At 48.6% G+C, this 72,089-nt stretch overlaps 1 long non-coding RNA gene across 1 annotated transcript; it reads right to left on the minus strand.

Moving 5' to 3' along the window:
• Positions 1–33,509: 33,509 nt before the first annotated feature.
• Positions 33,510–33,945, minus strand: LOC141192498 (uncharacterized). Its single transcript, XR_012265886.1, has 2 exons — positions 33,789–33,945; positions 33,510–33,618 (listed from the first exon to the last, which is right to left on the minus strand). It is a non-coding gene; the product is annotated as an uncharacterized lncRNA (long non-coding RNA).
• Between the last annotated feature and the right edge of the window lie 38,144 nt (positions 33,946–72,089).

A 72,089-nucleotide genomic window follows, 5' to 3' on the forward strand; every position in this document is an offset into this window, starting at 1 on the left:
ACTGTATCACACAGGATAGGATTAGATACACAGCTCAGCAGACAGTATCACACAGGATAGGATTAGATACACAGCTCAGCAAACAGTATCACACAGGAGAGGATTAGATACACGGCTCAGCACACAGTATCACATAGGAGAGGATTAGATACACAGCTCAGCAGACAGTATCACACAGGATAGGATTAGATACACAGCTCAACAGTCAGTATCACACATAATAGGATTAGATACACGGCTCAGCGGACAGTATCACACAGGATAGGATTAGATACACAGCTCAGCAAACAGTATCACACAGGAGAGGATTAGATACACAGCTCAGCACACAGTATCACATAGGAGAGGATTAGATACACGGCTCAGCAGACAGTATCACACAGGAGAGGATTAGATACACAGCTCCTCAGACAGTATCACACAGGAGATGATTAGATACACGGCTCAGCAGTCAGTATCACACAGGAGAGGATTAGATACACAGCTCAGCAGTCAGTATCACACATAATAGGATTAGATACACGGCTCAGCAGACAGTATCATACAGGAGAGGATTAGATACACGGTTCAGCAGTCAGTATCACACAGGAGAGGATTAGATACACGGCTCAGCAGACAGTATCACACAGGATAGGATTAGATACACAGCTCAGCAGACAGTATCACACAGGATAGGATTAGAGACACAGCTCAGCAGACAGTATCACACAGGATAGGATTAGATACACGGCTCAGCAGACAGTATCACGCAGGATAGGATTAGATACACAGCTCAGCAGACAGTATCACACAGGATAGGATTAGATACACGGCTCAACAGACAGTTTCACACAGGAGAGGATTAGATACACAGCTCAGCACACAGTATCACACAGGATAGGATTAGATACACGGCTCAGCAGACAGTATCACACAGGAGAGGATTAGATACACGGCTCAGCAGACAGTATCACACAGGATAGGATTAGATACACGGCTCAGCAGACAGTATCACACAGGATAGGATTAGAGACACAGCTCAGCAGACAGTATCACACAGGATAGGATTAGATACACGGCTCAACAGACAGTTTCACACAGGAGAGGATTAGATACACAGCTCAGCAGACAGTATCACACAGGAGAGGATTAGATACACGGCTCAACAGACAGTTTCACACAGGAGAGGATTAGATACACGGCTCAACAGACAGTTTCACACAGGAGAGGATTAGATACACGGCTCAACAGACAATTTCACACAGGAGAGGATTAGACACACGGCTCAGCAGACAGTATCACACAGGAGAGGATTAGATACACGGCTCAGCAGACGGTATCACACAGGATAAGATTAGATACACAGCTCAGCAGACAGTATCACACAGGGTAGGATTAGATACACGGCTCAGCAGACAGCATCACACAGGAGGGGATTAGATATACGGCTCAGCAGACAGTATCACACAGGAGAGGATTAGATACACAGCTCAGCAGTCAGTATCACACAGGAGAGGATTAGATACACGGCTCAGCAGACTGTATCACACAGGAGAGGATTAGATGCACAGCTCAGCAGACAGTATCACACAGGAGAGGATTAGATACACAGCTCAGCAGACAGTTACACATAGGAGAGGATTAGATACACAGCTCAGCAGACAGTATCACACAGGAGAGGATTAGATACACAGCTCAGCAGACAGTATCACACAGGATAGGATTAGATACACGGCTCAACAGACAGTTTCACACAGGAGAGGATTAGATACACAGCTCAGCAGACAGTATCACACAGGATAGGATTAGATACACGGCTCAACAGACAGTTTCACACAGGAGAGGATTAGATACACAGCTCAGCAGACAGTATCACACAGGATAGGATTAGATACACGGCTCAACAGACAGTTTCACACAGGAGAGGATTAGATACACAGCTCAGCAGACAGTATCACACAGGATAGGATTAGATACACAGCTCAGCAGACAGTATCACACAGGAGAGGATTAGATACACGGCTCAACAGACAGTATCACACAGGAGAGGATTAGATACACGGCTCAACAGACAGTTTCACACAGGAGAGGATTAGATACACAGCTCAGCAGACAGTATCACACAGGAGAGGATTAGATACACGGCTCAACAGACAGTTTCACACAGGAGAGGATTAGATACACGGCTCAACAGACAGTATCACACAGCATAGGATTAGATACACGGCTCAGCAGACAGTATCACACAGGAGAGGATTAGATACACAGCTCAGCAGACAGTATCACACAGGAGAGGATTAGATACACAGCTCAGCAGACAGTATCACACGGGAGAGGATTAGATACACGGCTCAGCAGACAGTATCACACAGGATAGGATTAGATACACAGCTCAGCAGACAGTATCACACAGGATAGGATTAGATACACGGCTCAACAGACAGTTTCACACAGGAGAGGATTAGATACACAGCTCAGCAAACAGTATCACACAGGAGAGGATTAGATACACAGCTCAGCAGACAGTATCACACAGGAGTGGATTAGATACACGGATCAACAGACAGTTTCACACAGGATAGGATTAGATACACGGCTCAACAGACAGTTTCACACAGGAGAGGATTAGATACACAGCTCAGCAGACAGTATCACACAGGAGAGGATTAGATACACGGCTCAGCAGACAGTATCACACAGGAGAGGATTAGATACGCAGCTCAGCATATGGTATCATACAGGATAGGATTATATACACAGCTCAACAGACAGTTTCACACAGGAGAGGATTAGATACGCAGCTCAGCATATGGTATCATACAGGATAGGATTATATACACAGCTCAACAGACAGTTTCACACAGGAGAGGATTAGATACACAGCTCAGCAGACAGTATCACACAGGATAGGATTAGATACACGGCTCAACAGACAGTTTCACACAGGAGAGGATTAGATACACGGCTCAACAGACAGTATCACACAGGAGAGGATTAGATACACGGCTCAACAGACAGTTTCACACAGGAGAGGATTAGATACACAGCTCAGCAGACAGTATCACACAGGAGAGGATTAGATACACGGCTCAACAGACAGTTTCACACAGGAGAGGATTAGATACACGGCTCAACAGACAGTATCACACAGCATAGGATTAGATACACGGCTCAGCAGACAGTATCACACAGGAGAGGATTAGATACACAGCTCAGCAGACAGTATCACACAGGAGAGGATTAGATACACAGCTCAGCAGACAGTATCACACAGGAGAGGATTAGATACACGGCTCAGCAGACAGTATCACACAGGATAGGATTAGATACACAGCTCAGCAGACAGTATCACACAGGATAGGATTAGATACACGGCTCAACAGACAGTTTCACACAGGAGAGGATTAGATACACAGCTCAGCAAACAGTATCACACAGGAGAGGATTAGATACACAGCTCAGCAGACAGTATCACACAGGAGTGGATTAGATACACGGCTCAACAGACAGTTTCACACAGGATAGGATTAGATACACGGCTCAACAGACAGTTTCACACAGGAGAGGATTAGATACACAGCTCAGCAGACAGTATCACACAGGAGAGGATTAGATACACGGCTCAGCAGACAGTATCACACAGGAGAGGATTAGATACGCAGCTCAGCATATGGTATCATACAGGATAGGATTATATACACAGCTCAACAGACAGTTTTACACAGGAGAGGATTAGATACACAGCTCAGCAGACAGTATCACACAGGATAGGATTAGATACACGGCTCAACAGACAGTTTCACACAGGAGAGGATTAGATACACGGCTCAACAGACAGTATCACACAGGAGAGGATTAGATACACAACTCAGCAGACAGTATCACACAGGAGAGGATTAGATACACAGCTCAGCAGACAGTATCACACAGGAGAGGATTAGATACACAGCTCAGCAGACAGTATCACACAGGACAGGATTAGATACACAGCTCAGCAGTCAGTTTCACACAGGAGAGGATTAGATACACAGCTCAGCAGTCAGTATCACACATAATAGGATTAGATACACGGCTCAGCAGACAGTATCACACAGGAGAGAATTAGATACACGGCTCAGCAGACAGTATCACACAGGAGAGGAGTAGATACACAGCTCAGCAGACAGTATCACACAGGAGAGGATTAGATACACGGCTCAGCAGACTGTATCACACAGGATAGGATCAGATACACAGCTCAGCAGACAGTATCACACAGGAGAGGATTAGAAACACGGCTCAGCAGGCAATATCACACAGGAGAGGATTAGATACACAGCTCAGCAGACAGTATCACACAGGAGAGGATTAGAAACACGGCTCAGCAGACAGTATCACACAGGGCAGGATTAGATACACAGCTCAACAGTCAGTATCACACATAATAGGATTAGATACACGGCTCAGCAGACAGTATCACACAGGATAGGATTAGATACACAGCTCAGCAGACAGTATCACACAGGAGAGGATTAAATACACGGCTCAGCACACAGTATCACATAGGAATGGATTAGATACACGGCTCAGCAGACAGTATCACACAGGAGAGGATGAGATACACAGTTCAGCAGACAGTATCACACAGGACAGGATTAGATACACAGCTCAGCAGTCAGTTTCACACAGGAGAGGATTAGATACACAGCTCAGCATACAGTATCACACAGGAGAGGATTAGATACACGGCTCAGCAGACAGTATCACACAGGAGAGGAGTAGATACACAGCTCAGCAGACAGTATCACACAGGAGAGGATTAGATACACGGCTCAGCAGACTGTATCACACAGGATAGGATCAGATACACAGCTCAGCAGACAGTATCACACAGGATAGGATTAGAAACACGGCTCAGCAGGCAATATCACACAGGAGAGGATTAGAAACACGGCTCAGCAGGCAATATCACACAGGAGAGGATTAGATACACGGCTCAGCAGGCAGTATCACACAGGAGAGGATTAGATACACGGCTCAGCAGATGGCATCACACAGGATAGGATTAGAAACACGGCTCAGCAGGCAATATCACACAGGAGAGGATTAGAAACACGGCTCAGCAGACAGCATCACACAGGAGAGGATAAGATACACGGCTCAGCAGGCAGTATCACACAGGATAGGATTAGATACACAGCTCAGCAGTCAGCATCACACATAATAGGATTAGATACACAGCTCAGCAGACAGTATCACACAGGATAGGATTAGATACACAGCTCAGCAGACAGTATCACACAGGAGAGGATTAGATACACAGCTCAGCAAACAGTATCACACAGGAGATGATTAGATACACGGCTCAGCACACAGTATCACATAGGAGAGGATTAGATACACGGCTCAGCAGACAGTATCACACAGGATAGGATTAGATACACTGCTCAGCAGACAGTATCACACAGGATAGGATTAGATACACAGCTCAGCAGTCAGTATCACACAGGAGAGGATTAGATACACGGCTCAGCAGACTGTATCACACAGGATAGGATTAGATACACAGCTCAGCAGACAGTATCACACAGGATAGGATTAGATACACGGCTCAGCAGACAGTATCACACAGGATAGGATTAGATACACAGCTCAGCAGTCAGTATCACAAAGGAGAGGATTAGATACACGGCTCAGCAGACTGTATCACACAGGATAGGATTAGATACACAGCTCAGCAGACAGTATCACACAGGATAGGATTAGATACACAGCTCAGCAAACAGTATCACACAGGAGAGGATTTGATACACGGCTCAGCACACAGTATCACATAGGAGAGGATTAGATACACAGCTCAGCAGACAGTATCACACAGGATAGGATTAGATACACAGCTCAACAGTCAGTATCACACATAATAGGATTAGATACACGGCTCAGCGGACAGTATCACACAGGATAGGATTAGATACACAGCTCAGCAAACAGTATCACACAGGAGAGGATTAGATACACAGCTCAGCACACAGTATCACATAGGAGAGGATTAGATACACGGCTCAGCAGACAGTATCACACAGGAGAGGATTAGATACACAGCTCCTCAGACAGTATCACACAGGAGATGATTAGATACACAGCTCAGCAGTCAGTATCACACAGGAGAGGATTAGATACACAGCTCAGCAGTCAGTATCACACATAATAGGATTAGATACACGGCTCAGCAGACAGTATCATACAGGAGAGGATTAGATACACGGCTCAGCAGACAGCATCACACAGGAGGGGATTAGATACACAGCTCAGCAGTCAGTATCACACATAATAGGATTAGATACACGGCTCAGCAGTCAGTATCACACAGGAGAGGATTAGATACACGGCTCAGCAGACAGTATCACACAGGATAGGATTAGATACACAGCTCAGCAGACAGTATCACACAGGATAGGATTAGAGACACAGCTCAGCAGACAGTATCACACAGGATAGGATTAGATACACGGCTCAGCAGACAGTATCACGCAGGATAGGATTAGATACACAGCTCAGCAGACAGTATCACACAGGATAGGATTAGATACTCGGCTCAACAGACAGTTTCACACAGGAGAGGATTAGATACACAGCTCAGCACACAGTATCACACAGGATAGCATTAGATACACGGCTCAGCAGACAGTATCACACAGGAGAGGATTAGATACACGGCTCAGCAGACAGTATCACACAGGATAGGATTAGATACACGGCTCAGCAGACAGTATCACACAGGATAGGATTAGAGACACAGCTCAGCAGACAGTATCACACAGGATAGGATTAGATACACGGCTCAACAGACAGTTTCACACAGGAGAGGATTAGATACACAGCTCAGCAGACAGTATCACACAGGAGAGGATTAGATACACGGCTCAACAGACAGTTTCACACAGGAGAGGATTAGATACACGGCTCAACAGACAGTTTCACACAGGAGAGGATTAGATACACGGCTCAACAGACAATTTCACACAGGAGAGGATTAGACACACGGCTCAGCAGACAGTATCACACAGGAGAGGATTAGATACACGGCTCAGCAGACGGTATCACACAGGATAAGATTAGATACACAGCTCAGCAGACAGTATCACACAGGGTAGGATTAGATACACGGCTCAGCAGACAGCATCACACAGGAGGGGATTAGATATACGGCTCAGCAGACAGTATCACACAGGAGAGGATTAGATACACAGCTCAGCAGTCAGTATCACACAGGAGAGGATTAGATACACGGCTCAGCAGACTGTATCACACAGGAGAGGATTAGATACACAGCTCAGCAGACAGTTACACATAGGAGAGGATTAGATACACAGCTCAGCAGACAGTATCACACAGGAGAGGATTAGATACACAGCTCAGCAGACAGTATCACACAGGATAGGAGTAGATACACGGCTCAACAGACAGTTTCACACAGGAGAGGATTAGATACACAGCTCAGCAGACAGTATCACACAGGATAGGATTAGATACACGGCTCAACAGACAGTTTCACACAGGAGAGGATTAGATACACAGCTCAGCAGACAGTATCACACAGGAGAGGATTAGATACACGGCTCAGCAGACAGTATCACGCAGGAGAGGATTAGATACGCAGCTCAGCATATGGTATCATACAGGATAGGATTATATACACAGCTCAACAGACAGTTTCACACAGGAGAGGATTAGATACACAGCTCAGCAGACAGTATCACACAGGATAGGATTAGATACACGGCTCAACAGACAGTTTCACACAGGAGAGGATTAGATACACGGCTCAACAGACAGTATCACAAAGGAGAGGATTAGATACACGGCTCAACAGACAGTTTCACACAGGAGAGGATTAGATACACAGCTCAGCAGACAGTATCACACAGGAGAGGATTAGATACACGGCTCAACAGACAGTTTCACACAGGAGAGGATTAGATACACAGCTCAGCAGACAGTATCACACAGGAGAGGATTAGATACACAGCTCAGCAGACAGTATCACACAGGAGAGGATTAGATACACGGCTCAGCAGACAGTATCACACAGGATAGGATTAGATACACAGCTCAGCAGACAGTATCACACAGGAGTGGATTAGATACACGGGTCAGCAGACAGTATCACACAGGAGAGGATTAGATACACAGCTCAGCAGACAGTATCACACAGGATAGGATTAGATACACGGCTCAACAGACAGTTTCACACAGGAGAAGATTAGATACACAGCTCAGCAAACAGTATCACACAGGAGAGGATTAGATACACAGCTCAGCAGACAGTATCACACAGGAGTGGATTAGATACACGGCTCAACAGACAGTTTCACACAGGATAGGATTAGATACATGGCTCAACAGACAGTTTCACACAGGAGAGGATTAGATACACAGCTCAGCAGACAGTATCACACAGGAGAGGATTAGATACACGGCTCAGCAGACAGTATCACACAGGAGAGGATTAGATACGCAGCTCAGCATATGGTATCATACAGGATAGGATTAGATACACGGCTCAACAGACAGTTTCACACAGGAGAGGATTAGATACACAGCTCAGCAGACAGTATCACACAGGATAGGATTAGATACACGGCTCAACAGACAGTTTCACACAGGAGAGGATTAGATACACGGCTCAACAGACAGTATCACACAGGAGAGGATTAGATACACGGCTCAACAGACAGTTTCACACAGGAGAGGATTAGATACACAGCTCAGCAGACAGTATCACACAGGAGAGGATTAGATACACGGCTCAACAGACAGTTTCACACAGGAGAGGATTAGATACACGGCTCAACAGACAGTATCACACAGCATAGGATTAGATACACGGCTCAGGAGACAGTATCACACAGGAGAAGATTAGATACACAGCTCAGCAGACAGTATCACACAGGAGAGGATTAGATACACAGCTCAGCAGACAGTATCACACAGGAGAGGATTAGATACACAGCTCAGCAGACAGTATCACACAGGATAGGATTAGATACACGGCTCAACAGACAGTTTCACACAGGAGAGGATTAGATACACAGCTCAGCAAACAGTATCACACAGGAGAGGATTAGATACACAGCTCAGCAGACAGTATCACACAGGAGTGGATTAGATACACGGCTCAACAGACAGTTTCACACAGGAGAGGATTAGATACACGGCTCAACGGACAGTTTCACACAGGAGAGGATTAGATACACAGCTCAGCAGACAGTATCACACAGGAGAGGATTAGATACACGGCTCAGCAGACGGTATCACACAGGATAAGATTAGATACACAGCTCAGCAGACAGTATCACACAGGAGAGGATTAGATACACAGCTCAGCAGACAGTATCACACAGGAGAGGATTAGATACACAGCTCAGCAGACAGTATCACACAGGATAAGATTAGATACACAGCTCAGCAGACAGTATCACACAGGAGAGGATTAGATACACAGCTCAGCAGACAGTATCACACAGGGTAGGATTAGATACACGGCTCAGCAGACAGCATCACACAGGAGGGGATTAGATACACGGCTCAGCAGACAGTATCACACAGGAGAGGATTAGATACACAGCTCAGCAGACAGTATCACACAGGAGATGATTAGATACACAGCTCAGCAGACAGTATCACACAGGAGAGGATTAGATACATGGCTCAGCAGACTGTATCACACAGGAGAGGATTAGATACACAGCTCAGCAGACAGTATCACACAGGACAGGATTAGATACACAGCTCAGCAGACAGTTACACACAGGAGAGGATTAGATACACGGCTCAGCAGACAGTATCAAACAAGAGAGGATTAGATACACGGCTCAGCAAACAGTATCACACATAAGCGGATTAGATACACGGCTCAGCAAACAGTATCACACAGGAGAGGATTAGATACATGGCTCAGCAGACAGTATCACACAGGAGAGGATTAGATACACAGCTCAGCAGACAGTATTACAGTATAGGATTAGATACACGGCTCAGCACACAGTATCACACAGGAGAGGATTAGATACACAGCTCAGCAGTCAGTATCACACAGGAGAGGATTAGATACACGGCTCAGCAGACAGTATCAAACAGGAGAGGATTAGATACACGGCTCAGCAGACAGTATCACACATGAGGGGATTAGATACACAGCTCAGCAAACAGTATCACACGAGAGGATTAGATACATGGCTCAGCAGACAGTATCACACAGGAGAGGATTAGATACACAGCTCAGTACACAGTATCACACAGGAGGGGATGAGATCCACGGCTCAGCAGACAGTATCATACAGGATAGGATTAGATACACGGCTCAGCACACAGTATCACACAGGAGAGGATTAGATACACAGCTCAGCAGACAGTATCACACAGGAGAGGATTAGATACACGGCTCAGCACACAGTATCACACAGGAGGGGATTAGATACACAGCTCAGCAGACAGTATCACACAGGAGAGGATTAGATACACAGCTCAACAGACAGTATCACACAGGATAGGATTAGATACACAGCTCAGCGGACAGTATCACACAGGATAGGATTAGATACACAGCTCAGCAGTCAGTATCACACAGGATAGGATTAGATACACGGCTCAGCAAACAGTATCACACAGGATAGGATTAGATACACTGCTCAGCACACAGTATCACACAGGATATGATTAGATACACGGCTCAGCAGACAGTATCACACAGGATAGGATTAGATACACGGCTCAGCAGACAGTATCACACAGGAGAGTATTAGATACACGGCTCAACAGACAGTATCACACAGCATAGGATTAGATACACGGCTCAGGAGACAGTATCACACAGGAGAAGATTAGATACACAGCTCAGCAGACAGTATCACACAGGAGAGGATTAGATACACTGCTCAGCACACAGTATCACACAGGATATGATTAGATACACGGCTCAGCAGACAGTATCACACAGGAGAGGATTAGATACACGGCTCAGCAGACAGTATCACACAGGAGAGGATTAGATACACAGCTCAGCAGACAGTATCACACAGGATAGGATTAGATACACAGCTCAGCACACAATATCAAACAGGATAGGATTAGATACACAGCTCCGCAGACAGTATCACACAGGAGAGGATTAGATACACGGCTCAGCAGTCAGCATCACACATAATAGGATTAGATACACGGCTCAGCAGACGGTATCACACATGATAGGATTAGATACACGGCTCAGCACACAATATCAAACAGGATAGGATTAGATACACGGCTCAGCAAACAGTATCACGCAGGAGAGGATTAGATACACGGCTCAGCAGACAGTATCACACAGGAGGGGATTAGATGCACAGCTCAGCAAACAGTATCACATGAGAGGATTAGATACACGGCTCAGCACACAGTATCACACAGGAGAGGATTAGATACACAGCTCAGCAGACTGTATCACACAGGAGAGGATTAGATACATGGCTCAGCAGACAGTATCACACAGGAGAGGATTAGATACAGGACTCAGCGGACTGTATCACACAGGAGAGGATTAGATACACGGCTCAGCAGACAGTACCACACAGGAGAGGATTAGATACACAGCTCAGCAGACAGTATCACACAGGATAGGATTAGATACACAGCTCAGCAGACAGTATCACACAGGATAGGATTAGATACACAGCTCAGCAGTCAGCATCACACATAATAGGATTAGATACACGGCTCAGCACACAATATCAAACAGGATAGGATTAAATACACAGCTCAGCAAACAGTATCACAAAGGAGAGGATTAGATACACGGCTCAGCAGACAGTATCACACAGGAGGGGATTAGATACACAGCTCAGCAAACAGTATCACACGAGGGGATTAGATACACGGCTCAGCACACAGTATCACCCAGGAGAGGATTAGATACACAGCTCAGCAGACAGTATCACACAGGAGAGGATTAGATACACAGCTCAGCAGACAGTATCACACAGGAGAGGATTAGATACACGGCTCAGCAGACAGTATCACACAGGGTAGGATTAGAAACACGGCTCAGCAGACAGTATCACACAGGAGAGGATTAGATACACGGCTCAGCAGACAGTATCACACAGGAGAGGATTAGATACACGGCTCAGCACACAGTATCACACAGGGTAGGATTAGAAACATGGCTCAGCAGACAGTATCACACAGGAGAGGATTAGATACACGGCTCAGCAGACAGTATCACACAGGGTAGGATTAGAAACACGGCTCAGCAGACAGTATCACACAGGAGAGGATTAGAAACACAGTTCATCAGACATTATCACACAGGAGAGGATTAGATACACAGCTCAGCAGACAGTATCACACAGGAGAGGATTAGATACACGGCTCAGCACACAGTATCACACAGGGTAGGATTAGAAACACGGCTCAGCAGACAGTATCACACAGGAGAGGATTAGATACACGGCTCAGCAGACAGTATCACACAGGGTAGGATTAGAAACACGGCTCAGCAGACAGTATCACACAGGAGAGGATTAGAAACACAGTTCATCAGACATTATCACACAGGAGAGGATTAGATACACAGCTCAGCAGACAGTATCACACAGCATAGGATTAGATACACAGCTCAGCAGTCAGTATCACACAGGAGAGGATTAGATACACAGCTCAGCAGACAGTATCACACAGGACAGGATTAGATACACAGCTCAGCAAACAGTATCACACGAGAGGATTACATACACGACTCAGCACACAGTATCACACAGGAGAGGATTAGATACACAGCTCAGCAGACAGTAATACACAGGAGAGGATTAGATACAGGGCTCAGCAGACAGTATCACACAGGAGAGGATTAGATACACAGCTCAGCAAACAGTATCACACAGGAGGGGATTAGATACACAGCTCAGCAAACAGTATCACACGAGAGGATTAGATACACGGCTCAGCTCACAGTATCACACAGGAGAGGATTAGATACACAGCTCAGCAGACAGTATTACACAGGAGAGGATTAGATACAGGGCTCAGCAGTCAGTATCACACAGGATAGGATTAGATACACGGCTCAGCAAACAGTATCAAACAGGATCGGATTAGATTCACGGCTCAGCAGACAGTATCACACAGGAGAGGATTAGATACACGGCTCAGCAGACAGTATCACACAGGAGAGGATTAGATACACGGTTCAGCAGACAGCAACACACAGGAGAGGATTAGATACACGTCTCAGCAGACAGCAACACACAGGATAGGATTAGATACACGACTCAGCAGACAGTATCACACAGGAGAGGATTAGATATACGGCTCAGCAGACAGTATCACACAGGAGAGGATTAGATACACGGCTCAGCAGACAGCAACACACAGGAGAGGATTAGATACACAGCTCAGCAGACAGTATCACACAGGAGTGGATTAGATACACAGCTCAGCAGACAGTATCACACAGGAGAGGATTAGATACACAGCTCAGCAGACAGTATCACACAGGAGAGGATTAGATACACGGCTCAGCAGACAGCAACACACAGGAGAGGATTAGATACACAGCACAGCAGTCAGTATCACACAGGAGAGGATTAGATACACAGCTCAGCAGACAGTATCACACAGGAGAGGATTAGATACACAGCTCAGCAGACAGTATCACACAGGAGAGGATTAGATACACGGCTCAGCAGACAGCAACACACAGGAGAGGATTAGATACACAGCACAGCAGTCAGTATCACACAGGAGAGGATTAGATACACAGCTCAGCAGACAGTATAACACAGGAGAGGATTAGATACACAGCTCAGCAGATAGTATCACACAGGAGAGGATTAGATATACGGCTCAGCAGACAGCAACACACAGGAGAGGATTAGATACACAGCACAGCAGTCAGTATCACACAGGAGAGGATTAGATACACAGCTCAGGAGACAGTATCACACAGGAGAGGATTAGATACACAGCTCAGCAGACAGTATCACACAGGAGAGGATTAGATACACAGCACAGCAGTCAGTATCACACAGGAGAGGATTAGATACACGGCTCAGCAGACAGTATCACACAGGAGAGGATAAGATACAGGGCTCAGCAGTCAGTATCACACAGGAGAGGATTAGATACACGGCTCAGCAGTCAGTATCACACAGGAGAGGATTAGATACCCAGCTCAGCAGACAGTATCACACAGGATGGGATGAGATACACGGCTCAGCAGTCAGTATCACACAGGAGAGGATTAGATACACAGCTCAACAGTCAGTATCACACATAATAGGATTAGATACACGGCTCAGCGGACAGTATCACACAGGATAGGATTAGATACACAGCTCAGCAAACAGTATCACACAGGAGAGGATTAGATACACAGCTCAGCACACAGTATCACATAGGAGAGGATTAGATACACGGCTCAGCAGACAGTATCACACAGGAGAGGATTAGATACACAGCTCCTCAGACAGTATCACACAGGAGATGATTAGATACACGGCTCAGCAGTCAGTATCACACAGGAGAGGATTAGATACACAGCTCAGCAGTCAGTATCACACATAATAGGATTAGATACACGGCTCAGCAGACAGTATCATACAGGAGAGGATTAGATACACGGCTCAGCAGACAGCATCACACAGGAGTGGATTAGATACACGGTTCAGCAGACAGTATCACACAGGAGAGGATTAGATACACAGCTCAGCAGTCAGTATCACACAGGAGAGGATTAGATACACGGCTCAGCAGACAGTATCACACAGGATAGGATTAGATACACAGCTCAGCAGACAGTATCACACAGGATAGGATTAGAGACACAGCTCAGCAGACAGTATCACACAGGATAGGATTAGATACACGGCTCAGCAGACAGTATCACGCAGGATAGGATTAGATACACAGCTCAGCAGACAGTATCACACAGGATAGGATTAGATACACGGCTCAACAGACAGTTTCACACAGGAGAGGATTAGATACACAGCTCAGCACACAGTATCACACAGGATAGCATTAGATACACGGCTCAGTAGACAGTATCACACAGGAGAGGATTAGATACACGTCTCAGCAGACAGTATCACACAGGATAGGATTAGATACACGGCTCAGCAGACAGTATCACACAGGATAGGATTAGAGACACAGCTCAGCAGACAGTATCACACAGGATAGGATTAGATACACGGCTCAACAGACAGTTTCACACAGGAGAGGATTAGATACACAGCTCAGCAGACAGTATCACACAGGAGAGGATTAGATACACGGCTCAACAGACAGTTTCACACAGGAGAGGATTAGATACACGGCTCAACAGACAATTTCACACAGGAGAGGATTAGAAACACGGCTCAGCAGACAGTATCACACAGGAGAGGATTAGATACACGGCTCAGCAGACGGTATCACACAGGATAAGATTAGATACACAGCTCAGCAGACAGTATCACACAGGGTAGGATTAGATACACGGCTCAGCAGACAGCATCACACAGGAGGGGATTAGATATACGGCTCAGCAGACAGTATCACACAGGAGAGGATTAGATACACAGCTCAGCAGTCAGTATCACACAGGAGAGGATTAGATACACGGCTCAGCAGACTGTATCACACAGGAGAGGATTAGATACACAGCTCAGCAGACATTTATACATAGGAGAGGATTAGATACACAGCTCAGCAGACAGTATCACACAGGAGAGGATTAGATACACAGCTCAGCAGACAGTATCACACAGGATAGGAGTAGATACACAGCTCAGCAGACTGTATCACACAGGAGAGGATTAGATACACAGCTCAGCAGACAGTATCACACAGGATAGGATTAGATACACGGCTCAGCAGACAGTATCACGCAGGAGAGGATTAGATACGCAGCTCAGCATATGGTATCATACAGGATAGGATTATATACACAGCTCAACAGACAGTTTCACACAGGAGAGGATTAGATACACGGCTCAGCAGACAGTATCACGCAGGAGAGGATTAGATACGCAGCTCAGCATATGGTATCATACAGGATAGGATTATATACACAGCTCAACAGACAGTTTCACACAGGAGAGGATTAGATACACAGCTCAACAGACAGTTTCACACAGGAGAGGATTAGATACACGGCTCAACAGACAGTTTCACACAGGAGAGGATTAGATACACGGCTCAACAGACAGTATCACAAAGGAGAGGATTAGATACACGGCTCAACAGACAGTTTCACACAGGAGAGGATTAGATACACAGCTCAGCAGACAGTATCACACAGGAGAGGATTAGATACACGGCTCAACAGACAGTTTCACACAGGAGAGGATTAGATACACGGATCAACAGACAGTATCACACAGCATAGGATTAGATACACGGCTCAGCAGACAGTATCACACAGGAGAGGATTAGATACACAGCTCAGCAGACAGTATCACACAGGAGAGGATTAGATACACAGCTCAGCAGACAGTATCACACAGGATATAATTAGATACACGGCTCAGCAGACAGTATCACACCGGAGAGGATTAGATACACGGCTCAGCAGACAGTATCACACAGGATAGGATTAGATACACAGCTCAGCAGACAGTATCACACAGGAGTGGATTAGATACACGGGTCAGCAGACAGTATCACACAGGAGAGGATTAGATACACAGCTCAGCAGACAGTATCACACAGGATAGGATTAGATACACGGCTCAACAGACAGTTTCACACAGGAGAAGATTAGATACACAGCTCAGCAAACAGTATCACACAGGAGAGGATTAGATACACAGCTCAGCAGACAGTATCACACAGGAGTGGATTAGATACACGGCTCAACAGACAGTTTCACACAGGATAGGATTAGATACACGGCTCAACAGACAGTTTCACACAGGAGAGGATTAGATACACAGCTCAGCAGACAGTATCACACAGGAGAGGATTAGATACACGGCTCAGCAGACAGTATCACACAGGAGAGGATTAGATACGCAGCTCAGCATATGGTATCATACAGGATAGGATTAGATACACGGCTCAACAGACAGTTTCACACAGGAGAGGATTAGATACACAGCTCAGCAGACAGTATCACACAGGAGAGGATTAGATACACGGCTCAACAGACAGTATCACACAGGAGAGGATTAGATACACGGCTCAACAGACAGTTTCACACAGGAGAGGATTAGATACACGGCTCAACAGACAGTTTCACACAGGAGAGGATTAGATACACGGCTCAACAGACAGTATCACACAGGAGAGGATTAGATACACGGCTCAACAGACAGTTTCACACAGGAGAGGATTAGATACACAGCTCAGCAGACAGTATCACACAGGAGAGGATTAGATACACGGCTCAACAGACAGTTTCACACAGGAGAGGATTAGATACACGGCTCAACAGACAGTATCACACAGCATAGGATTAGATACACGGCTCAGGAGACAGTATCACACAGGAGAAGATTAGATACACAGCTCAGCAGACAGTATCACACAGGAGAGGATTAGATACACAGCTCAGCAGACAGTATCACACAGGAGAGGATTAGATACACAGCTCAGCAGACAGTATCACACAGGATAGGATTAGATACACGGCTCAACAGACAGTTTCACACAGGAGAGGATTAGATACACAGCTCAGCAAACAGTATCACACAGGAGAGGATTAGATACACAGCTCAGCAGACAGTATCACACAGGAGTGGATTAGATACACGGCTCAACAGACAGTTTCACACAGGAGAGGATTAGATACACGGCTCAACAGACAGTTTCACACAGGAGAGGATTAGATACACAGCTCAGCAGACAGTATCACACAGGAGAGGATTAGATACACGGCTCAGCAGACGGTATCACACAGGATAAGATTAGATACACAGCTCAGCAGACAGTATCACACAGGAGAGGATTAGATACACAGCTCAGCAGACAGTATCACACAGGAGAGGATTAGATACACGGCTCAGCAGACAGTTTCACACAGGATAAGATTAGATACACAGCTCAGCAGACAGTATCACACAGGAGAGGATTAGATACACAGCTCAGCAGACAGTATCACACAGGGTAGGATTAGATACACGGCTCAGCAGACAGCATCACACAGGAGGGGATTAGATACACGGCTCAGCAGACAGTATCACACAGGAGAGGATTAGATACACAGCTCAGCAGACAGTATCACACAGGAGATGATTAGATACACAGCTCAGCAGACAGTATCACACAGGAGAGGATTAGATACATGGCTCAGCAGACAGTATCACACAGGACAGGATTAGATACACAGCTCAGCAGACAGTATCACACAGGACAGGATTAGATACACAGCTCAGCAGACAGTTACACACAGGAGAGGATTAGATACACGGCTCAGCAGACAGTATCACACAGGACAGGATTAGATACACAGCTCAGCAGACAGTATCACACAGGACAGGATTAGATACACAGCTCAGCAGACAGTTACACACAGGAGAGGATTAGATACACGGCTCAGCAGACAGTATCAAACAAGAGAGGATTAGATACACGGCTCAGCAAACAGTATCACACAGGAGAGTATTAGATACACGGCTCAGCAGACAGTATCACACATAAGCGGATTAGATACACAGCTCAGCAAACAGTATCACACAGGAGAGGATTAGATACACGGCTCAGCAGACAGTATCACACAGGAGAGGATTAGATACATGGCTCAGCAGACAGTATCACACTGGAGAGGATTAGATACACAGCTCAGCAGACAGTATTACAGTATAGGATTAGATACACGGCTCAGCACACAGTATCACACAGGAGAGGATTAGATACACAGCTCAGCAGTCAGTATCACACAGGAGAGGATTAGATACACGGCTCAGCAGACAGTATCACACATGAGGGGATTAGATACACAGCTCAGCAAACAGTATCACACGAGAGGATTAGATACATGGCTCAGCAGACAGTATCACACAGGAGAGGATTAGATACACAGCTCAGTACACAGTATCACACAGGAGGGGATTAGATACACGGCTCAGCACACAGTATCATACAGGATAGGATTAGATACACGGCTCAGCACACAGTATCACACAGGAGAGGATTAGATACACGGCTCAGCACACAGTATCACACAGGAGGGGATTAGATACACAGCTCAGCAGACAGTATCACACAGGAGAGGATTAGATACACAGCTCAACAGACAGTATCACACAGGATAGGATTAGATACACAGCTCAGCGGACAGTATCACACAGGATAGGATTAGATACACAGCTCAGCAGTCAGTATCACACAGGATAGGATTAGATACACGGCTCAGCAAACAGTATCACACAGGATAGGATTAGATACACTGCTCAGCACACAGTATCACACAGGATATGATTAGATACACGGCTCAGCAGACAGTATCACACAGGATAGGATTAGATACACGGCTCAGCAGACAGTATCACACAGGAGAGTATTAGATACACAGCTCAGCAGACAGTATCACACAGGAGAGGATTAGATACACAGCTCAGCAGACAGTATCACACAGGATAGGATTAGATACACAGCTCAGCACACAATATCAAACAGGATAGGATTAGATACACAGCTCCGCAGACAGTATCACACAGGAGAGGATTAGATACACGGCTCAGCAGTCAGCATCACACATAATAGGATTAGATACACGGCTCAGCAGACGGTATCACACATGATAGGATTAGATACACGGCTCAGCACACAATATCAAACAGGATAGGATTAGATACACGGCTCAGCAAACAGTATCACACAGGAGAGGATTAGATACACGGCTCAGCAGACAGTATCACACAGGAGGGGATTAGATGCACAGCTCAGCAAACAGTATCACATGAGAGGATTAGATACACGGCTCAGCACACAGAATCACACAGGAGAGGATTAGATACACAGCTCAGCAGACTGTATCACACAGGAGAGGATTAGATACATGGCTCAGCAGACAGTATCACACAGGAGAGGATTAGATACAGGACTCAGCGGACTGTATCACACAGGAGAGGATTAGATACACGGCTCAGCAGACAGTACCACACAGGAGAGGATTAGATGCACAGCTCAGCAGACAGTATCACACAGGATAGGATTAGATACACAGCTCAGCAGACAGTATCACACAGGATAGGATTAGATACACAGCTCAGCAGTCAGCATCACACATAATAGGATTAGATACACGGCTCAGCACACAATATCAAACAGGATAGGATTAGATACACAGCTCAGCAAACAGTATCACAAAGGAGAGGATTAGATACACGGCTCAGCAGACAGTATCACACAGGAGGGGATTAGATACACAGCTCAGCAAACAGTATCACACGAGGGGATTAGATACACGGCTCAGCACACAGTATCACACAGGAGAGGATTAGATACACAGCTCAGCAGACAGTATCACACAGGAGAGGATTAGATACACAGCTCAGCAGACAGTATCACACAGGAGAGGATTAGATACACGGCTCAGCAGACAGTATCACACAGGGTAGGATTAGAAACACGGCTCAGCAGACAGTATCACACAGGAGAGGATTAGATACACGGCTCAGCAGACAGTATCACACAGGAGAGGATTAGATACACGGCTCAGCAGACAGTATCACACAGGGTAGGATTAGAAACACGGCTCAGCAGACAGTATCACACAGGAGAGGATTAGAAACACAGTTCATCAGACATTATCACACAGGAGAGGATTAGATACACAGCTCAGCAGACAGTATCACACAGGAGAGGATTAGATACACGGCTCAGCACACAGTATCACACAGGGTAGGATTAGAAACACGGCTCAGCAGACAGTATCACACAGGAGAGGATTAGATACACCGCTCAGCAGACAGTATCACACAGGGTAGGATTAGAAACACGGCTCAGCAGACAGTATCACACAGGAGAGGATTAGAAACACAGTTCATCAGACATTATCGCACAGGAGAGGATTAGATACACAGCTCAGCAGACAGTATCACACAGCATAGGATTAGATACACAGCTCAGCAGTCAGTATCACACAGGAGAGGATTAGATACACAGCTCAGCAGACAGTATCACACAGGACAGGATTAGATACACAGCTCAGCAAACAGTATCACACGAGAGGATTAGATACACGACTCAGCACACAGTATCACACAGGAGAGGATTAGATACACAGCTCAGCAGACAGTAATACACAGGAGAGGATTAGATACAGGGCTCAGCAGACAGTATCACACAGGAGAGGATTAGATACACAGCTCAGCAAACAGTATCACACAGCAGGGGATTAGATACATGGCTCAGCAGACAGTATCACACTGGAGAGGATTAGATACACAGCTCAGCAGACAGTATCACACAGGATAGGATTAGATACACGGCTCAGCAGACAGTATCACACAGGATAGGATTAGATATACGGCTCAGCAGACAGTATCAAACAGGATAGGATTAGATACACAGCTCAGCAAACAGTATCATACAGGAGGGGATTAGATACACTGCTCAGCAGACAGTATCACACAGGAGAGGATTAGATACACGGCTCAGCAGTCAGCATCACACATAATAGGATTAGATACACGGCTCAGCAGACGGTATCACACATGATAGGATTAGATACACGGCTCAGCACACAATATCAAACAGGATAGGATTAGATACACGGCTCAGCAAACAGTATCACGCAGGAGAGGATTAGATACACGGCTCAGCAGACAGTATCACACAGGAGGGGATTAGATGCACAGCTCAGCAAACAGTATCACATGAGAGGATTAGATACACGGCTCAGCACACAGTATCACACAGGAGAGGATTAGATACACAGCTCAGCAGACTGTATCACACAGGAGAGGATTAGATACATGGCTCAGCAGACAGTATCACACAGGAGAGGATTAGATACAGGACTCAGCGGACTGTATCACACAGGAGAGGATTAGATACACGGCTCAGCAGACAGTACCACACAGGAGAGGATTAGATACACAGCTCAGCAGACAGTATCACACAGGATAGGATTAGATACACAGCTCAGCAGACAGTATCACACAGGATAGGATTAGATACACAGCTCAGCAGTCAGCATCACACATAATAGGATTAGATACACGGCTCAGCACACAATATCAAACAGGATAGGATTAAATACACAGCTCAGCAAACAGTATCACAAAGGAGAGGATTAGATACACGGCTCAGCAGACAGTATCACACAGGAGGGGATTAGATACACAGCTCAGCAAACAGTATCACACGAGGGGATTAGATACACGGCTCAGCACACAGTATCACACAGGAGAGGATTAGATACACAGCTCAGCAGACAGTATCACACAGGAGAGGATTAGATACACAGCTCAGCAGACAGTATCACACAGGAGAGGATTAGATACACGGCTCAGCAGACAGTATCACACAGGGTAGGATTAGAAACACGGCTCAGCAGACAGTATCACACAGGAGAGGATTAGATACACGGCTCAGCAGACAGTATCACACAGGAGAGGATTAGATACACGGCTCAGCACACAGTATCACACAGGGTAGGATTAGAAACATGGCTCAGCAGACAGTATCACACAGGAGAGGATTAGATACACGGCTCAGCAGACAGTATCACACAGGGTAGGATTAGAAACACGGCTCAGCAGACAGTATCACACAGGAGAGGATTAGAAACACAGTTCATCAGACATTATCACACAGGAGAGGATTAGATACACAGCTCAGCAGACAGTATCACACAGGAGAGGATTAGATACACGGCTCAGCACACAGTATCACACAGGGTAGGATTAGAAACACGGCTCAGCAGACAGTATCACACAGGAGAGGATTAGATACACGGCTCAGCAGACAGTATCACACAGGGTAGGATTAGAAACACGGCTCAGCAGACAGTATCACACAGGAGAGGATTAGAAACACAGTTCATCAGACATTATCACACAGGAGAGGATTAGATACACAGCTCAGCAGACAGTATCACACAGCATAGGATTAGATACACAGCTCAGCAGTCAGTATCACACAGGAGAGGATTAGATACACAGCTCAGCAGACAGTATCACACAGGACAGGATTAGATACACAGCTCAGCAAACAGTATCACACGAGAGGATTACATACACGACTCAGCACACAGTATCACACAGGAGAGGATTAGATACACAGCTCAGCAGACAGTAATACACAGGAGAGGATTAGATACAGGGCTCAGCAGACAGTATCACACAGGAGAGGATTAGATACACAGCTCAGCAAACAGTATCACACAGGAGGGGATTAGATACACAGCTCAGCAAACAGTATCACACGAGAGGATTAGATACACGGCTCAGCTCACAGTATCACACAGGAGAGGATTAGATACACAGCTCAGCAGACAGTATTACACAGGAGAGGATTAGATACAGGGCTCAGCAGTCAGTATCACACAGGATAGGATTAGATACACGGCTCAGCAAACAGTATCAAACAGGATCGGATTAGATTCACGGCTCAGCAGACAGTATCACACAGGAGAGGATTAGATACACGGCTCAGCAGACAGTATCACACAGGAGAGGATTAGATACACGGTTCAGCAGACAGCAACACACAGGAGAGGATTAGATACACGTCTCAGCAGACAGCAACACACAGGATAGGATTAGATACACGACTCAGCAGACAGTATCACACAGGAGAGGATTAGATATACGGCTCAGCAGACAGTATCACACAGGAGAGGATTAGATACACGGCTCAGCAGACAGCAACACACAGGAGAGGATTAGATACACAGCTCAGCAGACAGTATCACACAGGAGTGGATTAGATACACAGCTCAGCAGACAGTATCACACAGGAGAGGATTAGATACACAGCTCAGCAGACAGTATCACACAGGAGAGGATTAGATACACGGCTCAGCAGACAGCAACACACAGGAGAGGATTAGATACACAGCACAGCAGTCAGTATCACACAGGAGAGGATTAGATACACAGCTCAGCAGACAGTATCACACAGGAGAGGATTAGATACACAGCTCAGCAGACAGTATCACACAGGAGAGGATTAGATACACGGCTCAGCAGACAGCAACACACAGGAGAGGATTAGATACACAGCACAGCAGTCAGTATCACACAGGAGAGGATTAGATACACAGCTCAGCAGACAGTATAACACAGGAGAGGATTAGATACACAGCTCAGCAGATAGTATCACACAGGAGAGGATTAGATATACGGCTCAGCAGACAGCAACACACAGGAGAGGATTAGATACACAGCACAGCAGTCAGTATCACACAGGAGAGGATTAGATACACAGCTCAGGAGACAGTATCACACAGGAGAGGATTAGATACACAGCTCAGCAGACAGTATCACACAGGAGAGGATTAGATACACAGCACAGCAGTCAGTATCACACAGGAGAGGATTAGATACACGGCTCAGCAGACAGTATCACACAGGAGAGGATAAGATACAGGGCTCAGCAGTCAGTATCACACAGGAGAGGATTAGATACACGGCTCAGCAGTCAGTATCACACAGGAGAGGATTAGATACCCAGCTCAGCAGACAGTATCACACAGGATGGGATGAGATACACGGCTCAGCAGTCAGTATCACACAGGAGAGGATTAGATACACAGCTCAACAGTCAGTATCACACATAATAGGATTAGATACACGGCTCAGCGGACAGTATCACACAGGATAGGATTAGATACACAGCTCAGCAAACAGTATCACACAGGAGAGGATTAGATACACAGCTCAGCACACAGTATCACATAGGAGAGGATTAGATACACGGCTCAGCAGACAGTATCACACAGGAGAGGATTAGATACACAGCTCCTCAGACAGTATCACACAGGAGATGATTAGATACACGGCTCAGCAGTCAGTATCACACAGGAGAGGATTAGATACACAGCTCAGCAGTCAGTATCACACATAATAGGATTAGATACACGGCTCAGCAGACAGTATCATACAGGAGAGGATTAGATACACGGCTCAGCAGACAGCATCACACAGGAGTGGATTAGATACACGGTTCAGCAGACAGTATCACACAGGAGAGGATTAGATACACAGCTCAGCAGTCAGTATCACACAGGAGAGGATTAGATACACGGCTCAGCAGACAGTATCACACAGGATAGGATTAGAGACACAGCTCAGCAGACAGTATCACACAGGATAGGATTAGAGACACAGCTCAGCAGACAGTATCACACAGGATAGGATTAGATACACGGCTCAGCAGACAGTATCACGCAGGATAGGATTAGATACACAGCTCAGCAGACAGTATCACACAGGATAGGATTAGATACACGGCTCAACAGACAGTTTCACACAGGAGAGGATTAGATACACAGCTCAGCACACAGTATCACACAGGATAGCATTAGATACACGGCTCAGTAGACAGTATCACACAGGAGAGGATTAGATACACGTCTCAGCAGACAGTATCACACAGGATAGGATTAGATACACGGCTCAGCAGACAGTATCACACAGGATAGGATTAGAGACACAGCTCAGCAGACAGTATCACACAGGATAGGATTAGATACACGGCTCAACAGACAGTTTCACACAGGAGAGGATTAGATACACAGCTCAGCAGACAGTATCACACAGGAGAGGATTAGATACACGGCTCAACAGACAGTTTCACACAGGAGAGGATTAGATACACGGCTCAACAGACAATTTCACACAGGAGAGGATTAGAAACACGGCTCAGCAGACGGTATCACACAGGATAAGATTAGATACACAGCTCAGCAGACAGTATCACACAGGGTAGGATTAGATACACGGCTCAGCAGACAGCATCACACAGGAGGGGATTAGATATACGGCTCAGCAGACAGTATCACACAGGAGAGGATTAGATACACAGCTCAGCAGTCAGTATCACACAGGAGAGGATTAGATACACGGCTCAGCAGACTGTATCACACAGGAGAGGATTAGATACACAGCTCAGCAGACATTTATACATAGGAGAGGATTAGATACACAGCTCAGCAGACAGTATCACACAGGAGAGGATTAGATACACAGCTCAGCAGACAGTATCACACAGGATAGGAGTAGATACACAGCTCAGCAGACTGTATCACACAGGAGAGGATTAGATACACAGCTCAGCAGACAGTATCACACAGGATAGGATTAGATACACGGCTCAGCAGACAGTATCACGCAGGAGAGGATTAGATACGCAGCTCAGCATATGGTATCATACAGGATAGGATTATATACACAGCTCAACAGACAGTTTCACACAGGAGAGGATTAGATACACGGCTCAGCAGACAGTATCACGCAATAGAGGATTAGATACGCAGCTCAGCATATGGTATCATACAGGATAGGATTATATACACAGCTCAACAGACAGTTTCACACAGGAGAGGATTAGATACACAGCTCAACAGACAGTTTCACACAGGAGAGGATTAGATACACGGCTCAACAGACAGTTTCACACAGGAGAGGATTAGATACACGGCTCAACAGACAGTATCACAAAGGAGAGGATTAGATACACGGCTCAACAGACAGTTTCACACAGGAGAGGATTAGATACACAGCTCAGCAGACAGTATCACACAGGAGAGGATTAGATACACGGCTCAACAGACAGTTTCACACAGGAGAGGATTAGATACACGGATCAACAGACAGTATCACACAGCATAGGATTAGATACACGGCTCAGCAGACAGTATCACACAGGAGAGGATTAGATACACAGCTCAGCAGACAGTATCACACAGGAGAGGATTAGATACACAGCTCAGCAGACAGTATCACACAGGATATAATTAGATACACGGCTCAGCAGACAGTATCACACCGGAGAGGATTAGATACACGGCTCAGCAGACAGTATCACACAGGATAGGATTAGATACACAGCTCAGCAGACAGTATCACACAGGAGTGGATTAGATACACGGGTCAGCAGACAGTATCACACAGGAGAGGATTAGATACACAGCTCAGCAGACAGTATCACACAGGATAGGATTAGATACACGGCTCAACAGACAGTTTCACACAGGAGAAGATTAGATACACAGCTCAGCAAACAGTATCACACAGGAGAGGATTAGATACACAGCTCAGCAGACAGTATCACACAGGAGTGGATTAGATACACGGCTCAACAGACAGTTTCACACAGGATAGGATTAGATACACGGCTCAACAGACAGTTTCACACAGGAGAGGATTAGATACACAGCTCAGCAGACAGTATCACACAGGAGAGGATTAGATACACGGCTCAGCAGACAGTATCACACAGGAGAGGATTAGATACGCAGCTCAGCATATGGTATCATACAGGATAGGATTAGATACACGGCTCAACAGACAGTTTCACACAGGAGAGGATTAGATACACAGCTCAGCAGACAGTATCACACAGGAGAGGATTAGATACACGGCTCAACAGACAGTATCACACAGGAGAGGATTAGATACACGGCTCAACAGACAGTTTCACACAGGAGAGGATTAGATACACGGCTCAACAGACAGTTTCACACAGGAGAGGATTAGATACACGGCTCAACAGACAGTATCACACAGGAGAGGATTAGATACACGGCTCAACAGACAGTTTCACACAGGAGAGGATTAGATACACAGCTCAGCAGACAGTATCACACAGGAGAGGATTAGATACACGGCTCAACAGACAGTTTCACACAGGAGAGGATTAGATACACGGCTCAACAGACAGTATCACACAGCATAGGATTAGATACACGGCTCAGGAGACAGTATCACACAGGAGAAGATTAGATACACAGCTCAGCAGACAGTATCACACAGGAGAGGATTAGATACACAGCTCAGCAGACAGTATCACACAGGAGAGGATTAGATACACAGCTCAGCAGACAGTATCACACAGGATAGGATTAGATACACGGCTCAACAGACAGTTTCACACAGGAGAGGATTAGATACACAGCTCAGCAAACAGTATCACACAGGAGAGGATTAGATACACAGCTCAGCAGACAGTATCACACAGGAGTGGATTAGATACACGGCTCAACAGACAGTTTCACACAGGAGAGGATTAGATACACGGCTCAACAGACAGTTTCACACAGGAGAGGATTAGATACACAGCTCAGCAGACAGTATCACACAGGAGAGGATTAGATACACGGCTCAGCAGACGGTATCACACAGGATAAGATTAGATACACAGCTCAGCAGACAGTATCACACAGGAGAGGATTAGATACACAGCTCAGCAGACAGTATCACACAGGAGAGGATTAGATACACGGCTCAGCAGACAGTTTCACACAGGATAAGATTAGATACACAGCTCAGCAGACAGTATCACACAGGAGAGGATTAGATACACAGCTCAGCAGACAGTATCACACAGGGTAGGATTAGATACACGGCTCAGCAGACAGCATCACACAGGAGGGGATTAGATACACGGCTCAGCAGACAGTATCACACAGGAGAGGATTAGATACACAGCTCAGCAGACAGTATCACACAGGAGATGATTAGATACACAGCTCAGCAGACAGTATCACACAGGAGAGGATTAGATACATGGCTCAGCAGACAGTATCACACAGGACAGGATTAGATACACAGCTCAGCAGACAGTATCACACAGGACAGGATTAGATACACAGCTCAGCAGACAGTTACACACAGGAGAGGATTAGATACACGGCTCAGCAGACAGTATCACACAGGACAGGATTAGATACACAGCTCAGCAGACAGTATCACACAGGACAGGATTAGATACACAGCTCAGCAGACAGTTACACACAGGAGAGGATTAGATACACGGCTCAGCAGACAGTATCAAACAAGAGAGGATTAGATACACGGCTCAGCAAACAGTATCACACAGGAGAGTATTAGATACACGGCTCAGCAGACAGTATCACACATAAGCGGATTAGATACACAGCTCAGCAAACAGTATCACACAGGAGAGGATTAGATACACGGCTCAGCAGACAGTATCACACAGGAGAGGATTAGATACATGGCTCAGCAGACAGTATCACACTGGAGAGGATTAGATACACAGCTCAGCAGACAGTATTACAGTATAGGATTAGATACACGGCTCAGCACACAGTATCACACAGGAGAGGATTAGATACACAGCTCAGCAGTCAGTATCACACAGGAGAGGATTAGATACACGGCTCAGCAGACAGTATCACACATGAGGGGATTAGATACACAGCTCAGCAAACAGTATCACACGAGAGGATTAGATACATGGCTCAGCAGACAGTATCACACAGGAGAGGATTAGATACACAGCTCAGTACACAGTATCACACAGGAGGGGATTAGATACACGGCTCAGCACACAGTATCATACAGGATAGGATTAGATACACGGCTCAGCACACAGTATCACACAGGAGAGGATTAGATACACGGCTCAGCACACAGTATCACACAGGAGGGGATTAGATACACAGCTCAGCAGACAGTATCACACAGGAGAGGATTAGATACACAGCTCAACAGACAGTATCACACAGGATAGGATTAGATACACAGCTCAGCGGACAGTATCACACAGGATAGGATTAGATACACAGCTCAGCAGTCAGTATCACACAGGATAGGATTAGATACACGGCTCAGCAAACAGTATCACACAGGATAGGATTAGATACACTGCTCAGCACACAGTATCACACAGGATATGATTAGATACACGGCTCAGCAGACAGTATCACACAGGATAGGATTAGATACACGGCTCAGCAGACAGTATCACACAGGAGAGTATTAGATACACAGCTCAGCAGACAGTATCACACAGGAGAGGATTAGATACACAGCTCAGCAGACAGTATCACACAGGATAGGATTAGATACACAGCTCAGCACACAATATCAAACAGGATAGGATTAGATACACAGCTCCGCAGACAGTATCACACAGGAGAGGATTAGATACACGGCTCAGCAGTCAGCATCACACATAATAGGATTAGATACACGGCTCAGCAGACGGTATCACACATGATAGGATTAGATACACGGCTCAGCACACAATATCAAACAGGATAGGATTAGATACACGGCTCAGCAAACAGTATCACACAGGAGAGGATTAGATACACGGCTCAGCAGACAGTATCACACAGGAGGGGATTAGATGCACAGCTCAGCAAACAGTATCACATGAGAGGATTAGATACACGGCTCAGCACACAGAATCACACAGGAGAGGATTAGATACACAGCTCAGCAGACTGTATCACACAGGAGAGGATTAGATACATGGCTCAGCAGACAGTATCACACAGGAGAGGATTAGATACAGGACTCAGCGGACTGTATCACACAGGAGAGGATTAGATACACGGCTCAGCAGACAGTACCACACAGGAGAGGATTAGATGCACAGCTCAGCAGACAGTATCACACAGGATAGGATTAGATACACAGCTCAGCAGACAGTATCACACAGGATAGGATTAGATACACAGCTCAGCAGTCAGCATCACACATAATAGGATTAGATACACGGCTCAGCACACAATATCAAACAGGATAGGATTAGATACACAGCTCAGCAAACAGTATCACAAAGGAGAGGATTAGATACACGGCTCAGCAGACAGTATCACACAGGAGGGGATTAGATACACAGCTCAGCAAACAGTATCACACGAGGGGATTAGATACACGGCTCAGCACACAGTATCACACAGGAGAGGATTAGATACACAGCTCAGCAGACAGTATCACACAGGAGAGGATTAGATACACAGCTCAGCAGACAGTATCACACAGGAGAGGATTAGATACACGGCTCAGCAGACAGTATCACACAGGGTAGGATTAGAAACACGGCTCAGCAGACAGTATCACACAGGAGAGGATTAGATACACGGCTCAGCAGACAGTATCACACAGGAGAGGATTAGATACACGGCTCAGCAGACAGTATCACACAGGGTAGGATTAGAAACACGGCTCAGCAGACAGTATCACACAGGAGAGGATTAGAAACACAGTTCATCAGACATTATCACACAGGAGAGGATTAGATACACAGCTCAGCAGACAGTATCACACAGGAGAGGATTAGATACACGGCTCAGCACACAGTATCACACAGGGTAGGATTAGAAACACGGCTCAGCAGACAGTATCACACAGGAGAGGATTAGATACACCGCTCAGCAGACAGTATCACACAGGGTAGGATTAGAAACACGGCTCAGCAGACAGTATCACACAGGAGAGGATTAGAAACACAGTTCATCAGACATTATCGCACAGGAGAGGATTAGATACACAGCTCAGCAGACAGTATCACACAGCATAGGATTAGATACACAGCTCAGCAGTCAGTATCACACAGGAGAGGATTAGATACACAGCTCAGCAGACAGTATCACACAGGACAGGATTAGATACACAGCTCAGCAAACAGTATCACACGAGAGGATTAGATACACGACTCAGCACACAGTATCACACAGGAGAGGATTAGATACACAGCTCAGCAGACAGTAATACACAGGAGAGGATTAGATACAGGGCTCAGCAGACAGTATCACACAGGAGAGGATTAGATACACAGCTCAGCAAACAGTATCACACAGCAGGGGATTAGATACACAGCTCAGCAAACAGTATCACACGAGAGGATTAGATACACGGCTCAGCTCACAGTATCACACAGGAGAGGATTAGATACACAGCTCAGCAGACAGTATTACACAGGAGAGGATTAGATACAGGGCTCAGCAGTCAGTATCACACAGGATAGGATTAGATACACGGCTCAGCAAACAGTATCAAACAGGATCGGATTAGATTCACGGCTCAGCAGACAGTATCACACAGGAGAGGATTAGATACACGGCTCAGCAGACAGTATCACACAGGAGAGGATTAGATACACGGCTCAGCAGACAGCAACACACAGGAGAGGATTAGATACACGTCTCAGCAGACAGCAACACACAGGATAGGATTAGATACACGACTCAGCAGACAGTATCACACAGGAGAGGATTAGATATACGGCTCAGCAGACAGTATCACACAGGAGAGGATTAGATACACGGCTCAGCAGACAGCAACACACAGGAGAGGATTAGATACACAGCTCAGCAGACAGTATCACACAGGAGTGGATTAGATACACAGCTCAGCAGACAGTATCACACAGGAGAGGATTAGATACACAGCTCAGCAGACAGTATCACACAGGAGAGGATTAGATACACGGCTCAGCAGACAGCAACACACAGGAGAGGATTAGATACACAGCACAGCAGTCAGTATCACACAGGAGAGGATTAGATACACAGCTCAGCAGACAGTATCACACAGGAGAGGATTAGATACACAGCTCAGCAGACAGTATCACACAGGAGAGGATTAGATACACGGCTCAGCAGACAGCAACACACAGGAGAGGATTAGATACACAGCACAGCAGTCAGTATCACACAGGAGAGGATTAGATACACAGCTCAGCAGACAGTATAACACAGGAGAGGATTAGATACACAGCTCAGCAGACAGTATCACACAGGAGAGGATTAGATACACGGCTCAGCAGACAGCAACACACAGGAGAGGATTAGATACACAGCACAGCAGTCAGTATCACACAGGAGAGGATTAGATACACAGCTCAGGAGACAGTATCACACAGGAGAGGATTAGATACACAGCTCAGCAGACAGTATCACACAGGAGAGGATTAGATACACAGCACAGCAGTCAGTATCACACAGGAGAGGATTAGATACACGGCTCAGCAGACAGTATCACACAGGAGAGGATAAGATACAGGGCTCAGCAGTCAGTATCACACAGGAGAGGATTAGATACATGGCTCAGCAGTCAGTATCACACAGGAGAGGATTAGATACCCAGCTCAGCAGACAGTATCACACAGGATGGGATTAGATACACGGCTCAGCAGTCAGTGTCACACAGGAGAGGATTAGATACACTGCTCAGCAGACAGTATCACACAGGGTAGGATTAAATACACGGCTCAGCAGACAGTATCAAACAGGATAGGATTAGATACACGGCTCAGCAGACAGTTTCACACAGGATAGGATTAGATACACGGCTCAGCAGACAGTATCACACAGGAGAGGATTAGATATACGGCTTAGCAGACAGTATCACACAGGAGAGGATTAGATACACGGCTCAGCAGACAGTATCACACAGGATAGGATTAGATACACGGCTCAGCAGACAGTATCACACAGGATAGGATTAGATATACGGCTCAGCAGACAGTATCAAACAGGATAGGATTAGATACACAGCTCAGCAAACAGTATCATACAGGAGGGGATTAGATACACTGCTCAGCAGTCAGTATCACACAGGGTAGGATGAGATACAGCAGATAGAGGCTGACTAGGCGGCTCAGGTTCTAGGTGTCTTTATTGCTCGGCACTGATTACATTGTACAGGCAGTTATAGGACGATGATCAGATGTTGTCTCTCTGGAATCTTCTTAGTTGTTGACGATTTTCTGTAAATAAACGATCACAAGAGAAACAATGTATCAGTAATGTCCTGCAGAGACAATGAGGACGGAGTCTGACGAGAAACGCCCTGCTGACAACACGACCGATACAGCAGGGACAACTGCAGCAGTACCCAAACCCCCCAGAGATGGCGCCACTTCCCCCCGGCACTCACATCATTGATCCAGTCCAGGAAGGCGGAGACGCGGGTGAAGACGGTTGGCTTCTTCTCATCATTTCTGCTGATTCCGGAGCAAAAGCTGACGATGCCGTGGACTTCCCAGGATCCATTAGGAGCCTGACAGCTCAGGGGTCCGCCGGAGTCTCCCTGTGAAAGAGCAGCGCTCGTTATATGATGAAGACACAAATCAGCCGCTTGTTAATGGAAACCGTCAGCAAGCTGGTGAGGAAGTATCAATTTAGCTTTTCCTGAAGAACAGATGACTCTACAATGCCTGGTGTAAGCAGAATAGTGAGTGCAGCTCTGGGGTATAATACTGGAGGTAACTCAGTATCAGTAATGTAATGTATGTACACAGTGACTGCACCAGCAGAATAGTGAGTGCAGCTCTGGAGTATAATACAGGATGTAACTCAGGATCAGTAATGTCATGTATGTACACAGTGACTGCACCAGCAGAATAGTGAGCGCAGCTCTGGAGTATAATACAGGAGGTAACTCAGGATCAGTAATGTAATGTATGTACACAGTGACTGCACCAGCAGAATAGTGAGTGCAGCTCTGGAGTATAATACAGGATGTAACTCAGGATCAGTAATGTAATGTATGTACACAGTGACTGCACCAGCAGAATACTGAGTGCAGCTCTGGAGTATAATACTGGAGGTAACTCGGGATCAGTAATGCAATGTATGTACACAGTGACTGCACCAGCAGAATAGTGAGTGCAGCTCTGGAGTATAATACAGGATGTAACTCAGGATCAGTAATGTAATGTATGTACACAGTGACTGCACCAGCAGAATAGTGAGTGCAGCTCTGGAGTATAATACAGGATGTAACTCAGGATCAGTAATGTAATGTATGTACACAGTGACTGCACCAGCAGAATAGTGAGTGCAGCTCTGGAGTATAATACAGGATGTAACTCAGGATCAGTAATGTAATGTATGTACACAGTGACTGCACCAGCAGAATAGTGAGTGCAGCTCTGGAGTATAATACTGGAGGTAACTCAGTATCAGTAATGTAATGTATGTACACAGTGACTGCACCAGCAGAATACTGAGTGCAGCTCTGGAGTATAATACTGGAGGTAACTCGGGATCAGTAATGCAATGTATGTACACAGTGACTGCACCAGCAGAATAGTGAGTGCAGCTCTGGAGTATAATACAGGATGTAACTCAGGATCAGTAATGTAATGTATGTACACAGTGACTGCACCAGCAGAATAGTGAGTGCAGCTCTGGAGTATAATACAGGATGTAACTCAGGATCAGTAATGTAATGTATGTACACAGTGACTGTGTGGCACCCTGCTACCCACAGGTACCACAGGAACCAAAAGGGTGCATGAACGGACTTTTCCACAAGAGGCCCTAATTACACACAGTCACCTCCACCCTTCCACCTCATAGCACCAGAGGGAGCCCTGTTAAGGCACAGATACTGTGCTGATACTTGAGAGCAGCAAAGAAGCAGCACATGTTAGCTGCTGTGCTGAGGGCAGGTTAAGGCCTAAAGCATGTGCTGAGCCGGAGGGCCTAGAGCGTGGCCGAAGACAAGGACGAGAGAGAAGTCTCAAGGGGAAGAGGAGCATCTTAGGCTCACCCCAGAACACAAGCCGGACACCGGGTCCGCGTCTACAGGGTCCTCTACGCCCAGTAGGAACAACCGGTTTACCGAGGGGATTCCAGACCCCTGGTTAACCTGAAACTGCAATCATCCAAAGAACTAGGAACCACGAAGGCCCCAGCGTCCAGGGATAGTGGTATCCAGAGTAGTGTTGAGCCACCCCCGTAGTGTTCGAGTTTGGTTCGGTTCGTCGAACACCCGTGTGTTCGCCGAACTGTTCGTCGAACTGTTCGTCGAACACCTTCGAACACCGTTAAAACCAATGGCAGGCAAACAAAAACACATAGAAACACATAGAAAACACCTTTAAAGGTGTCCAAAAGCTGACAAACTGCTCAGAAGACATAACTAACACATGGAAAAGTGACAAGTACATATAGTCATGCGAAAAGAAAAGAGGTGGAGGAGTAAAAGGAGGGGGAGACACAGATATAGGCATGTCATGCCCTTCTAAAATCCAAAAAGTGAGAAGCCGACACGTTCAGTCCGCTCCTGCCCGTGCCACCTCCGTGTCGCCGGGTTTGTGCCAGAGCCGCGGTGAACCCTGACGGCCAGCCCCCCTCTCCCAATACTGGTGCCTGTCCGCTGGTGGGTCGAGCGAGCCCCCCTGTGGTGGAGGCAGCTCTAAGCTTTTTAATTTAAATTGTCTCTCTAATTTGAATGAATACACTTTAAATCCATTTACAAGGATCTATTGGAGGGCAAGTCTCATGCCAGCAGCCGCGTAATTCCAGCTCCAGTAGCGTCCACTAAAGCTGCTGCAGTTAAAAAGCTTTTATAAGGATCGAGCTCGGCTGTCCACCGCAAGGCATCCTACTGCCAGTCCCAGCCCCTATGCCTTGGGGTGCCTCCTGATGCTCTTCACTGAGTATCCCGTGGTCCCGAAGCATTTCCTTTGAAAAAATTAAGTGTCCAAACTACAAGTGGTGTAGCTTGCTTAACAGGTGGGATAATCCGCTGACTAGCAGATACTGCTACTAGGCACAAAGTATTTCCTGGGCTAGATGCAGTTAAAAATTTGTAATTAGATACTCTCGTTGGATGCTGAGAAAGCATTCCATAGAGTCTCCTGGCACGCCATATATGATTCTCTTAAAAAGCTTGGGGTAGGGGTCTAGGGGACCCTTTTATAGCCAAAATCACGGCCCTGTATCACAATACGTCACCTAGGCTGAAGATAAATGGAACTGTAGCACCCTGAGGGCTCAGTTGCTACAGAAGTATTGCACCTCACCCAGAGGTGTGATATCTCACTCTCAGGTAAGGATGGAGTGTGGATCAGGACCCGACACCTGCATGCATTACACCACATTGCCGTGGGGCAGGGCGACCAATATGCCCCTGAGATGGGCACGACAGTCCCTGTCCCTGGCTGGAGTGGGGGGAGGGAACACTGAGGAAGGGGAACCCTGTAGTGCAGGAGCAGGGAGGAAGCAGTTCCTGGGTGCATTGAGAAGGGAGTATAAAAGGTGGGCACCATCTTAGTTCAGTGCAGAGAAGTCTGAGCAGAAATGGCAGGGAGCAGGGGCTCTGCATGAGCTCTGCTCCGGAGGCGGGCCTAGTAACAGAGGCCCAGGCCTGGAAGAGGGAGAAGGAAGGAAGAGGAGCGGAGAAGGCTCCAGGAACGAGGAACGAAGGGATCCCAGGGGTGCGGACGGGCGAGTCGCCACCGCACGCCCGAATCCACCTGCGTGGAGGGGTCAGGCCAAAGGGGGAGACCGGTCCCCGAAACTAGTGGAGGCAGGAAACGACCCTCAGCTAGAAACCGGAGGCTGTGACATTTTATGTGGCGCAGCCCCTCGCTACACCCGCTAGGAGGGCAGCACATAGGGTCAGGGAAACTGGCGCCAAGTTTACCAAGAGGAGGCCCGAGGCAGCCGGACAGAAGGGTTGGTAAGAAAGGCCAGACAAAGGACACACAAAGGGGGTCCTGTGAAGCGCTCCAAAGTTATCTGGGAGTTGTCTGAGCCCCTCACCTTGTGAGCACAGTACGACGTGGGCAGCCGTTACCTGCAGACGTGGTCTGGATAATAAGAACTGTGAGTAAAGGCCCTGGACTGCATCACTGACTCCGTGTCGTTACTGCTGCTGCCCTGCACCATCACCCCCATCCTCCGCATACACTGTCCTGAGGCTATACTCCTCCCGTGGGGAGTTATGCTACGCTCTGCTGCACCCACAATACCAGCCTCAGCGGTCTGCCCTGCAGCGGCGGTTCACTCTGACCGCAATCCACGGGTGGCGTAGTCGGACATTTAAACATCAAAACCACATAAATAGTTCCGCCACTGGTTTGACCGCCCTGAGCCACGGAACCGGGTCGCCGCCACGAAGACTACAACCACCAGCATCCACCAAAAAGGGTCCGGCTCCGGGTGTCCCAAGGCCCAGGGGGTGCATCAGAACATTTTCATCACCTTTCACAATCACCAATGGGACAAGGCAGGGATGTCCTCTGTCCCCTCTCTTATACATCCTAGTGACGGAGCACCTGCTCTCATCAATTCGCCATAACCCCAATATTAGGTGGATTGAGGTGGGAGGCACCGAGTACAAGTGCTCTCTATTTGCTGATGATGTCCTAGTATATATCACTCAATCACATATATCCATCCATGCTGTTATGGCTGAAATAGATCACTTTGTTACATGGTCAAATTTTAAAATCAATACAGCGAAGTCTGAGGCCCTCGATGTCTCCCTCCCCAAATCCATATAGGATTCCATCCAGTCCAACTTTCCCTTTGACTGGCCCTCACAGGGTATCAAATACTTAGGAATTCCTATTCATAGAGACCTCTCCCATCTATGTTATCTTAATTTTGGGCCCTTTATTGAACAACTCCATACAGACCACGGTTGGCAAGTTAGAACTGTAAGATTCACTACGTGAACCACTGGTGTTTTGTGGAAAAGCACATGTACACTGTGTTCCAAATTATTATGCAAAAAGTGTTTAGGAGTGATAAGGGAAGAATTTGTTTGTTTGTCAGTTAAACTCATTGATGGTGATGTGTGTCAGGGCTCTTTATATCACTGTAAGCAATTGCAGACACCTGTGCTAATTAGTTTGGCAGGTGTGTCCAATGAAAGGCAAGACTACTTAAGAAGGCTGTCTCACATTATTAAGCAGCCTACATTTTCTGCCAAAATGGGAAAGAAAAAGGATGTGTCGGCTGCTGAGAAGCAACAAATTGTGGAGTGTTTAGGTCAAGGAATGACTACAATCAACATTGTGCGATGATCAGGATGAAGTGTCTTGGCAATCAAGAAGTATGTAGCTGATTCACAGTACACACGTGTGTGTGCTGATAAGGGCAAATTGAGGACTCTTTCCTACAGGCAATTACGTCAGGTTAAAAGAGCAGCGGCAAAAAAGCCTTGTCATAGCAGCAGACAAGTTTTTGAAGCTGCTGGTGCCTCCAACATCCCCCGAACAACAAGATGCAGGGTACTTCAGAGGTTTGCAGCTGTGCATGCGCCATCCTGTCGACCTCCTCTATCCACTTCACACAAGCAGAAACGGCTCCAGTGGGCCAAACATTACATGAAGACTGATTTCAAAACTGTTTTGTTCACGGATGAGTGCCGTGCAGCGCTCGATGGTCCAGATGGATGGAGTGGAGGATGGCTGGTTGATGGACACCCCACGCAAACACGGCTACAGCGCCAACAAGGAGGAGGTGGAGTAATGTTTTGGGCTGGAATCATGGGGAGAGAGATTGTCGGCCCCTTTAGGATCCCTGAAGGCGCTAAAGATGAACTCCATAATGTATGTGGATTTTCTCAAACAGCACTTCCTGCCATGGTTCAAGAAGAAGAACCGTGTGTTTCACAGCAAGATCATTTTTTTGCATGATAATGCACCATCTCATGCTGCACATAAAACATCTGCATCTCTGGCTGATATGGGCATAAAAGGGGACAAACTTATGGTGTGACCCCCATGCTCCCCTGACCTCTACCCCATTCAGAACCTCTGGAGCATCATCAAAAGGAGTGTCTATGATGGCGGGAGGCAGTTCACATCTAAGCAACAGCTCTGGGAGGGTATTCTGTCCTCATGCAAAACAATTGAAGCAGAAACCATCCAAAACCTGACAAATTCAATGGACGAGAGAGTTCAGAAGCTCCTTTAGAACAAGGGGTCCTATGTGAAAATGTAACATCACCTAGAATAAAGTTTTGAGTTGAAAACTGTTTGATTTCAGTTTCTAATAACCTGCTAATGCTTATAATTTCAAAAATGACCATTTTTTTGGTCTTTATTAAAATGAAAAGGTTGATCGAAAAGTTTGGGGGATCTAAGAGTGTGGCAACCCAGTAGTCATGATTACTTCGAATTCTGACAATATGAGGGTCATGTTGCAGGTAGTGCAGCAAGAAGGCACTTATGTGTCTTGCGCATCTCTGAGCCCCAAAATTATTTTCCAGGCTAGATGCAGCTAAAAATTATTATTAATTTTAAATCTGGTGGAGCTTAGTATAGATGGCCTAATAGGATCAGTGCTGCACACTGCTACAAAGCCCAAATTATTTTCCAGCCAAGATACAGATAAACATGATTAGTAATTTGACAGCTTAAAATGGTTGGTAGGGTGATTTTAACCAATCATCAAGCTTTTACTCTCCCCAGGATGACACAGGGGTAGAAAAGTCGTTTCGGATCCATGATTTGTTCATCTTTATGAACGTGAGTCTGTCTACATTATCAGTGGAGAGCCGCGTGCGCTTATCTGTCAGCACACCACCAGCAGCGCTGAACACACGTTCAGACAGAACGCTGGCTACGGGGCATGACAAGATCTCCAAGGCGTAAGTGGCTAGCTCCGGCCATTTATCCAGATTGGAAGCCCAAAAAGAGCAAGGGTCCAGTGACACAGTCGTGGCTTCAATGTTTACTTGGAGATACTCCTGTACCATCGTCTCTAGGCGTTGACTATGTGTCAGACTTCTTGTCTCCTGTGGCCTTGCAAAGGATGGGCTAAAAAAGTGGTGAAATGATTCCGCAAAATTGATGTTACCAGCAGATACTGTGGTTCTGTTACGGTTTGAGTGCTGAACACTTGACGGTCCCACGGTTGGCAAGTTGGAACTGTGAGATTCACTACGTGCACCACTGGTGTTTTGTGGAAAAGCACATGTAAGATTCTGCAACAGTCTCTGCTGATACTCCTGCATGCGTGCATCCCTTTCTATGCCAGGAATAATTTCTGAAAATTTACTTTTGTACCGGGGATCTAACAGTGTGGCAACCCAGTAGTCAGGATTATTTCTAATTCTCACAATTCGAGGGTCATGTTGCAGGTAGTGCAGCAAGAAGGCACTCATGTGTGTTGCGCATCCAGGAGCACCAAGTCCCTGTTGTGTTGGTGGCGAGGTAACAATCATGCTTCCTTCCTCTGTCCTCTCCCCCCAACCTCGCACAACAGAAATGTGATCAAGGTCTCCCTCATCTGATGAGTCTTCCATCAGTTCGTCCTCCACTTCTTCCTGGGCTCCTGCACCTTCCTCACTAGTTTGGCTGCTACCATGCGCCCTGGTAAAACCATCTCCCCCACCCTCACATGCCTGCCGCCTTGGTGCTGCCGACCGTCTGGACCTTGCAGATGTTAGCCCTTCCGCATACAAATCCTCCTCCTCTACTTCCTCCACCTCCTCTTGTGCCACCACCTGACTCCGAATTCTGTTTAACATGTGCTCCAGCATGTAAATCACCGGAATAGTCATGCTGATAATGGCATCGTCAGCACTAAACAGCTTCGTCGCCATTTCAAAACTGTGCAGAAGGGTGCATAGGTCCCTGATCTGAGACCACTCCTCCAGCGTGATTTGCCCCACCTCTGGATCTCGTTGGCCCAGGCTATACGTCAGAACGTATTGCACCAGGGCTTGTCGGTGATGCCACAGTCGCTGCAACATGTGCAGAGTTGAATTCCACCGGGTAGGCACATCGCATTTTAGCCGGTGAAGTGGCAGGCCCAACGACTTCTGTAGAGATGTAAGTCGCTGAGCTGCGGGATGCGAACGGCGGAAGTGAGCACACAGCGACCATGCCCTCTGCAGAAGGCCATCTAGTCTGGGATAGTGGGCTAAAAATTGCTGGACAACCAGGTTCAACATGTGATCCATACAAGGCACGTGTGTGACATTGCCCCGGCGAAGGGCCGCACCCAGGTTTGCAGCATTGTCGCACACGGCCTTCCCTGGTTTCAGGTCCAGTGGAGACAACCATTCATGAAATTGGTTCTCCAGAGCTGACCACAACTCCTCAGCTGTGTGACTCACATTTCCCAGACATTTCAAAGTAAAAACCACCTGATGACGTTGAGCCCTACTGCCAGCATAGTAAGGAGGTGTGCAGCATCCCTTCTGCACAGTTAGAAAGCTTGTGGCATGACCAGACAGGCTTTGGGTGCAGGTGGAAGACCGAGAGGAGGTTGAGGAGGCAGAAGCAGTGGAGGAACTTTGACATAAAGAGGATTGACGCACAACTCGTGGGGACGGCAAGACTTGGACAGCAGCCCCTTGTCCTGCTGTCACCATAGTTACCCAGTGCCCAGTCAGCGACATGTAACGCCCCTGTCCATGCCTACTCGTCCAAGTGTCTGTGGTGAAATGCACCCTGTCACACACAGAGTTTCTCAAAGAAGCGGTGATGTTGTGTGCGACATGCTGGTGGAGCGCAGGCACACCTTTCTTTGAGAAGTAGTGCCGACTGGGCATCTGGTACTGGGGCACTGCGACGGACATAAGGTCTCGAAAATCCTCTGTGTCCACCAGGCGGAAAGGCAGCATTTCTGTAGCCAAGAGCTTGCAGATGGTGAAATTCAACCTCTTAGCTTTCTCATGGCTAGGAGGAAATGGTCTTTTACTTGTCCACACCTGAGGGACCGAGGGCTGGCTATTGTGCTTAGACGGGGTTGATAAGGGTGTCCCCGGCAAACTGCCGGTCTGTGAGGAAGATGCAGGCGGACATGTTAGGTTGCCTTGATCCAAAGGTGGTGCTATCGATGTCGGACAGCGCTCAACAGCAGCTGGTGTTACCACCTCCAAAGAAAATGATGACCTGCCAATCACGCTGGCTGTTGCGGGTAAAGAGGTGGCAGGTCTGCGCCCCAAAACAGGTGTGAACGCTGTCCCCCCAGTCACAGAGGATGAAGAGGCCGCGGATGCACAAGATATGGCAGACGGTGGTTGGCCCGGCCGGCTAGGCCGCATTGTAGCACACTGAGCTTCCCACTGCAACTTATGCTTCATGTCCATGTGCCGGTTCATGCATGAAGTACTCAAACTATGTATTTTTTGGCCTCTACTTAGCTTTTGCTGACAAATGTTACAGATAACACGAGTTGGGTCATCTTTATCGATCTGAAAAAATGCCCAGGCTATGCAAGGCTTAGCACCCATGCGACCTGAAGAGCCACCACGACTTGTGGTGAGAGGCAGAGTTGTGTTTGAGGATGCAGTTGTTGACGTGCTTCCAGTACTACGTCTCTGTCCAGGAAGGCGCAACCTGACCTCGTCGTCACTAGCATCTTCCTCCACCTCCTCTGCTGACCTCATCTCTTGGCTGACTGTGGGTTGACAGTAAGTGGGATCTCCAACCTCATCATCATCACCCTGTGCGTTATCACACCCGTCGTCCTCAGAGCCAACCTGTTCCTGCCCTGACAAAAAACTAAAGTTGTCGCTCCAATCAGGTATTTGAGTCTCATCATCGTCTTCCTCATTGTCTCCACCAACAGGAGTTACAGTTTGGGAATGAGGGTCTACATTATGGTCAGAACCTTCTGCGTCTGGTCCTGGATCCGACTCATAAAGATTCTGGGCATCAGTGCAGATCATTTCCTCGTCTGGATTCACAGAAGCGCTGGAGTCGACCTCTGATTCCCAGGCTATAGTATGAGTAAACAGCTCTGCAGACTCAACCATCTGTTCTACCTCATACTCAGACGGGCAGCTGGAGATTTGGGAGCTGTGAGGAAGCAAGTGCGATTGGGGTGACACCTTTGAGGACTGGAGTATTTGTGATGTTGAAGTTGATGTGGAGGAGAGCCCACTTAAAGGAGCACTTGATATCCGTTGAAGCACCTGCTGTTTTTGTGCCTCATCTGGAATTTGTAGCGATTGGCGTGGCCGTAAGAAAGGGATCTTATCACATTGTCCGCTAAAAGAAGTAGACATTTTAGTTTGGCTGGAAGATGGTCTTTCTTCTGCAGATGTTACTGTTGCTTTAACACCTACCCCATGGACACAACCTTTTTTCCCCTTCCCAACACGCCTATTCCCCTTTCCACCAGCAGCAGGCCTTTTTCCACTCATTTTGGTGGTTAACTAATTCACAACTCTGGAGTTGTTTGCACAAAAAAACAATGGATGGGAACCGAGCAGAGCTGAGAGGCCAAACTGTGGTATTAGGCCAAAACTATTGGCTGGTTTAGATGCAGAAAAAAATTATATTCAATTTGCAACCTGATGGAGGTCAGTATAGATGGACTAATAGAACAAGTCCCACACACTGCTAGAAGCCCAAATATTTTTTCAGAGGTAGATGCAGAAAAAAATTATATTCAATTTGCAACCTGATGGAGGTCAGTATAGATGGACTAATAGAACAAGTCCCACACACAGCTAGAAGGCCAAATATTTTTTCAGAGCTAGATGCAGAAAAAAATTATATTCAGTTTGCAACCTGATGGAGGTCAGTATAGATGGATTAATAGAACAAGTCCCACACACAGCTCGAAGCCCAATATTTTTCAGAGGTAGATGCAGAAAAAAAATATATTCAGTTTGCAACCTGATGGAGGTCAGTATAGATGGACTAATAGAGAAAGTCCCACACACTGCTAGAAGGCCAAATATTTTTTCAGAGCTAGATGCAGATAAAAATTATTTTTAATTTGCAACCTGATGGAGGTCAGTATAGATGGACTAATAGAGAAAGTCCCACACACTGCTAGAAGGCCAAATATTTTTTCAGAGCTAGATGCAGACAAAAAATTATTTTGAATTTGCAACCTGATGGAGGTCAGTATAGATGGACTAATAGAGAAAGTCCCACACACTGCTAGAAGGCCAAATATTTTTTCAGAGCTAGATGCAGATAAAAATTATTTTGAATTTGCAGCCTGATGGAGGTCAGTATAGATGGATTAATAGAGAAAGTCCCACACACTGCTAGAAGGCCAAATATTTTTTCAGAGCTAGATGTAGACAAAAAATTATTTTGAATTTGCAACCTGATGGAGGTCAGTATAGATGGACTAATAGAGAAAGTCCCACACACTGCTAGAAGGCCAAATATTTTTTCAGAGCTAGATGCAGAAAAAAATTATATTCAGTTTGCAACCTGATGGAGGTCAGTATAGATGGACTAATAGAACAAGTCCCACACACTGCTAGAAGCCCAAATATTTTTTCAGAGCTAGATGCAGAAAAAAATATATTCAGTTTGCAACCTGATGGAGGTCAGTATAGATGGACTAATACAACAAGTCCCACACACAGCTAGAAGCCCAAATATTTTTTCAGAGGTACTGTAGATGCAGATAAAAATTAGTTTTAATTTGCAACCTGATGGAGGTCAGTATAGATGGACTAATAGAATGATGCTATGCCCAAAAGATTTTACTTCACTAGGTGCAGTAAAAAAATTGGTATTCTATACACAGGTGGTATATCTTGCAACACAGATAGGCTACTCCACTGACTAACACACTCTGCAATAGGCCAAAAAGGATTAGCTTTGCTAGATTCAGCTAAAAGCTGTGAAAAAAACTTGCACAGCACTGGCACAGACCTGCCTGGAAAAAACTGATAGGAACTGATGTAACCTAGTCCTGAAACGGACTGCAATTACAATTAGTCTTTACTCCCACAATCTATCTATTTAAGAGCACAGACCTGCCTGATAAAAGTCGTAGGAAATGCTGTAACCTAGTCCTTAAAAGGACTGCAATCACAACTATTCCCTACTCCCAAGCTATCTGTAGATTTGTGCGAAAATTGGCTTGAAATTAACAAGGTATAGCGCACACAGCAACAGCGGTGTCGTCTAACACGCAGCTGCAGCAGTGAGAAAATGGTGGCGACGGGGAAAATGGCTGGGTCTTATAGTTCAAGGACATGTGACATACACTGCCAATGACACATGCCCCTGCTTGTGTGAAAAAAATCACTTCGCTCCGTGTGTGCGCTGCTGATAGGCTGACAGATTGCACCTCCCCACTGTAAATGCGGGAAAGAGAAAAAAAAATGGAGATCTTCATTATTCCTGCAGAGATCCATCCCCTGCCCCTCCCCCCACCCCGCTGTACACTCAAACTGCGTATTAACATTAATTTTCATCATTACTGAGAAAAAATCCAGTTATGATTTTGGTGCACGAACAGTTATCGAACATAACCTCGAACAGCCGAATTTTTCTCAAATTGTTCGTGTTCGCCGAACGGCTCGAACACCGCCCAAAACAGCTCGAATTTGAGATTGGCGAACAGTTCGAGTAGAACAACGCTCATCTCTAATCCAGAGGAAAGTTCTTACCTCCAAGCAGACAGGTGAGAGAGTGAAAGAGTACAGAAGCTAGGCCTAGTTCCAAGCAGGTCAGGAGCTTCACAGAGAGAGAGAGAGAGAGTGAGGAAGAAACAGACCAGGAGGCCTTATACCCGCTCACTGGGGAGTGTCCAGAAGTGCACCCTTCCTACCAAGTACCCTGGACCGTACCTGCCATCTACACCAGTCTAAGAAACTGTGAGTAAAACCCTGAAGACTGCACCATACTGTCTGTCAGTTATTGCTGCTGCGCCATCAGCCCTGCACTACAATGCCTAGCATCACCTACAACGTCTCTATACTGCCCTGGAGCTAAAGCTCTGCCTGTGGAGAGCTGAAACAACTCTGCTGCATCCCATCAGCTCCAGAGGACCTGCTCCGCAGCAGCGGCTCCCCATAGCCGCATTCTACAGGTGGCGTCACGAACATTAACTATAAAATCCCTATCAAACTACCCCCCTTTTATTGACCGCCCTGGGTCACGGACCGGGTCACCACCACTGTGACATATCCCTTAGCAATGACGGGCCCGGCTACCGAGTACCCCATGGCCCAGGGGGTGCGTCAAACTTGGCGTCACGAACAGTATTTCGTGCCCGTAGCCACCTGGTACTGTGTGCCGTGTGTGGACTGTGTATCACAACTGCGGTGAAAATCGCCACCATTACCGTGTCACCGCGCGGGAAGAAGAGGGGCGTAACCGCGGGAACCAGAGAGGCGTGATCGTTGGTAGCCCGCGAAGCCCAAGCCCCGCCTCGCACTCTGACGCAGCACCAGGAAGCATCAGGTCCTGGAAGGAGATGCAAGGTCCTGCACTGAAGTTGCTCGACAAGGAATCACTCACTTCGTTGCGGCCTACTCGATCGAAGGAAAGAAGGTAGGCTACAGTTTACTAGGGGGGCGCTACCATGGCTGACGACCAGCGAAACACCGGTTAACGCTCCCAATGCCCAACCCGCACCCGGCGGTGCTCAGGCCGGAGCAACCGCCCCACCAGCAGGGGCCATGACTCCAATGATACCCATGGCCCTGCCGTACGTCCCCGGGGCGAAATGGCTTCCTCAGTATGATGGCAAACCAGACACCCTGTCTGGGTTCAAAAGGAAAATATGCGGTGTGTTGGATATGTACTCAATGACTGGTAAACAGAGAGCCGCTGTTGTGCTGGGACAATTGACTGGTGCCGCAGAGCGGGAGATTGAATCCTGGCCAGCCGCGGACCAGGAATCAGTACCTATTAGATTTAAGAGACTGCAAACTGTCTTTGAGAACTGCACTGAGACAGATCTCCGGATGAGGTTCTACCACTGTGCCCAGAAACCTGAGGACAGTATCCGGGACTATGCCTGGCGCTTACAAGAGGCCCTGCGGGCCCTGAAACATGTTAGTCCAACCAACATACATGATGAGGACAAAATGCTGACAGAGCAATTCATCCGAGGGTTGAGGTCCCAGGAGGAGAGCAGAACTGTACGGTGGTGGGCCTTAGATCATCCGAATGCCACCTTTGACGCCCTGAAGGACATGGCTATTAAGGGCCTGCAGCCCCTGGAAACATCAGATACTGCTATCCTGCGGTACCAGCAGCATCCACTGCTCCTTCATTAGCGGCTGAGGCAAAAGTGCAAACAGCGCCTCCTAGCGAGCTGGACAGCCTGTGCTCTGAAGTGCGTCAGCTAAGTAAAAACCCTGACCACCGTCGTAAGCACCCTGCAGCTACAGAAGGAGCCCAAGCCGGATGGAAGGATCCTACTCGCCGACAGTCCCGAGGATGTCCCCTGGATGAGGAGAAGAAGAAGGACAACGCCACCCTGTGGGAGAACCAACGACCTACGTCGCCCTCCAGGAGAGCTCGTCTGCTACCATTGCCACAAGGTAGGCCACCCCACATGGACCTGTCCTTTAAACGGGCAAACCCTGGGGCCGAGGGCTAACACCCAGGAGTAGACCAATCAGGCCCATCAGGCTGGTATGACCGGTTTGTAGGAGGAAGGCCTTTCCTGTCCATCGTGCTGGAAGGCATAGCAACACCTGCAATTTTGGACACCGGGTCACAGGTGACCATCATACCTGATGTCCTCTACAAAAGGTACTGGTCCATAGATGAACTCCACCCGCCAGAACCAAATGTGGCGCCCCTGAGGGTTCAGTCACCATAGGGTTACTGCATCTCATACAGAGGTGTGGTATCTCCTCTCTCATGGTAAGGATGGAGTACCACCCAGGACCCCAATCACACACCCAACACTACACCACTCCAGTTCTGAAGGGGGCCATATGCACCAGTGTGCTACCCCGGGCCTGAATGGAGATATGGAGGGGAACCAAAGTTAGAGGGAACCATGTAGTGAGTGAGGGTGAAGGAAGCACTTATCTAGGCACTTAGCAAATCATATTTAACTGGAGGCCATCTTAGTAAAAAGGTCTTTGGTTGTGGGTCTTTGGTCGGGGTCCAGCACAAGGCTGTAGCTGGCTGAAGGTCCACTGTCCTCGGTCTCAGTCCTCGAGACAAGGAGCGGGGCAAAGTGATTGGCGCCTCTGCCCCTGTCAGGGTCCCAAATAAGGAGCCCCACATCTTCTATTTCTTGGCACATCGGCCTGGGGTAAGCGTTGTTAACCTCCATCCACCTTTTGCTGTGGCTACTGAATGCTCCAATGGTTTTTTAGTATATTACTAAAGTTATGATGTCTGACACATCTGTCAGTTACTGAATAATTATAACATTGCCATACTTAATACTTAACCTGCAGAGTCTAACTCAGTGGAGCTAATTTGCTACAGCAATGTGATTATGGGATTCATGGGTGTTATCTGTACTAATCTATGTATGATTGTAATTATAACATATAACTCCCTGTAACCCTCCCCCAGTACTGCCTGTGCCTTGCTGCTATTCATTCCAGCCCTCTTGCACATGTACTTTCTTTTATGATGTATTTTGTCTTGCCTTAAACTTCTTGTTGATAAAATTTATACAATTTTTATCTTCATAAAAAAACTCCCTCTTTCTCTTTTTGTGTTTGGTATGACTGGTTTGTAGGAGGAAGGCCTTTCCTGTCCATCGTGCTGGAAGGCATAGCAACACCTGCACTATTGAACACCGGATCACAGGTGACCATCATACCTGATGTCCTCTACAAAAGGTACTGGTCCATAGATGAACTCCGCTCGCCAGACCCAAATGTGGCGCCCCTGAGGGTTCAGTCGCCATAGGGTTACTGCACCTCATACAGAGGTGTAGTATCTCCTCTCTCATGGTAAGGATGGAGTACCACCCAGGACCCCAATCACACACCCAACACTACACCACTCCAGTTCTGAAGGGGGCCATATGCACCAGTGTGCTGCCCCGGGCCTGAATGGAGATATGGAGGGGAACCATGTAGTGAGTGAGGGTGAAGGAAGCACTTATCTAGGCACTTAGCAAATCATATTTAACTGGAGGCCATCTTAGTAAAAAGGTCTTTGGTTGTGGGTCTTTGGTCGGGGTCCAGCACAAGGCTGTAGCTGGCTGAAGGTCCACTGTCCTCGGTCTCAGGCCTCGAGACAAGGAGCGGGGCAGAGTGATTGGCGCCTCTGCCCCTGTCAGGGTCCCAAGTAAGGAGGCCCAGGAGGGGAGCAGAGGAGTTAGGCTCCACAGGCGAAAGGATACCAGGGGGAGTACGGACGGTGAAGAGTCGCCACCTGTACATCCTAAACTGAGTTTACCCCTTGGGACCCGGCAGCGAGAGGGTAAACCGGTCCCTCTATCTGACTTTGCACTTCAGGTCTCTGTCGGAAAAACCGGAGGCTTATATGGATCCCAGGGGGATGCGGACGGAGCGGAGTTGCCACCGGTATACCATAATCTGAGTTTATCCAGAGGAACCTGGCCGTACTTAGTGAGGGACGCAAGGCAGGAGAAGTCGAACAAGAGAGGAACACACTAGAGCGGGGTCCTGACAAGTGCTCCAGAACCACCTGGGAAAGTGCTGAGCCCCGCCCTGGTGGCCGCTGCTCGCTGCGTGACAACAGAGAGAAGCTTTGTGCTAAAAGTGAGTAAAGACTCGGATTACTTCAGCCACCGCTTCTGCCTGTTATTTCCTCCGCGACTCCTCACCCGCACTACTAAGCCTAGCGCTCCCTCCATCGTGCTACACCTCTTTACACTGCCCTGAGACCTGCTCCGCCTGTGGGGAGCCGTTCTATCAAAAGCTGCCCCTAACATTAGCCTCAGCGGACGGTCGCAGCTCTTGTAACCTCTTACCAGAAACCACAGGTAGCGTCACAAACATTTCTACAAATTCCCCTTTTACTTTTCTCTCCTTTTATTTTTGGACTGACCACACTGGGTCATGGACCGGGCCAGCCACTGTGACATCTATCCCCATTTACCAGGCCCGGCTGCTGAGTACCCCACAGGCCCAGGGGGCTCGTCAGCTTCTGGCGTCACGAGCAGGATTTTGTGCCCGCGGCAACGGCAGAATTCTGTACCCATTGCCACCGGGTACTGTGCGCCTTTCCTAAGAACTGTATTTCTACATTAAATGTGGCGCCCGCTCCAGAAGAACGGGAGCCATTATGTGCATCGCAAGCAACAACAAAGTAAAAACTCCCATCGTGGGCCAGGTTCCAGAATGGCGCCAAAAGTACAACCCTCCCCTTGCAATAGTGACTGTCCGCATAGTTTTGTTCATCAAGACGGATGGGACATCCCAAGGAGTGACCGTCGGCAAAATGCCATTGAACCACCCCCGAAAGAGGAGGAGAACAAGAGGGAGACAAGGTGTGGTCTGGGCAAGTCTAGACAGGCCGCACCTGGCAGCCAGTATGGAAGGAGGCCAAGACCTACCCTCTGCCGCTGGCCTACCAACAGCCACCTCCCTCATCCTGGAGGGATCCAACCTCCAGCTGACAATGGAGGAGACCGAGTTCCTCCGAGGCGAGACCCAGGAGCTGACCCGTCGGGTTGAGGAGGCCCAGCGGATGGTGGTCGCCGAATGGAGACAGGAGCTGCTGGGGAAGCTTGCGGCCCGACACCAGGATATGTCGCCCCCCACCAGCGATGTCCCAGCCCAGGCGGAGAAGGAAGGATCCCAGGAGGCCACGTGCAGCCCAGGAGCAGATAGGAAAGAATCCCCTGTCCCGGGCGCGGAGTGCGCCGACCTGCTCCTGGACCTCCTACCGTCACCTCCATCCCCGGGCGCCACCGTCTGGAAGCAGCTATTGACCCCGGAGCCTCAGGTCCAAGTCGCAGCATCCGGAGGCCTGCTACCCTTCCCGCTTGCAGAACCGCCAGCCCCTGCCCTCGCCTGGGTGTATGCACACCCGAACCCAGACTGGACTGCCAGACTGGAGGATCAACAGTGGCCCCCGTTAATGCCGTTGCCAGCACCCCCGGTTGCCTGCCCAAAAGCAGAAGAATATAGATGGGACAACCAGGGGGGGGGGCCTGATGGGGTTTCCCCGGGAGACCCAAGCTGAGGCTCGACAGCACGAGGAGTTCTGCCGACTCGAGCTCCTCCAACTCGAGAAAGAACGGCATGCCCGGAGGGTCCATTGCGAAAAGCTGGAAGTGAAATCCAAGGCCGCGAAGGCCCACGCCCGTCAGGCGGAGGCCTCCCATCCCAGTCCCCGGGAGGAAGGACTAATAGTCCGCTTCGACCAGGAGGCGGGATGTGGCTTTATTCGCAGCTCCCAGTTCACCCGGGACATTTTAGTCAACCGGTGGGACGTTGAGCCTCACCTGGAGCAAGGCCACCCCGACCCCAACCTGTACCCGGGAGACTACGTCTCATACACCCGCCACCACGGAATATGTGGGTGGTATGCACTGGAGGTGCACCGCATGTTCAAGGAGGACGTTCCCCTGCACTCTGCCACAGACAACCCTGCTGGGCCTGTGGGCAAGAATGAGCGGTATCCCCATTGGGGATACCACTACTAGTGCAGAACAGGAGTCTGGACTTCTTGTTTGTTTTTCCTGTGTGTTGTTATTATATTTTTTTTCACTTGACCCGTAAGGGTAATAGACGTTGTTCCTGCGGACAGTGAGCAGCCAACAAACTCTCTTGTATATAGTTTTCACCTATTAAGGTGCCCCCTATTGGTTTTATATCTACAACTGCAGACCTCAGAAGGAAAACCTGTCTGGCGTGGCTTCAATTGTGGTCCAACTCAGGATCGCCAATGCCCTGCAGCCACGCCCAGGGCCTACATTGAGGGTTTGCTTTGGACAGGTCCCTCATGCTGCTGAACTTCCACTTATATAATGTTTTCTAAAGTTTTCTATATTTGTCATGTTTAACCGGTAACGTTTAAGCAAAGTACCTCCCATAAAGGGAAGAATGTTATTGTTAAAAAAGCATTTACATTTTTGAAAGTCTGAAATATACCATGTTTTGACTCTATTCCAGCCCGCGGACATGCTGTGTTTCACCAGGGGGAAATGTGGTGCCCTGAGGGTTCAGTCACAACAGGGTTACTGCACCTCATACAGAGGTGTGGTATCTCCTCTCTCAAGGTAAGGATGGAGTACCACCCAGGACCCCAATCACAAACCCAACATTACACCACTCCAGTTCTGAAGGGGGGCCATATGCACCAGTGTGCTGCCCTGGGCCATGTCAGGGAAAACACTTGGTCAGACCTTGCAGCCCTCTGGCGCCCCCTTATCCTGCTGGTCAAACACAGTATTGACCGAGGATAAGTACGGGCGCAGCTGCTCTAATTTATGTCGACTATTGTGGCACGTGATGTGACAGGATGTATATATACCACCAGTTCCTTCCAGGAACGTATATATACCTCCATCCAGCCACCCTCAAACCAAAATATCACATAAATACTGGTATACTGCCACCACCGATCGCTTAACAGGTGGATTGGGTACCCATTAGGTAACGTGAATTAGCGGGTGAGGAACGTGTTTGCTCGACATAGGACAAGAAGAACGAAGCTGGTAAATAATAATGATTTACTCCTGAAATTGGGCAGTGTTTACAAAAGTTATACAAGATATTATAAAAGAGACAATTTACATATATGCATAAACAGTTATTAAAATAAAAGGGATAAGTGATAGAAAAACCTGCGCCATGAGGTGATGGTCTCAGATTCTGTGGGGGGGACGGCTCCCCGGAAATTAAATGTGATTCTTCCACGCAGCGAGGGGTGCATGCGTCTGACGTCCCGGGCAAGAATGAATTAAAATGGCCGTTCTGGTTTTTAGTAAGGGGCCAAAATTAGGAGACACCCATGTTGTTTACCTCACACGGGGGCTCGGTTTTGTGAACCCACCCAGCTGCATAAGACATAAAAATCCTTCATATTTCATATCTTGGTATGGGGGGTCCCACCTCCAAGATGGAGACATCATGTTTGCCGTCACCACTATTCATGAAGATGGATATCAAAAATGATATCTCTATGATGCTCAGAAGCTCAGAATCCATTTCCCAGGTTCCTGGTGGTCTCCCAGCCACGAAAACCACACCATCACAATTGGAAAAAGGTAAACATCTCAAAAATGTGGTCCCTGTGTTTGTGACAGTCATGTGCATTATTAAAATCGACATTAAAAGTTTGTACAGTTAGACAATAGGATTGGAGGGAAAATCCAGAGTATACCAGTATGCTTGCTGTGGGCTGAGGTTTTATGGCGGTCATAAACATTCCTGGTTTTGGGGGAAGCCAGAATGAGTTCTATGTGGCCTCTTCCAAATGAGCAGGGGGTGGAGATTTAAGACATCTCTCATTTTTAAAACTAGGACAAAAATACATTTTGCCTGACACCTCCCCCTTTTTAGACTGCGCTATGGAGGTAGGACCTTCTGGCACTCCTCCAGGCGTATCTCTGGAGGCTCCCCTCGCCGGGACAACCCATCGGCATTGCCATGCTCGCTGCCTTTGCGGTGTTGAACGGTAAAGTCGTACTGCTGGAGGGTGAGGCTCCAGCGTAACAACCTTCCGTTGGCACCGGACATGGTGTGCAGCCAACTCAGGGGGTTGTGGTCAGTCACGACAGTGAAGGGGCACCCGTACAAGTAAGGCTGTAAACGGTTGAGGGCCCATACAATGGCCAGGCACTCCTTCTCTATGGTGGAATAGGCCACTTACCTCGGCAGCAGTTTCCGACTTAGGTACAACACGGGGTGTTCTTGGTTCCCCGAGTCGACCTGGCTGAGTACAGCACCGAGGCCAAACTCACTGGCGTTGGTCTGCACGAAGAGTGGCCGTTTGCCGTCGACCGCCTTTAGCACAGGAGGGCTGCTCAGGGCAGTCTTCAAAGCCCGAAAGGCCACCTCGCATTCATCTGCCCATTTGACTGAATGGGGTAGGCTCCTCCTGGTGAGGTCTGTCAAGGGCTTTGCAAGGCTACTATAGTCTTGTACAAAGCGTCTATAGTACCCTGCGGTGCCCAAGAAGGACTGCACCTGCTTCTTGGTCCTGGGAGTGGGCCAGGACATGGTAGCAGCCACCTTCCCAGGCTCTGGCTTCAGAGTACCCCCACCTACCCGGTGCCCCAGGTAGAGGACCTCGTTCATGCCCATCTGGCACTTTCCTGGCTTAATGGTCAAGCCCGCCTGGTGAATGCGCCCGAGCACCTGCTGCAGATGCTCGAGGTGATCCTCTCAGGTGGGACTGAAGATGGCAATATCATCCAGGTACGCCACTGCGTACCTCTCCAGTCCCTGGAGCAGGTGGTTGACCATTCGCTGGAAAGTGGCAAGGGCATTTTTCATGCCAAAAGGCATGACCGTAGATTCATACAATCCGAAGGGGGTGATAAAGGCGGACTTCTCCTGGGCTCCGGGGCTCAAGGGAATCTGCCAATATCCCCGACTCAGATCCATAATGGAGAGATAGCTCGCGCTGGCTAACTGCTCCAGCAGCTCCTCAATACGTGGCATTGGTTGTGCGTCAGAGGCTGTGATAGCGTTGAGCCCCCTGTAGTCCACACAGAACCGGGTGGTCCCGTCCTTCTTTGGCACCAGGACTACAGGTGACGCCCACGCACTCTTGGACCGCTTAATCACCCCCAACTTCAGCATCTCCTCAACCTCCTAGCGCATGACATGCTGCACCTCGTCGGAGATTCGATAGGCTGTCCGCCGGAGTGGGGATGATTCCCGGTGTCCACTTCATGGACCGCCACTTCAGTCCTGCCAGGCAGGTTGGTGAACACTGCTTGGAAGGGTTTCAATACTGCTCACATCTGAGACCTCTGGTCTGCGGATAGCAAGACGCTTATCTCTACATCCTCTTGGGACCCACTGGCCTTCGCTTGGGCCAGCATGTCCAAGAGGTGGTCGTCCTCCCCATCCTTGGGCAGGCTGCAGACCGGTAGGACGCAGGCTCCACGTTCTTGATGAGCCATCATCATATTAACGTGAAAAGCCTTCCGCCTACCCCGCGTGTGGTCAAGAGTGATCACGTAGGTGACCGGGTTGAGCTGTTGGTGAATGACGTACGGGCCTTCCCAGGCCGCCTGAAGCTTGTCCTTTGGTACGGGGACCAGCACCCACACATTCTGACCCACCTGGTAGGTCCGCTCTTGGGCGTTCTGGTCCTACCAATGCTTCTGGTCAGCCTGGGCTTGCGCCATGTTGTCATGCACCAACTGCGTCAAGGTCTGCATCTTGTCACAGAAGCGCATGACATACTCCACGATGGACACTCCTGGGGAGCTCGGCTCTTCTTCCCAGAATTCCCTTATCAATCCAAGGGGTCCTCGGACACGCCTGCCATACAGGAGCTCAAAGGGGGAGAACCCCGTCGAGGCCTGTGGAACCTCTCTGTAAGCAAATAACAGGTGTGGGAGGTAATGCTCCCAGTCGTGTCCCTGGGTCTCAACCAGCATTTTTCACATCTGTTTGAGGGTACCGCTGAATCGCTCACACAAACCATTGGTTTGGGGATGATACGCGCTCGATACCAGATGCTGCACCTGCATTTTCTTACATAGGGCCTCCATTAAGCGTGACATGAACTGGGTCGCCTGGTCGGTAAGCATCTCCCTGGGAAAGCCTACTCGCGAAAAGATGGCCAAGAGGGCGTCCGCCACCTTATCCGCCCTAATTGAGGACAGGCTACTGCCTCCAGATATCAGGTAGCATAGTCTACCACGGTAAGGATGAAACGTTTTCCAGAGCTGCTGGGTATGGCCAGTGGTCCCACAATGTCCACAGCAATCCTCTGGAAAGGCTCCTCTATCACTGGCAAAGAGATCAGGGGGGCTTTGGGAGCCGGCCCTGACTTTCCCACTCTTTGACATGTGGTACAGGAGCGACAGTAGTTCACCACATCCGTCCTCATTTTGGGCCAATAAAAGTGGTGAAACAGCCGGGCCTTGGTTTTGCTGACCCCCAAGTGTCCAGCGAGTGGAATTTCATGGGCGATCCGCAACAACTCATGCCTGAATTGGTAGGGGACGACCAGCTGTCTTTCCCTCAGCCACTCCTGTTGGGGTGTACAGGGAACTGTCTCCTGGTACAACCTCCCTTGGTCCCAGAATACCCTCTCCTTATCAGACTCGGAGGTGGGCTTCTCTGCGAGGCTCCTTAACGTCCCTAGGCTAGCATCCGAGTGCAGAGCTGCCTGAAACTCCTGCCTGGAGGAAGCCAGAAGTGAGGTTAAGGCCACGTCCTCACTGGGACCCTCTGGGACCGGCTCTGGGTCCATACCTGATTCTGTTATTCCTCTGTCCGAGGAGGGTCCAGAAGGCAGGGCGTTACTTGCATTCTGGGCACTCTGACTGTGGGTAACAGCGGCTATATAGGCTGTCTCCCTGGGGAATAACACCGTCCCATCAGCCTGTGCGGCTATGAGTACTACTTCCCCATCCTCCCCCATTACCTCAGGCACAGTGCTACGTATGGGGCAGCCATCAGCCAGGTCACCATCTGTTGTGACACTGGTCGCTGGCACAGCACCACCTGCTTCATGGTCCCTGTGCCTCTCCACATTACCCTTTGCACTGACACTTGTTCCTGCTAGGAGATCCTCAGCAATATCACCCCACAGCGTGACATGGCTGAGTTCTCCTGTACCTTCCAGTACATCAGCAGCAGCAGCAGCAGCAGGTAAAGCATTGACATTCACAGCATCAGCATTAACCTTACCAACCGTATCAGATCGAGGAGGGGGGTCAGGGACATAATAAGCAAACATCCTCCCCAAATCAGTTCCCAACAAAACATTTGCAGGTAGATTTTCACATACTCCCACTTCCTTCACCCCACTCCCCGCACCCCAATCAATAAAAACCTGAGCCATGGGCAAGGGGCATCAGACGCCCCCAATCCCGATCCCGGTGACAGTCAGGGTCTTTCCCGGAATAAGCGCTTCAGCGGACACCAGTTCGGGTTGGATGAGGGTTCGTTCGGCCCCAGTATCCATGAGGCCTACAGTGACAGTGTCCCCCACCCTGACAGACTGCAAGTTTTCACAGGCCCTCCCAACCGGCCCACCCACCAAAGAAACTGATGCATTAGGCCCTGGAGCCTTGGATGGGGGGTTCTTCCTCTGCTTCTCTGGGCAAGTGGCGCAGAGATGGCCAGTCTGGTTGCAGAAATAACACCTGCGGGCATCAGATGCAGGCCGGGCATTGGTAACGGGAAAAAGGCCCCCGGAAGGTCGGCTGGCAGGGGCTGGGATGGTGGTTGATGGCTTACCCCCTTTCCAGCTGGTGACGACCGGCTTCCGCACCTCCGGTCTCCGGTTGGCCTCGCAGGTGTCTGCGATCTGCGCTGCTTTATTGGCATCTGGTGGCTCCCGATCCATCACGAACTGCCGTACCTCAGTCGGACACAGATGCAGGAACTGGTCTTTCACCATCAGATCTTTTAGCTGCTCAAAGGTGGTCGCTGACAGTCCTTGGATCCACTGCTCGAAGTTGGTTCGGAGCCCAAGCACCACATCGCTGTAACTGTCGCGCGGTCCATGTTGGAGGTTCCGGAACTTTTTACGGTACACCTCAGGAGTCAGTTGGAACCTCTGGATTAGGGCCTGCTTAATGGCATCATAGTTCCCATCGAGGCTCTGAGGAAGAGCCACAAACACATCCAGAGCTTTGCCTCGCAGCCCTGCAGTTAAGTATCGCGCCCACTGTTCCTCAGGCAGCTGATACTGTCTGCAAGTCTTTTCAAAACCCCTCAGAAAGGTGTCGAGATCGCCGTCCTTTTCCATCACATGAAAATGCTCTGGACGGGGCTTAAACAGGGTCGCATTGTTGGTCTCACCGTCCCATGAGGTGGATGCTGGGATCCCGAGTTGGGCCATCTGCAGTTCATGGGCCCTCCGGGCTTGGGCCTCTCGCTCGGCTCGCTCGGCCTCTTGCTGGGCTCTCTCGGCCTCTCGCTTGGTTCGCTTGGCTCTCTTGGCGCTCTCGGCCTCTCGCTGGGCCCTCTCGGCCGCCGCTCGCTGCTCGGCAGCCTCCTGGTGCTGCTGAATTACTTTCAGCTGTCCTTCATGATCCTCTGCAGGAAGTTGCTATAGAGCCATCTGCAGATAGGGGTACACGCTGCCGTGGTCGCTGACGCGGCGTGCATCTACAGGTGGGACCCCTGCAGCAGTACTGTCCATATCTCGGCTGACCCCTGGCCCTGCTGAGGTCTGGAGAAGGGCTTGCTCAGTCTCCAGTTGCGCCAATGCAGCAGCCATTTGTTCCTTGTTTTTGCCGACGGGGTCAATGCCTTTGGTTATACATATTCCAATAAGAGTGTCCTTTTTCTGCTGGCTGTACCAGAACTCCCCAACTACGACCATGATCACCAAAATAAAAATAGAAAAGAAAAAATAAAGAAGGGTAGGGGTAACTGCTACACATACAGTATTGTCTCAGATCTAATAAACACTGAGTTTGATCTTCAAAACTTTTGTGCAGTGTCCAGGTAAGAACCGTGCAAGTTTTTAGTGAGAGGAATGATTGCTCAAACCAGATCACCAATGTCCTATGATCCCATCGCTTGCCACCAATTTGTCAGGGAAAACACTTGGTCAGACCTTGCAGCCCTCTGGTGCCCCCTTATCCTGCTGGTCAAACATGGTATTGACCGAGGATAAGCCCGGGCGCAGCTGCTCTAATTTATGTCGACTATTGTGGCACGTGATGTGACAGGACGTATATATACCACCAGTTCCTTCCAGGAACGTATATATACCTCCGTCCTGCCACCCTCAAACCACAATATCACATAAATACTGGTATACTGCCACCACCGATCGCTTAACAGGTGGATTGGGTATCCATTAGGTAACGTGAATTAGCGGGTGAGGAACGTGTTTGCTCGACATAGGACAAGAAGAGCGAAGCTGGTAAATAATAATGATTTACTCACGAAAGTGGGCAGTGTTTACAAAAGATATACAAGATATTATAAAAGAGACAATTTACATATATGCATAAACAGTTATTAAAATAAAAGGGATAAGTGATAGCAAAACCTGCGCCACGAGGTTATGGTCTCAGATTCTGTGGGGGGGACGGCTCCCCGGAAATTAAATGTGATTCTTCCACGCATCGAGGGGTGCATGTGTCTGACGTCCCAGGCAAAAATGAATTAAAATGGCCGTTCTGGTTTTAGTAAGGGGCAAAAACATTAGGAGACACCCATGTTGTTTACCTCACACGGGGGCTCGGTTTTGTGAACCCACATAGCGGCATAAGACATAAAAATCCTTCAGATTTCACATCTTGGTATGGGGGGGTCCCACCTCCAAGATGGAGACATCATGTTTGCCGTCACCACTATTCATGAAGATGGATATCAAATATGATATATCTATGATGCTCAGAAGCTCAGAATCCATTTCCCAGGTTCCTGGTGGTCTCCCAGCCACGAAAACCACACCATCACAATTGGAAAAAGGTGAACATCTCAAAAATGTGGTCCCTGTGTTTGTGACAGTCATGTGCATTATTAAAATCGACATTAAAAGTTTGTACAGTTAGACAATAGGATTGGAGGGAAAATCCAGGGTATACCAGTATGCTTGCTGTGGGCTGAGGTTTTATGGCGGTCATAAAAATTTCTGGTTTTGGGGGAAGCCAGAATGAGTTCTATGTATCCTCTTCCAAATGAGCAGGGGGTGGAAATTTAAGACATCTCTTATTTTTAAAACTAGGACAAAAATACATTTTGCCTGACAGGCCTGAATGGAGATTTGGAGGGGAACCAAAGTTAGGGGGAACCATGTAGTGAGTGAGGGTGGAGGACGCAAGGTGGGAGTAGTCGAACAAGAGAGTTACACTATAGAGCGGAGTCCTGACAAGTGCTCCATAACCACCTGGGAAAGTGCTGAGCCCCGCCCTGGTGGCCGCAGCTCGCCGTGTTACAACAGAGAGAAGCTTTGCGCTATCAGTGAGTAAAGACTCGGATGACTTGAGCCACCGCTTCTGCCTATTTCCTCCGTGACACCTCACCTGCACTACTAACCCAGTGCTCTCTCCATCATGCTACACCTCTTCACACTGCCCTGAGGCCTGCTCTGCCTGTGGGGAGCCGTTCTATCAAAAGCTGCCCCTAACATCAGCCTCAGTGGACTGTCGCAGCGCTGATAACCTCTTACCAGAAACCACAGGTGGCGTCACGAACATTTCTACAAATTCCCCTTTTACTTTTCTCCCCTTTTATTTTTGGACTGACCACCCTGGGTCACGGACCGGGCCAGCCACTGTGACATCTATCCCCATTTACCAGGCCCGGCTGCCGAATACCCCACAGGCCCAGGGGGCGCGTCACAAACCTCACCGTGCATGCTTCCAATGGCCTTCCTCTTAACCTAGTCGGGGCAGAGTGTGCTGACACTTGAGAGCAGCAAAGAAGCAGCACATGGTAGCTGCTGTGCTGAGGTCAGGTTAAGGCCTAAATCACGTGCTGAGCCGGATGGCCTAGAGCGTGGCCGGAGGCAATGAGGAGAGAGAAGTGTCAAGGGGAAGAGGAGAATCTTAGGCTCACCCCAGAACACAAGCCGGACACCGGGTCCGTGCCTACAGGGTCCTCTACGCCCAGTAGGAACAACCGGAATATCAAGGGGATTCCATACCCCTGGTTAACCTGAAACTGCAATCATCCAAAGAACTAGGAACCATGAAGTCCCCAGCGTCCAGGGATAGTGGTATCCAGAGTAAAGTTCTTGCCACCAAGCAGACAGGTGAGAGAGTGAAAGAGTACAGAAGTTACGCCTAGTTCCAAGCAGGTCAGGAGCTTCACAGAGAGTGAGAGAGAGTGAGGAAGAAACAGACCAGAAGGCCTTATACCCGCTCACTGGGGAGCGTCCAGAAGTGCACCCTTCCTACCAAGTACCCTGGACCGTACCAGCCGTCTACACCAGTCAAAGAAACTGTGAGTAAAACCCTGAAGACTGCACCATACTGTCTCTGTCAGTTATTGCTGCTGCACCATCAGCCCTGCACTACAACGCCTAGCATCCCCTACAACATCTCCATACTGCTCTGGAGATAAAGCTCTGCCTCTGGAGAGCTGAAACAACTCTGCTGCATCCCATCAGCTCCAGAGGACCTGCTCCGCAGCGGCAGCTCCCCATAGCCGCATTCCACAGGTGGCGTCACGAACATTAACTATAAAACCCCTATCAAACTACCCCCCTTTTATTGACTGCCCTGGGTCACAGACCGGGTCACCGTCACTGTGACATCTCCCTTAGCAATGAGGGGCCCAGCTACCGAGTACCCCATGGCCCAGGGGGTGCGTCAACTGCACCAGCAGATTAGTGAGTGCAGCTCTGGAGTATAATGCAGGATGTAGCTCAGGATCAGTAATGTAATGTATGTACACAGTGACTGCACCAGCAGAATAGTGAGTGCAGCTCTGATCAGCTGTTGCTCACTGTGGTGATTGTGGGTGTGGTGGCTGCAGATCATGCTGTGTGCTCCAGAACTCTGAGAACCAACACCACTCCACCTGGGGATCTGATCTCTCATACCCAGGGAGGGAGGGAGTTTCCTGGGATGAGTGATGGAACCAAGTCCCAGGCTTCTGCTTCCCGATCCAGGCCGGCGGGGGGGCAGGAGAAACCAGCAACTGGCCTGCACATTGAAGGACTCGGGGATGAGACGCTCCACCAGGAGTCGCAGCAATGTGGCTCCTACTTCCCCTGGGTTTGTGGAGACCCAGAGAAGCCGCAAGGCTTCCAGCATGGAGGAAAAGCCTGACAGCGTGCATGATGGCACTCCTTCTGGAGGAAAGCTGAGTGCTCACGGAGGTGAGGCCGACCTCACTGAGGAAGGTTGGGGGCTGCAAAGTCTCCGGGAGTCTGTGTCCACCTATGCCTCCTGGGTCATGATCCACCTCCGTGAGTATGAATATGCGAGTAAGCTCGTCAGGAGGCTCCGGGAGGAGCTGCGCTGCACAAGCGCCAAAGCTACGGGAGCCTCCAAACAGAGCAAGGCTAAACTCCAGGTGGGAGTAAAGAGGCTCACCAGTGAGATTCATGTGCTTGAACTTAGGAAAGCTGTTATCAGAGAGCAGAGTGGTCTATTCAAGGAAAAACTAATTAATGAAGATCGATTCAGAGAAACGGCTGATAGCAGAGAGCAAAGGCAGATGGGGCTGCAGCCTGAGAGCCAGGTGGATGATGAAAGTGATGATGACCAGCAGAAAGCCCCACCTGGCAGCCTGCAAAGACACTCCCAGCCCACGTGCAGCGAGCTCCCTGCAGGACACGCGACAATGACATCCGGTCGCAGTTCTGCCGGCTCTGGGGAGGACAGTGACAGCAGTGGCCAGGGAGGGGAGCTAATGGCATAGACAAAGCTCCTGGAGTCCCCAGTGTGCCTCCAAAACTTCCATCTTGGTGACGATCTACCAGAACCAGCACCTGGGGGCCACAAAAAGGCTAAGAAGACCAAGCCAAAGCTGCAGGAAGTTGTAAGCTATGTATATGACGCGCCCCCTGGGCCTAGTAGGGTAATCGGCAGACGGGCCTTGGTGGATGGGTGGATGGGATGTCACAGTGGCTGGCCCGGTCCATGACCCAGGGTGGTCAGTCCAAAAATAAAAGGGGAGAAAAATAAAAAGGAGATTTGTAGAAATGTTCATGACGCCACCTGTGGATTCTGGTAAAAGGTTACCAGCGCTGTGACAGTCCGCTGAGGCTGATGTTAGGGGCAGCTTTAATAGAAACGTTCCCCACAGGTGGAGCAGGCCTCAGGGCAGTGTGTAGTTGTAGAACGATGGAGGGAGCGCTGGGCTCTGTAGTGCAGGGGAGGTGTCGCGGAGGAAATAACAGACAGAGGCGGTGGCTGAAGTTATCCGAGTCTTTACTCACTTTTAGCTCAGAGCTTCTCTCTGTTGTCACACGGCGAGCTGTGGCCGCCAGGGCGGGGCTCAGCACTTTCCCAGGTGGTTCAGGAGCACCGAAACAGGACCCCGCTCTAGTGTGTTCCTCTCTTGTTCGACTTCTTCCGCCTTGCGTCCCTCACTAAGTAAGGCCGGGTCCCTCTGGATAAACACAGATTAGGGTATACAGGTGGCGTCTCCGCTCCGTCCATATCCCCCTGGGATCCACATAAGCCTCTGTTTTTTCCGACAGAGACCTGAAGTGCAAAGTCAGATAGAGGGACCGGTTTACCCTCTCGCGGCGGGGTCCCAAGGGGTAAACTCAGTTTAGGGTGTACAGGTGGCGACTCCCGCTCCATCTGTACTCCCCCTGGGATCCTTTTGCCTGTGGAGCCTGACTCCTCTGCTCCCCTCCTGGGCCTTCTTGCTTGGGACCCTGGCCGGGGCAGAGGCGACAATCACTCTGCCCCGCTCCTCATCTCGAGGCCTGAGACCGAGGACCGTGAACCTTCAGCCAGCTACAGCCTTGTGCTGGACCCCGACCGAAGACCCACAACCAAAGACCTTTTTACTAAGATGGCCTCCAGTTAAATATGATTTGCTAAGTGCTTAGCTAAGTGCTTCCTCCAACCTCACTCACTACATGGTTCCCCCTATCTTTGGTTCCCCTCCATATCTCCATTCAGGCCCGGGGCAGCACACTGGTGCATATGGCCCTCTTCAGAATTGGAGTGGTGTAGTGTTGAGTGTGTGTTATTGGGGTCCTGGGTGGTACTCCATCCTTACCTTGAGAAAAAAGATACCACACCTCTATATGAGGTGCAGTACCCCTGTGGCGACTGAACCCTCAGGGGCGCCACATATATGCCCCCCTCCCTGTACCCCCTGAGTCGGCGTCAGGCTCAGCTCGCTGTATAAGCCCCATTGCCAAGCCCAGCCCGGGTTCTGCTGTGGATCCGGTGCAAAGGGGGAGAGAGGAGCAGCCCGGTGTCGGGGGCAGCTCCGGTAGCCTCGGTGCCTCTGAATGCTGTTGCCGCTGATCACTTAGTTGAGAAGCGGCGGCAGTGCGAAGGGGCTGCTGAGGCTGAGTTCCAGTCCTCCCACGAAAGTGCTGTTTTGTGTTGGCACCGCTGGTCAGGAAGATCCTAATGCTAAAGATCAGCAGCGCCTCACAGCAGCTAAAGATCAGCGGCGCATTGCTACAAATGCAAAACAGCAGAAATTACCGACTGATGATGTGGAGGGCACACATACAGTAAGACCAGGGGTGAGTTCGCCTCCAGTTCTATGGAGGTGACTGAGCCCCTTGTGCCTGATGATGCTGAGGTCAAAATGTCATCCACCATTGTTACTGGTCCAGCAGGAATGAATGTGGTGGTGGGTGTGAATGAGGCCAATTCATTGTCTAGTGATGAGGTTGCTGGTTTGGTGGAGGGTGAGATGGAGGTGAGTAATGGTGATGCTGTTGGGGCTGATGTAGTCACTGGTCCGGTTGCCCCCACGGTGGTGGCAACGCCTGTCCAGAGTTGTGCCAGTGTCACCTCCGGGGCAAATAGGGCATCCCCCTCCTCGTCTCCGGGCTTTGGGGACGGCATGTTGCAACGGCGCCTTCTGTAGGCTCTAAAGTAGGGGGAGAGATCACTAATGTTAGAGGGTCGAGAGGTTGATCTATCCTTCTGGATAGAGAGGCATGGCCTCGAGGCCTTCCGAGAGCAAAAAGGGGGGGATACAGTGTGGTCCCTCCAAACAGCCGGGCCAGTCAGTGTGCGTAGCAATGTGGTCCGTCTTCGGTGGAGGGGCAGTGATGCATATCCTCCAAGGTTGTGGAGCTCCTGAGGATGGGCTTCAAGGTGATTGACATCTAAGCCTTGATACATCCCTATTCCACGCCTGAGTTTGATGTCAGCTTTGTTCGGCCGGAGGGGCTTGAGCTCTTCTGGACGAATTATGAGTTGACGAAAAATGAGCCCGGCTGGCGAGACTTTACCATTCAGGCAGTTTCTCACCAAAACCAAATCAAGAAAGTGACCGTGATGACTCGTTACGAGTCGCTTTCTTGTTATGACATCATGACGTGGCTTGGTCGGTATGGAGAGGTGGTGGAGATGCCAAAGAAAAACCATAACGAGTTTGGTATCTGGTCAGGGGCCTGGACATTTATAATAAAACTTAAGCGTTGAGGTGGTACAGTTGCCCACATTCCATCATCTGCCTTCCTGGGTAGGGATCGTATCCTGGTATTCTACCAGGGGCAACCGAAGCTCTGTCACAGGTGTAGCGACCCCACAGACTTCAGTGCAAACTGTGCTGTGCAGAAATGTGGATTGTGTGGGGGTGTCGGCCATCTTGCTGACTCTAGTGTGGAGATTAGGTGCCACCTGTGTGGTGAGTTAGGTCACCCTTTCAGCCGTTGTCCTCGCTCCTTCGCTAATGCTATCAAGACCCTGGTGGGAGAAAGCCATGAGGTCGATTCTGCTGGGGAGGGGACAAGCAGGGGTGGGGTAGCTGAGGGGCCAGGAAAGAAAAGCAATAAAAAGACGCCTGACCAGCTGAGGCGTCTAGACAAGCGCAGACAGGAGAGGAAGCGGGGCGAGCCCCGGGATACTGGGGCGGCCCCTGTCCTGGATGCCAGTGTTGCTGCTGAGGCCCCAAGGGATGATGAGTTGGATGAGGAGGTCAGGAGGATCCACAGGGAAGAAACTGCCTCTGCCTCAGAATTCTCCCATTATGAAAGTATGGATGAGGATAATAAGCGGTGGCTAGAGGACAAGCGTAAGCTCGGCACCAAAAAGAAGAGAAAGAAGGGAGATAAAACATCTTCTCCTGCTCTGACCAAGGTACCTAAGGAAGGTAAAACTGACTCCCCTCTAGTTGGTCTTTATAATCGGTTCCAAGGCCTTGATAACATCTCTTCCTCTGAAAAGGAGGCTGAGGGTGAGGTTCCGGCTTCGGCGGAGCTTACAGGGGGCGCCGAGTCTCCTTCTCCTGGGGATGCAAGGTCCTTGGAGGGAGGGACTGGCCCAGAGTCCGGACACGAGGACAAAAAAAGAAGGAAAAATGTGGCAATGGACACCTCTGTATCGTTAAAGAGGGGGAAGGAATCCTCGTCTGAGGCAGAGGATAAGGGGAGTGGGAAGAAGAAAGCCATCTAACTCAATCACCAATGATGACGGTACTCACTCCATTGACACTGGCATCCATTAATGTCGCCAGCATTAAGTCAAATCTGGATAGATTTGCCGCCTTTGATTTTCTCAGCCGGGTTGAAGCTGACATTTTCTTTTTGCAAGAGACCAGGCTGCCAAATATGGCAGAGGTGTTTATCGCTAAGAGGGAGTGGAGACTCGGGCCCTCCTATTGGTCTCTTGCGGCCAAGTCGTATAGTGGAGTGGCGGTACTTTTTACCGCACGGGTAGAATGCCGACGGGTTATTGAGTTAGAAATGGGGAGGTGCCTGATATTAGATGTCCTCAAGAAGGGACAAGAGCTCCGGCTCATTAACATCTATGGTCCCCAATCTAAGTGGGACCGGAAGTGTCTCTTTATGAGGATCAAGCCCTACCTTTTTACGAGTCGGAAGGTCGTCTTTGGAGGGGACTTTAACACTGTCACGAGGCCCCGTGATAGAGGAGGTTCCAGAGACAAGCTGACTTATGATAGTGTCACCTTTAATAGTATAGCTAGTGAGGCTCGCCTGGTGGATGTCCACATCCGGCACACCCCAGGCCACCAAGGGATCACTTATTATTGAGGTAACTGTAGGTCCAGGATAGACAGGTTTTATTTAAAGGAGGAAGCCGTCTCTTCAGCAGTATCTATTGTTGAGGTGGAGTTCTCCGATCACTGTTTAATTTTGTTTTCCCTGAATGTTACAGAGACCCCCCGGATGGGAAAAGGCTTTTGGAGGCTCAATTCGTCTCTCTTGGAAGAAGCGGAGATAAGAAAGTCCTTTGAGGATAGGATCAGGGCCTGAGGAGGAAACTCGAGCATCTTGTCTCAACTGGAGATAGCCGCGAGGAGATCTCCTGAGTGAAATCTTTGCTAATGAGGTGTCAGTATGATAGACACGCATCTTTGGTTTTTGATAGGGATTATTGGAAATACCGCTCGCCTGACCCTTACAGAAACTGCAAGATGTCAGTGAATAGTAAAGTTGTTACAGGACTGGTTGACACTGCGGGGTCCCTGAAAAGATCCAGATCAGGGATCCTGGAGGTCGTCAGATCATTCTACTCACACCTCTTGGGGAAGAGGGATTTGGAATGGGATGAGATGTCGGCTTTTCTGGCTGAAGCCGTCCCCGAACCAGGGGTAGACCACTCTCTTGGCGTTTTGACAGAGATAATCAAGGAAGAGGAAGTTAAGATGGCGATTGAAGGGTTTGCCCTAAAAAAATCTCCCGGTCCAGATGGCTTAACATCTGAATTCTATAAGACCTTTAAGGACGCCTTGGTTCCCCTCTTGACTGAGGCAATCAATGAGTGTCTTTCCTCGGGCACTCTGCCAAAGTCAATGAGGAGGTCTACCCTGATCATCTTGTCAAAGAGTAAGGACCCATCTTGCATTGAGAATTGGCGTCCCATAGTGCTTCTCAATGCAGACAGGAAGGTTTTGGAAAAAAGTGCTGTTTAATCGGCTGGTAAAATTTGTGCCCCAACTCCTTTCAGGAGCCCAGCATTGCTCTGTTCCGGGCTGCAGTACAATTAGTGCTGTACTCTGTGTCCGAGAGGCAGTGGAGCAGGGTAGGGCTGGTCACTGGAAGGGGTACATGCTGTCATTGGACCAGGCAAAAGCGTTTGATCGGGTTAATCATGAGTACGTCTGGTCTGTCCTTCTGAGGTATGGCCTGCCGGGGGGGTTTGTTGATTGGCTTAAGACCTTGTACGCTGGGGCAGAGAGTTTCCCGCTTGTGAACGGTTGGATTGGCAGCTCTTTTGAGGTTGGATGTGGTGTTCGCCAGGGTTGTCCCTTGAGTCCGCTGCTGTACGTGTTTGCAATTGACCAGCTTCTTAGGAGGGTGGAGCGTGGACCATTGGCTGGGATCGGGATGGACCGGGCAGCACCAGAAGCCACTCTGAGAGTGGTGGCGTATGCCGATGATGTCACCGTTTTTGTTTCCTCTGATGGGGAGGCAGAATGGCTGATGTCAGAGGTAAATCGCTACTCAGAGGGATCCGGGTCTAAGATCAGCCGAGATAAGTGTGAGAGTCTCTGGCTGGGAGGAGGAGATCCTGGTTTTGATCTCCCGGACACCCTTCCAGGACCCAAAGTCTCAGCAAAAGTTCTTAGCATCGAATTTGGCCAGGGGGATTATCCCAAACAAAATTGGGACAGCAGGCTAGAGATCGCCGCTCAGAAGGTGAACCAATGGAAGGGTTGGTCTTTGACCCTAAGGGAAAGGATAAACCTGATAAAAACTTACCTGCTCCCTTTGCTGATCTATCTGGGAAGTGTGTGCATCTTGCCGGAGCCTCTCTGGACTCAGGTCTACAGTTTGTTCTTCCAACTGTTATGGGGAATAGACTGAACCTGGTCAAGAGGGAGGTTACTTACTGTACGAGGAGACTAGGTGTGTTGGGTATGGTCAACTCTGTGGTATTCCTTGAGAATACCTTCATTAAGATCAATATTGCAAACCTCTGGAAGGAGGGGGCTCCTCTGTGGGTATTCTCCTGTAAGAGATGGTTTCAGCCTTTCTTCCTGGAATGGGAGACAGGAGGGAAAGTGAAGGATCTACGCACACCGCATGGACATCTCCCGGCTTACGCTACCCTGTTTCTGAAGGTAATTCGTCGGTGGGGTCTGGGAATGAGGGAGGTCAGGACTCTGCCCAGGAAGCTTCTTGACAAAAGGGTTCTGTTGACCCATTTTCAGAGGCCTCTGTCACTCAGAGATTGCCCAAATCGGGATCTTGGGGTGGGTCTGCATCTTTTGAATTCTATCAGGATCCCCTCGAAGTTTTGGGACTTGGCTTGGCGCTGCTTCCATGGGAAACTGTGTGTGAGGGACAATCTGAAGTGTATGAGCTCTGAGGACAGGAACTGTCCTCTGGAGCATTTTGGTACCATGCTGGAAATCATGGACCACTTTCTGCTTCGTTGTCCATTTAACACAGAGGTATACAACAGGGTGGGCGCCTCCATTGGCTGGCCCCGGCTGGCCGGTCTCTCTTATTCAGAATGGGCCTATGGAGCATTCGGGGACCTGGGTGGTCGGGACCGCTGCACCTTATTTCTAGTTAGCGCAGTGGTTAGGTATCACACGTGGAACGCACAGTGCTTAGTATCAATGCAACGGAAAATCCTCCCAGTGGACGATGTGTTTAGGACCATACTCGGTGACCTGGTGAAGGTGCGTTCTCTGGAGTATGAGAGACTGGGCACACGAAGGGCCGCTCTCCTCTGGAGGGGCTTTTCTTTTAGTGTGCCCTAGTCTGGTCATCTCCTCTCCTGGTGGTGGGCTGCTGCTGACACCATAGATTTTTGTTTTGATCAGTAGACAGTGATGTAGGGTTGCAGGCGCCGAACTTTGGCTTTGTAAGTTGTGGTTATTGTATTGTTTGTTATTCTATTGTTTGTTTCTGTATATATTGTATATATGGGTTTGGGTGTAGCTGTTAGGTTGGGTGGTGGGAAAAGGGGGGAGGTGGGTTCATCTTGTGGGACACTGATTATTTGGGTGAAAAACTGGCACTGCCTGATCTGGACATGGACTGAGGCATGAGATGCAGGACCAGCTCTCAGGTCAGTGCCGGGGTTGGGACTGGTGGGCTCGAGTGTGGGGGGTTTTGTTTAGTATTGTATATATTTGTATATTTAGTATTTATTTTATATTAATTTAAAAAAAAAAGTTTTAAATATTTTGTCAGCTATTGTTTATTTTGTTTGTGGTTATTATTTTCTTTGGTAACCGGACCAGAAGTCTGTAATATGAGTAGTTATTATTGTGTATCTAATATATATAATCGTCTTATCTCGTCTGTCTGTCTGTCTGTCCAGGAAATCCCGCGTTGCTGGTTGGCCAATCAGCGACGCGGCATTTCAGAAAAAGATGGCGGCCGTTAGCGGCTCATCTGCCGCACGGAGGTCAGCGGCGATGCAGCCGGGAGATGCCCGGCTTTAGCCAGGCATCTCCCGGCGGCTCGCAGCATAAGTACACCGACCGGAGGCGCCGCTGATCTCCCGACGGCAAGTGTGAAGAGAGGACCAGGGAGCGGCGCCGCCGGTCGGGAGACTTCTGCTGTGAGTAGCCGGGTCATCTCCCGGCTTCGCAGCGGAAGTACCCGCACAAACAGCGCTGCTCCCCGGTCCTCACTAATAGGGTTCACTGATCGGTCGCGGCCGCCGGCGCGCCAAGTTTAAACATCTCTATGCCAATTGGTCGCGCCCGGCCGCGACCAATCAGTGATATTGGCGCCAAATTTAAACACGGTCTCCGGTCAATTGGCGTCGGATTTAAAATAAGTACGCTACTGTCGGGAGACATATTCTAGGATACAAGATGCGTTTGAATCGGGCCACCATCTAGTATATGAATAATATGTGTGTGAGGAGAGGGAGCGGCCGGACCAGGTCATTACATTGTTTATTTTGTGGTTGTTAATTTTGTTATGTTTTTCATTTTTATAATAAAAAGATCTACAGGAGGTAACTCAGGAACAGTAATGTAATGTATGTACACAGTGACTGCACCAGCAGAATAGTGAGTGCAGCTCTGGAGTATAATACAGGATGTAACTCAGGATCAGTAATGTCATGTATGTACACAGTGACTGCACCAGCAGAATAGTGAGCGCAGCTCTGGAGTATAATACAGGAGGTAACTCAGGATCAGTAATGTCATGTATGTACACAGTGACTGCACCAGCAGAATAGTGAGTGCAGCTCTGGAGTATAATACAGGAGGTAACTCAGGATCAGTAATGTCATGTATGTACACAGAGACTGCACCAGCAGAACAGTGAGTGCAGCTCTGGAGTATAATACAGGAGGTAACTCAGGATCAGTAACATGATCAGTAATGTAATGTATGTACACAGTGACTGCACCAGCAGAATAGTGAGTGCAGCTCTGGAGTATAATACAGGATGTAACTCAGGATCAGTAATGTAATGTATGTACACAGTGACTGCACCAGCAGAATAGTGAGTGCAGCTCTGGAGTATAATACAGGAGGTAACTCAGGATCAGTAACATGATCAGTAATGTAATGTATGTACACAGTAACTGCACCAGCAGAATAGTGAGTGCAGCTCTGGAGTATAATACAGGAGGTAACTCAGGATCAGTAATGTCATGTATGTACACAGTGACTGCACCAGCAGAATAGTGAGTGCAGCTCTGGAGTATAATACAGGAGGTAACTCAGGATCAGTAATGTCATGTATGTACACAGTGACTGCACCAGCAGAATAGTGAGTGCAGCTCTGGAGTATAATACAGGATGTAACTCAGGATCAGTAATGTAATGTATGTACACAGTGACTGCACCAGCAGAATAGTGAGTGCAGCTCTGGAGTATAATACAGGAGGTAACTCAGGATCAGTAACATGATCAGTAATGTAATGTATGTACACAGTGACTGCACCAGCAGAATAGTGAGTGCAGCTCTGGAGTATAATACAGGAGGTAACTCAGGATCAGTAACATGATCAGTAATGTAATGTATGTACACAGTGACTGCACCAGCAGAATAGTGAGTGCAGCTCTGGAGTATAATACAGGAGGTAACTCAGGATCAGTAATGTCATGTATGTACACAGTGACTGCACCAGCAGAATAGTGAGTGCAGCTCTGGAGTATAATACAGGAGGTAAC

The sequence above is a fragment of the Phyllobates terribilis genome, unplaced genomic scaffold (assembly GCF_046119375.1).
Source record: "Phyllobates terribilis strain yellow unplaced genomic scaffold, ASM4611937v1 Scaffold_62__1_contigs__length_8034531, whole genome shotgun sequence".
In the NCBI taxonomy this organism is placed as follows: domain Eukaryota; kingdom Metazoa; phylum Chordata; class Amphibia; order Anura; family Dendrobatidae; genus Phyllobates; species Phyllobates terribilis.